At 38.3% G+C, this 72,089-nt stretch overlaps 1 protein-coding gene across 4 annotated transcripts; it reads right to left on the reverse strand.

Annotated features, from left to right (window-relative positions):
• Nucleotides 1–594: 594 nt before the first annotated feature.
• Nucleotides 595–27,692, reverse strand: LOC136753068 (phospholipid scramblase 1). 4 transcript variants are annotated; one of them, XM_066708883.1, is made up of 10 exons: nucleotides 27,673–27,692; nucleotides 6,446–6,479; nucleotides 5,711–5,755; nucleotides 3,634–3,719; nucleotides 3,254–3,296; nucleotides 2,885–3,105; nucleotides 2,430–2,591; nucleotides 1,758–1,919; nucleotides 1,622–1,673; nucleotides 595–854 (listed from the first exon to the last, which is right to left on the reverse strand). In XM_066708883.1, exons 2-9 carry the CDS (start codon nucleotides 6,456–6,458, stop codon nucleotides 1,644–1,646), a joined length of 762 nt encoding a protein of 253 aa, XP_066564980.1. In that variant the 5' UTR covers nucleotides 6,459–6,479; nucleotides 27,673–27,692; the 3' UTR covers nucleotides 595–854; nucleotides 1,622–1,643. The 4 variants fall into 4 exon arrangements, with proteins under 4 accessions (XP_066564980.1, XP_066564978.1, XP_066564979.1 ...); XM_066708881.1 differs by lacking the exon at nucleotides 27,673–27,692 and adding an exon at nucleotides 7,141–7,365; XM_066708882.1 differs by lacking the exon at nucleotides 27,673–27,692 and adding an exon at nucleotides 7,141–7,365 and having other exon boundaries at nucleotides 6,446–6,482.
• Nucleotides 27,693–72,089: the final 44,397 nt, after the last annotated feature.

The following is a 72,089-nucleotide window of genomic DNA, read 5'->3' on the forward strand; positions in this document are numbered from 1 at the left end:
AACTGATGTGAATAAAGTTGTGATCAAACAGATAATTACTCCCTATCTCACTGTAGCACCTTGCATTCCTGCTTTCCTGATAACCAGCCCCCTCCCTCTTCCTCTTCCTCTGTGCTCCCTCCCACAGCACCACCTTTCCTCAAACTATTTTCATTCATGAACCCTTTTATAACAGGTGTGGTTGCATGCTACAACACCGTTGTCAGTCACATGAATCATTTATAGCATGCATTATTTGTCAATGTAATGGGATAGTATTACTCAGATGTTGGCTGTTGAAACTGCTATCAGGAAAAGGGCATCAGACAGGTAAAATGAAAGGAATGTTTACAAGAAAATTATCTTTCAATATCTGTACAATACTTTCCTTGTAGTGGTAAAGCTTTTAACTGTGAGAAATGTGAGCTAAACAGTGACAGGATTCATTAAATTAATTCTGTCATTAAGACAGACATTTGTATTCCCCAAAAAGGTGATGATAATATCCACATTCAAGTACATTCCTGTATGTATATGTAATTCGGCAATGATGTAATGAGTTGATGTAATGCTTTTAAAACCAGAGATTAGAGATTCCAAACACTGGCTGCAGAATTGTGTTCAAAACAACTTTGTTTTTATTAAATCATATTTTTACTTGAAATCAAGTGCACCTATAGATTACACAATTGTAGATAACAATGTACATGTATATTAAAAATACAAAAGGTTAAATCATCCTAAATGTAAAAAAGGAGTAAAAAAAAAAAACAGGAAAATCAGGAAAATTCAGTGTAGTGATTATGTTTTTACATTTACATTGTGAAAGTGTAAATTGAACTCCAAGCGATGTGAATAATAATGGATTTGAGATCCTAGAAGAGAAACAAAGGGATTTAGCAAAGTTTTACTTGTTGTTATGCAATATATCTCAGACCACTTCTGAAACATAAAAGTAACTATTTTATTACACATTACAGAGAGAAAATCTATGGTGTCAAAGATCAAAGTTGCATAAAGTTCTAGACTCAGTAAATAAATTATATGACACCTCTGATGTAAAATGAAATCCAGTTTTAAGAAATGTCACCTATTTAATATAATCTTAACCACTTACTTTGCCATTCTTTATGTACAAAAACTGCAATAGCACTATATTGATTAAAAACATGTCAAAAACATGTCATTAACAATCATGTATCAGAAGGGCAGATGTGATGTATTTAAAATAAATCCTGTAACTGAAGAATTTTAATACCCAAGAATATATGACACCAAAAAAATAAAAATCTGTTAAAAATAGTGTGGCATGCTCATCTATTGCTTAAAACACTGCCATCAATTCTGTAAAATGCATGCTTCTTATACACCATTATTGGGCTTTTGATCCATCAGGCATGAAGTGAAAAGCAACATTACATTAATTGAAAAGTTGTCACGGTACATTTACCATTCGTTTACATTTGTCTGGCCCAAATATATTCTCCTATTCCATCTTATGCATATTATGAGCCAAAACATTTCATCAAGTCATAGAATAGATTAGTAGTAGAATGCAGAGATAACTTGATATGCACAACCATACACAAACAAATACACAATGTCAAGAACAGTCCTATGTATTCTATAGAAATAATCTTACCTGACTGATAAAGGTCTTCCCATTATTGATTGTGTTCAAAAAACATGAAATCCTAAAACAAAGAACAACATCAAACGAATTAGTACATTTGAACTCCCATTTTATAATCAGATAATCTGTTGTGAGATGCACTTACAATGAGGAAACAGGCACCGATCATTACGGCTTTCATTTTGACGTCAAGATCCAGAGGGAACTGCATTCCAAAATTATCTGCATCAGTGAACGCCTCTCGGACAAAACCTGTCCACTGCTTGGAGATCCTGCCAACTACAGAAGTCTCATCCAGAGATTTCACCTGAAATCATAACCACAATTCGTACAATTGATACACAGTTTTAACTGGTCCCCTGAGGCACTTTTATTCACTTATTTAATCAAAGTCTTCAAAGATCAGACCCTCTAAGTCATATGGGTCTTTTTAGTCAATCACTTGTGACAGACTGGGGACCGATGGCAACAGTGCCCAATGACATACATATTAAGTGAAACTCATGGGGAATACAAAAAACAAACTCGTCTTCTAGGCCTGTATTTCAGACACCCCTGACATAGTGTGTCACTGTGGTTATTGTTTTGTTTTATATTTTGCTTTCATGTCAAGTAATTGCAAACCTATTGTTGCTCCAAGTGACATTTAAAAAGGTAAAGTACATCCCTTTCATAATTTCCCTGTCAAATGTACCCATTGTGAATGATTATTTTGCACTGTGATCTAATTGGCATATTTTGCATGATTTATTTTTTGTTAAAGCTTTAAAGGTGCTCCTTATTTGTCAGTAACAATTTATGAAACTTTTAACAATACCTCAAAGTTAACATCTGAGCAGCATTTGCAGTCACAGAAAGGGCCTACAATTTTCAGCACTGGCTCTCTTCGTTCATTCTGAAGAGTGAATTTCGGCAGGAATGGGTGCCAGGTTTGAATAACGTATCCAATTGGATTGCCTGGAGGGGCCTGGACTTCTAACTGCAAGAAACAAATAACTAATCATTCAATTGATTAATTAAATTAATCAAAACCAAGTTTTTCTTGCTACAGAAAGCAACAGAAGCTTTATCATATGTGCAAAACAAACATATGCAATTTAATTATTTTCAGCATTTTGAAATTAAATTTCTGCCATTGTTAAACAAAGTTGTATATAAAATAAAATCTTGACTTATTAATGGACAAAACAAGAAGTATATTTCAAAGATCAAGAGTGGAAAAAAAGAAAGATAAAAACATATACATCTACTACAATAATATTCCTGTCCTACCTCCTGAAGACAGCATGGACAACAGCAGCTACCACATCTTAAAGGACGGGTCACAGTGATGACCTCCTGACCGAAGTTATCCAGAATCTTTATGACAAAGGAACGCACTGGTCCACAGAAGTTCCTGTTACAACAGTCATTCTCTTCAGCTGCATAAAAAACTCTTTGCCCAATAGTGTTTTTGATTTCATATTTGTTGTTACCCTCCCAGCCTACAAGAACTAAGAGAATAAAATAATTAGTATTTAGCTAAAAGGCCTCTAATTCTGAATAATTTATTTTTAATCTTAAGCACAACAAAGTACAGTGATTGCAAAATGGAATAAAACTCATACAGCGTTCTCCATTTGATAGTAATTAAATTCTAACCTTCAAGAAGCTCTACTTTCTGCTGAATGAGCAACTGGTCAATCTGTGAAGATTAAAAATAAAATGTTAGTGGTGAGATTGTTAGCCTTCAAATATTAAACTTTTTTGATTATGGAACATATTTATCATCATTAAAACATTAAAAAGCACATATGCACATTTTAATGTAGAAGTCCTACAAAAATGCATTAGATTACAATCTTGTACACAGTTCAGTGAATTTTTTATCCAAACAAGCTGTCTGATGAGATGTTTTCACTTCTACATGCACAACAGATTACAATATACTACTACAATAAACCAGAAGTGCTTGCTATATATACAAATAATACAGAAAAAAAATATACATTTAAAACAATACAAGAGTAATGTATCATTACCTGACTCAGGTATTCTAGTCCTGGGGGACAGCCTGGAGGTCTTTGGGGTGTTGGCATTGGTACAGTAGTTGGCACAGCAACAAATCCTACGGGTTAAACAAGAACAAGGAAGCAACTGAGACAGAGAAGATAAAACAAAAACAAAATAAAAATACTCTAGCCTTTCACTTAGTTTCAGATCCTGTTTCATTTTAATGACAAAATTAAATACATTAATAAAGTATTCTACAGGTGCTGTATATTTATTCTGCATTATCAATAACCCAGATTCAATTATAAGATATTGATCACTTAGCTTTTAACTGTTTCATAATTTCACTAAGCAGAGGACAAGTAAATCCAATTTAACTGAAAATGCTCCCCTATACAAGCATGCTATACATTATATATTATTAAATGCATATTGATCCACTGTTGGAACTTCCTTCGGATGTATTAGTAAAGAGGCTTGGTGTAGAGAACCAATACAAATCTAAACATTTGAAAGAAAGATAGGATTTAAAATTATTCAAAAGAAACAACTGAAGCAGTATATTATAGTTCACATTTCTCTTTTATTTTAAATAGCAGCAAAATAGTGGCACAAATTTGGAAACATCTAGATGGTCTACATACACATAATCAGAGCTGTTGCTGACAGCATACTGACAAAAACAAGACTAGGTTGTAGTCAGTAATTATAAAGGTCACTGCACCCAAGGTAAAAAAAAATAGAAAAAAAGTCTGATGTAAATTCTATAATTACAGCATGTTACTTGTTAGTGTTATTTGTGTCAGTTTGTAAATATGTAATTTTTTATATATGTAAAAAACCAAGAGAGAAACAGACCACATAGCATAGAGCACTCATTTTAGACTTAGAGATGTAGTGTGCCATATAGGCTCTCTGCTGAAGCACAAGGTGAAAGGTCAGTATAATGCTTATGGGTTTTAGATGGATGGTCAATGTGATGATCAATGTAAACTGATGTGGGGAAGTGTGTGTATGTGAGTAGTAATTATGAAATTGTGTTGTGTGTTTGGTAGAAAATAACAAATAATTGTGGGAGATTAATTACATTTGTAAATGTGTCTGTCTATTTCTACTGTTTTACTGTTAGTCCTTTTTATTTATCTGGTTTTGGGTTTCAGTGGGTAAGAACCTAAGTTTGCTGCTGAGTCCCAGTAACTATTTGTACTGTATGAGAGAAATTCAAATTATATTGGTAAGGTTTAATCCTTGCCTGGCACCTCAGCATCTATGTGTACAAATCCAGTTACAGTAGGACCACTAAAATCTTACCATAAGTGCAGGGGTTTTACCTTAATCTGCAGTGTGGGCCAGTACTCTATTCGATAGTATTCATGATTTATGAATTTCCAACTTATTACTGTACAAACATAATAAGCATGTTTTGTTTACTATCCAGATAGAGTGAGGAAAACTGTCATTTAAGATTTTTTCAGATTTCCACCTACAATCAATTACACAGAAACAAGTTAACTATGTTGTCACAACATTTGTAGACTCCTAGATACATCAGTAGTATGCTTTGATTAATGTTGTGAGAACAAAAACAGCTGTGGCGTAACCACAAGATTTCTGCAACAAGCATTGATGGTACCATACAATTGTGGCTTTTGGCATTGGGAAAACCAAAGTCTAAAGTATTTAAACAATGTTTAATGTTGTTAAATAACACAGAAAACACTATTTATTCAATTGTTTATAGAGATTTACAAATGTGATTCCTTAAAAAAATGTAATAATTGTAAATAAGGAAACATAATTGGGTTCATATAACACATAACATGTTTCTTTGGAATACATGTTTGTGTATGGTAATTTATAAAAGTAAAACAATCATTTAACAATAGCACATTTTTAACATACAATACAACAGGAGTGTTTTATAATCATACACAAATTTGTACTGGAATGTAGTGAAAGAAGTGCAAAAGCAATACCATGAATAAAGTACAAACTGTCCATAGAGATGGAAAAGATTACTAAATTTACACAGTTTTTACATTGAAAAATGAGTAGTGCCCCCCATGTCTGTTATGCGTTTTTTATAAGCACAACTGTGCTGCTTACCTGGTGGCTGGGGCACAGGATGCACTGCATTTGTAACAGGCTGAGCTGAAATCAGAGTTGTATTCATTTTTAACAAATCATAACAAAACAGGAACCCTCTTATCAGCTTTTTCATGTATGTCCTAATAATTGATTGAATGTATGTGTAAAATGAACTAACATTAACAGGCTTTTTCCACACACAAAATAAAAATAACCTTTACTTAGTCAATTTATAGATTTTCCATTTCCTCCTATGGTACATCTGATAGAAGGCACACCTGCCAGTTCACCAACACATAGTGGCTGACCACTCATTTTTCATTATGTTTTATCAAATTAGAATTAACTGAAGAGGTTATATACAAAAATCAAAATATTATAACAACTTTAGGTAATCAGTACAAAGATGCCATGTCTGGTTTCTGTTGTGCCCTCTATAAAAGGCAGCAGGAAGTCAGAATGTTAGATAAAGGTGATTATTTTCAGAACACTGTATAATAGTAAGACAGTTGTTTAAAAGTCAAATACATGAGTTAGAGACCATGAATACAGCACACTCAATCTTAGATCTGATTCTAGAACACTACCTATAGTAATATATGGTCTGGACACACATTTATTGATGAACAATGAATATCCAATTCTCACAGTTCACACTGATGGAGTGATTAAAATGCATAGCACACAAACCATGTTTTTCTTACTGTATTTGCCCCTATGTATATGTCTTCATCACTACTATGATTTTCTTACCTAGCTGTGACATGATACTGTTCGGTACTGCCTTCTACTAGAAAAACAAGAGTAAATGTGATCAGAAAAGTATTGGATCCTTATAATCATTCTCCATCACACAGATTGTTTAACCGTGGTTATACCTTGTTATACATTGTATAGCCCTGTAATATCACCAGAGCCCACTCATTTTACACCTTACTTCCACCTTTATGTTCTACCAGTCATTTGAGACCACATGGAAGGTGAAGGAATTGTGACATCTGCTATTCAACACTAAACATAATACACTATGTATGACTACTTCATTCCCTTCACAAATAATGATGTTATCAAATAATAAATACATAAAAAACACTACTGAAAAATATCAATGGGTACGACTTCACACAATTTAGATATAATCTGCATTATCTCACTTAACATGGCAATGGTAACGACAACAACAATACTTACAAAAGGCTGAAGTTGACAGCAGCGTTAATTTAGTAGAAATTACAATGGCTTTGTTCACACATTACGTCGATAAAGTCAATACTAAATTGACACAATCTGCATTTTTTTATTATTATTCATATACATTTAAAAGTAAATCGATTAAATCAATCAATCGATCGATTAGAGCGTTCAGAAAGGACAGATATTTTAAACCTCGCATTATAAAGCCAACCTTTTCAATCTAACGGAGCGTCTACCTATTAATATGAACTTACCGCTACAAAATCAGGAATCAGATCCAAAAAAACAAAAAATAAAATAAAATAAAAAATAAAAATGTAAATGCGTCACGACGTTTTACCAATTGACCGAAATGTGCTTAATTTCACCGCAATTTCCCCTGCACTGTGTATATCCTTTCAACCTCATTCCTGTGCAAACGAAACTCAATTCAAGTGTAGGTATCAAGTTACAAGATAATGCTTTTCCTGTAACCTAATTCTGAACTTCTGAAAATGGACATGCTCGACACTTTAAGGGCGTGTCCAGAAAAGTAAACACTGTTCAGACTGAAACTCATAAAACAAGCAATTGACTACGTTGCGTATGGCGAAGTAGACCACAGGTCAAGATTAATAATTAGAACAAACAAATCAAAGAATAATACACTTAAATAAACAGCCTGTGCGTGTATGTGTTCGCGCGCGCATATGTTGGCTTTACAAAATTGCTTCAAAAGTTATAAAGTCAATGTGATGAATTAATATAGTCCCTCTTTTGCAAATACATTCAACAAACATCCAATTACGTAGGATGTATTTATTCGTATGTATTTTCAAATGTAGAATGTCTCCGTGTGTATTATGGCTAGTATAAAAGATCCCCCCTAGAATTGTTTTTTTTTACGTTAAAATATGTAAGTGGATAAAACACAATGTAAATATGAATGCAATTAATTGATCAGGATTAAAAAAATATATAATAATACTAATAAGTAGGAAAGCATGCTGCACACTCAAGGGACTCAACCTCAAAGTTTCATATCTGAATTTAGAAATCGTTACATATTGTACATAGCAGTAATTTTAGATTTCTCACTTCTACTTTCATCCAAGATGTGTGCATTTTGCGGTTTTCAATTCCCAAACATGTAGAGGTTGTGCTAACTTATTTACCGAATGAAAAATGTGCTTTATCTTGATGTATCTATTCCTAACAGTGACATAGCAACTTGGTAACAATAGCAAACGTTAAGATAATGCAATAAAAAGAAGTTAATTGTAGGAACACAGAGCAATACATGACAGAAAAAAGGGACAAAAGAGTGTTTAGGATTACATGAAGGTTTTTATGTACTCATAGTGTGTTACTAACAACAAGTCACTAAAATCATAACCAAAGTACAGTACAGTAAGTGGCTCCAATTAAATTAGTTAAATTAAATTAAACCTGTCTAAGTAAAGATTGTCCTGAAAATCATATTTTCACTTCAAAACTAGAGTTAGGTATCAGTGGTTGTTTTTCTTTAAATGGCCCCATCTTGTGGAAGATACTCAAAATAGCAATAATTATGGTAAATGCATAGACAAAGTGTGGTTGGAAATGTAGTACCTACATGGAAAGGAATACTGGTTCAAATGATCTTCAGCACAGACATTTTTTTCTGTTTTGTCTTTCATCTTGGCCTCTGATCAACCTTTGGTTAATAAAAGAGACAAACACTTATTTTATTGTATGAATAAGTAATAAAGTGTGCAGTAAAGGAAAATGGTGGGTGTAAGATGGCTCAGTATCATAGATGATTAAATGGTGACTAAGCACTCACAGTTGTGATTCAGATCAAGTGTGCTCAATCACATTGCTCTGAAATTAGGGTCATTATGCAGAAAATAGTTATTAAAATGAAAATGGTTACCCTAACCCTATCGCACATTAGACGGTCTACTGACCGGTTTGTTCATTATCGCGTGAAGGCTGAATTTCCATATAGGCTGATCTATATCTGATCAAATGCAGATCACCAAACCACACTTGCATATTCATTATAAATTTATTAGCAATGATACACATGTAGAATAAAGACAAAATTGGACTACATAGGCTAATGCTTGAAATTAAACACCACATTAACATCACATCATTATCCTGAAGACTAGTCCACTTCTTAGTCTGCTAACTAAATAACAGAATATGTTTTGCAAATCACAAAGTGGAATCCAGCACATTGTTAATCTTTTCATTTAGTCTGTTAACTATTCATTTAGACACATGTTACAAGAGGTGCTGGGAGGGGTGATTGGTGTTGCCTAATAATTGGTGTTTATTATGTTTATTTTATTATGGTGTGTTGAGGGTATATATTTTCACTTGTTTCATTACTTTTGTTATATTTTTGTGTTATTTCTGTTAATGTTCACTTTAAATTTGCTTTGGTTTCTTCATTAATTATATTTTCACTTCAAGGCAGCATTCTTCACAAGCTCCAGGCACTAATTAAGGACACACGCATCTGATTGGGCAGTGTTCCCCACTCCTTCAAATAGCAGACCTGTTTTCATCTATCTCCTGCCCCATAATGAGGAAAACCTGCTATAAAAGAGGAGTGCAGAGAGCAGTAAGGAGATATACCCAGGATGAGAAGGGCGGGGTGCGGAAAGGCGTGCAGCAAGTGGGAACATTAGGAAGATAGCCTTAAGGAACAGAGGAAGCTGCTGATTGGAACAGGGGAACTGTTCACGGCAGGATAAGTACTCTGATGCCCTATGGGAAAACTCTCCTTGGTCTTGAATGAGAGTTTTGGCTGATGATTGCTGTGCACCCTTCCCGGCTCCTGGCTGTCTCTGCGTAACATGAGTGTGGCATCCCGAGAAGAAAAATAAATAATTAATTTGGATATAGATACTGGACTGATTTTGTACAATTTCTGCTTATCTGAAAAGGGCTGGTAGAGACGGTGTGTTTAGTTTTTTAGTATAGTTTAGTGGGGATTCTTTTAGGATTAGTTTGTTTTTAGTGCCTGACTTTTTCATCGTCACACACATTTGACAAGTTTAAAACTGTACAGTGAGGGGAGAAAAGTATTTGATCCCCTGCTGTTTGCCCACTGACAAAATAAATGATCAGTCTATAATTTTAATGGTAAGTGTATTTTAACAGTGAGAGACAGAATAACAACAAAAAAATCCAGAAAAACACCTGATTTGCATGTTAATGAGGGAAATAAGTATTTGATCCCCTATCAATCAGCAAGATTTCTGGCTCCCAGGTGTCAATGATCATGAGAACGGTGAGGAATCAGCCCAGAACTACACAGGAGGATCTTGTTAATGATCTCAAGGCAGCTGGGACCATAGTCACCAAGAAAACAATTGATAACACACTACGCCATGAAGGACTGAAATCCTGCAGCGCCCGCCAGGTCCCCCAGGTCCCGCCAGGTGCTCAAGAAAGCACATGTACAGGCCCGTCTAAAGTTTGCCAATGAACATCTGAATGATTCAGAGGAGAACTGGGTGAAAATGTTGTGGTCAGATGAGACCAAAATCGATCACTTTGGCATCAACTCAACTCGCCGTGTTCGGAGGAGGAGGAATGCTGCCTATGACCCCAAGAACACCATCCCCACCTTCAACTGCACCGCATCAAAGGGATGATGGACGGGGCCATGTACCGTCAAATCTTGGGTGAGAACCTCCTTCCCTCAGCCAGGGCACTGAAAATGGGTCGTGGATGGGTATTCCAGCATGACAATGACCCGAAACAGAAGAAGCACATTAAGGTCCTGGAATGGCCTAGCCACTCTCCAGACCTTAATCCTATAGAAAATCTGTGGAGGGAGCTGAAGGTTCGAGTTGCCAAATGTCAGCCTCGAAACCTTAATGACTTGGAGAGGATCTGCAAAGAGGAGTGGGACAAAATCCCTCCTGAGATGTGTACAAACCTGGTGGCCAACTACAAGAAACGTCTGACCTCTGTGACTGCCAACAAGGGATTTGCCACCAAGTACTAAGTCGAAGGGGTCAAATACTTCCCTCATTAACATGCAAATCAATTTATAACTTTTTTGAAATGCATTTTTCTGGATTTTTTTGTTGTTATTCTGTCTCTCACTGTTAAAATACACCTACCATTCAAATTATAGACTGATCATTTCTTTGTCAGTGGGCAAACGTACCAAATCAGCATGGGATTAAATACTTTCTTCCCTCACTCTGGGACAGTTAGCAAACTTGTCAAATTTGCAGATGATACTAAAATAGGTGGCTCAGCAGCTACAATCTCGGCAGCACAGGTTATTCAAAGGGACTTAGATAACATTCAGTTGTGGGCCGACACCTGGCAGATGAAATTCAATGTGGACAAGTGCAAGGCAATACACACAGGTAAAAACATGTCCACTATAATTACACTATGGGAGGGATAGAACTAGATGAAGTATCGCATGAGAAAGACCTAGGAGTCTATGTGGACTCCTCACTTTATCCATCCAAACAGTGTGGGGAAGCAATAAAAAAGGCAAACAGAATGTTAGGGTATATTGTGAAAAGTGTAGAATTTAAAACAAGGGAAGTAATGTTAAGACTGTACAATGCACTAGTTAGACCTCATCTGGAATACTGTGTATAGGGCTCCACACTTCAACAAAGATATTGCTGCTCTAGAGGCAGTTCAGAGGTGAGCAACCAGACTTATTCCAGGTTTGAAGGGAATGTCCTACTCGGAGAGACTGAGGGAAATGAACTTTTTCACCATGGAACAGAGGAGACTACGTGGGGACTTGATTCAAGTCTTCAAACTCATGAAAGGCATTGACCACATCAAACCAGGAGCTTTTCCAGATCAGCAGGGACACACACAACCGGGGACACAAATGGAAATTGGGCTTCAAAGCATTCAAGATGGAAAACAGGAGACTTAATCACACAGAGAGTTATCATAATCTGGAACAAACTCCCCAGCGATGTGGTTGAACATTTAAAACATTGACTGGATAGTATCCTTGGATCACTTAATTAATGGACACCAAACAAGCACAATGGGTGAAATGGCCTCCTCTCCTTATGTTCTTATAAATAAAATGAAAGAGCTCCGTGAGGTTGCCTGCCCCACTTACAGCACAAACAATAAATTCCATATCTTTCGTTTGTGCCGTTGAAATAAACATTTGTGCTGCTGTAACATTTGTACTCACAGGGTCACACAAGCCTCGACTAGGAGGTGTAATTTACCTTGTAGCTGACCATGCCAATTCCAGTTTATTGAGGAGGAATACCTCAGTTAATTACCATTTATCTCCACACGCAGGTTCGTTTTGGCAAGCTTAAAACAGGCGTCTGTGTTCATGCACCCAATCAACCAGGTAGAGATCACGTATAAAATGAAACAGTTTATTAGTATACAATAAAATCAACAGGTTAAAAAGGTTTAAAACAAATAAAATATATCAATAACTGTTAGATTAAACTGGCCCCCGTCTTGATAGGTGGTTAAACTAAAATAAAACCGTAATTAGGCGATCGCAGTTACCATACCATTTACAAGCTTATCAGGCATACCATAAACAATACAGAGACCACCACGCAATACAATAAAATACAAACAAGGAAGACACTTACTCAGGGAACAAGGGGAGTGCATCCGCTGAGGTGTACCGGCATCCAAACTGATGAGACCAGGTGCGTTTAGTTTAATGCTGTGGCCAAATCAAACCTTCCCAAGAACGAAGTAAGAAACCCAGTTTCCCCCTGTGTATGATCTCAAATAAAAGCCGTTAACCCTCACCAGAAATAAATGGTGTGCATTCCCTGTGCTGCCTGAAGGTCCTCCGGAAGATCTCTCCCCACCTCTCTATATCCAGCCCTTGGATTAGCTACAGCTGTTAACAGAAAACAAGCTAATGAGCAATTTGATTCGGCCAATAAGTGCTACGGTGGGTACTCATAGTGTATGTGTAAAGTGAAACTACAAACAAAATCAAACCAGAATATCAAAGTGAAACAAACACACACCATGTAAAACAAAAATAGTAATAGTAATAATATGATAATCCACACCACCAAAAAGTACACTTATTACACATATATGTCACAGAGGGTGCCAAGGCTCCATGCGGTTCCTTAAATTCTTTATTGCACTTATATATTTAGTATTTGTTGTTGATTTAATCTTTATTTTTCACTGGTTTATTCCTTTCACTAATTGATTCTTTTTTTTCCCCACTGATTGTATTGATTGATTGTTTGCACTTGGGACATTGACAACAAATGCGGCGCACCTGCTTCACAGCCACTACACCTGTCGACACTCAGCACGAGATTAAGGCTGGACTGCCCAGAACAAAGACAGCAGTGGAGAGGCGGACAGAAAAGGCAGCAGTGATCACCAGCAGTAACAGTGACCGCAGGGCCACAGGTTGGGGAGACGACAGGCTGTAGAATACAGCACACAGGCTGTGAGGGTGCCAGCCGGTGGGAGTCGAGTCTTTGCGGGTTGCGGTAGGTCCTTGCGGAGAACTACTGGTTAGAAGGCGCTGGCTGCTGCATTATGCGTGCCTAGTGTGGTTAAGAGATCTACACTGGATTATTACGGACAGAGGATGATCAAACTGATAGCGTACTTGGAATTGTATGCACTAGTGGATTTACCTTGCCGGATTGACGATCTAAAGTTCCACCACGGTAGACGGCACCTTGGGCTCCGGATCAATCAGCATATCAAGAAAGAGAGGCGCAGTAAAGGGTGAGAAAGGGACGTATACAATACTGTTCGCGAGTGTGTGTGTGTAATTGCAGCACTTACCTGTGAGCGAGTGTGTTCTTTCCCCGAGACTGTCCATTCTTTTTCTCTCCCTCTTTCTTCGGTCGGTGCTGGCTGCGTGGACAAGCGGGTCCGCTTAGGGAGGAGTGCCATCCCCCACCCGGGATGGGAGCCGTGTTCGGGAACTTATCGCAAGCACCGTACACTGGATTGTGCATCGGGACTATTTATTTTCTCTCTATCGATATTGCTGCTATTTGAACTCAGTCATTTGGGGGTCTGGGTTCTGGGTTCTGGGCTTAGTTTTAGATATGGGTTTTAGTATAGTTATTTTTCTACTTTTTAGCTTTTGTATTGGTTTTAGTAGTTTTATCACCCAGATTATTAAATTTTAATTGTTATTTTGTATTTACCCTGGGACTAACAGACTTCGTGCCCTGCTAGTTGCCCCTGCTGTGACTGTGTTGAATAATATTTTATTGTTTAGAATAAAACATTTATTTTATTGACTGACTGGTTTCTGTGGTGCACGGGGGACTACTGGAGTGGTAGCGTTATTAAACTGGGGTGGCGTAGAGCAACTATATTGGGGTCCAATGGTCACTGCCACTTGTGACCAATGTTTCTTCTAAGCTGCGCGCGTGCGCGCCCGCGCAGACTAGTTGAAAGTCCCGCGCAGCACAATGTTAGGCTACGCAGTGTGCAAAAAACTTACTAGTTTAGTAGGCGAGCGTCCAGGGAGCAGCAATGGCGAAACGAATAGAAGAAACGTTACCTCTACAACCCTAAAGAAAAAGGTTAGTTTGACTTTCAAACAAGAATGGCTAAATGAAATAGTTCAAACGGATACAAGTGATGGTTCTGGCAAGACAGTTAAAATGTCTGACATATTTAGCTACGGAGCTAGTGGGGTCGTGTGCAAATTTTGCTCTGAAGCTAAAATCAAAGGAGAGTTTTCCACCGGGAAAACATGGACCGAGTGGAAACTTGACTACCTAAAACGCCACTTAACACAAAAAGGTCACATTGATGCTGTGAAAATATCATATAATCGAAAACATGGAACTTCGATTAACCAGCTTCTTGGGGAGTCAAGAGAATCGAGAGAAATCGTATTGACCTCGCCAATAAGAACAAGTCAAACCCTGAACAAATCAAAATTATGATCGATAATGTGCTTCTTGCCATCAAAACGAACGCGTCAATGCTGTCTGTTCAAGAAATTCATGATCATCTGGCAAAATATGTTAGCCTTCCCTACAGCTGGAGAAGTAAAAACTATGCATTTGAATTTGTGAAGTCAATTAATGCAGTTGTACAAGCTGAGACTATGGAAATGCCCATGTTCACACTCTGATAGTCGATGAAAGCACAGACATTACAGTGTATAAAATGCTGGTTCTTTACATTAAGTTTAGGAAGCAAAATGACACTTACAAAACTGTGTTTGCCGGGATCATTCAGCTGGCAGGATGCAGCGCTCAGCATATCGTAGATGCAATAATAAAGTTCTACACGGATCACCGACTTGATTTACAGAAAATTTTAATGTTAACCTCCGACGGCGCCTCTGTCATGTTAGGTAAACATAATGGAGTCACTGCAATACTGAGACGACAGATACCGCACCTTACAGAGCAACATTGTGTTGCTCATAGAGAGGATTTGGGAATTGATGATGCTTGGACAGGTGTGTCTTTGATGAAGGAAGTGGAAACACTGCTTAGAACAGTATATTCACTATTTAGTAGGTCTTCTGTGAAGAAAAGCAAATTCGATGAGTTGGCAAATGTTTTAGAGGTGGATTCACTGTCTTTCAGACCTTTGAATGAGGTACGTTGGCTGTCACGTTGCCAAGCTGTAAATGCGTTTTTGCGCAATTACAGTGTATTAACAGAGTACTGCACAAAAGAAGTTGACGACGACAAGTTTTAAGGTAGGCTACAATGTGTTAGACTTGGACAATATTTTTACTGTTTACTGTAATAACAAATGTAATAATTCCTCAAGCATATCATTATAATGTATAAAATAATTATTAATTAGTTGACTGAAGCTTTACATTTTGTTTAAAGGTTAAGTTACTATTTTAGTGTATGTGTACAGACCAGCAGAAATAAGCAGAAACAGGGGAGTGTATATACCTAAACAAGGTCTATAATCACTGAAGTGAAACAGACAGAAGAATGAAGGTTCTTTTATTTGTATAGTGCCTAGCAATAATTTGATCTTAATTAGTTTTCACTATTGTGGAGCATCTGTTTTTTTTAGATGCTGCTCTGAGAGAGGCCTTCCACAGACCTGCAGGGCCAGTCCAGGGACTGATGAAGGTCTAGCAGAACCATGATGTCGGTATATATATATACAGTGGGGGAAAAAAGTATTTGATCCCTTGCTGATTTTGTACGTTTGCCCACTGACAAAGAAATGATCAGTCTATGATTTGAATGGTAGGTGTATTTTAACAGTGAGAGACAGAATAACAACAAAAAAATCCAGAAAAACGCATTTCAAAAAAGTTATAAATTGATTTGCATGTTAATGAGGGAAATAAGTATTTGATCCCCTATCAATCTGCAAGATTTCTGGCTCCCAGGTATCTTTTATACAGGTAACGAGTTGAGATTAGGGGCACTCTCTTAAAGGGAGTGCTTCTAATCCCAGCTCGTTACCTGTATAAAAGACACCTGTACACAGAAGCAATCAATCAATCAGATTCCAAACTCTCCACCATGGCCAAGACCAAAGAGCTGTCCAAGGATGTCAGGGACAAGATTGTAGACCTACACAAGGCTGGAATGGGCTACAAGACCATCGCCAAGCAGCTTGGTGAGAAGGTGACAACAGTTGGTGCGATTATTCGCAAATGGAAGAAACACAAAATAACTGTCAGTCTCCCTCGGTCTGGGGCTCCATGCAAGATCTCACCTCGGGGAGTTTCAATGATTATGAGAACGGTGAGGAATCAGCCCAGAAATACACGGGAGGATCTTGTTAATGATCTCAAGGCAGCTGGGACCATAGTCACCAAGAAAACAATTGGCAACACACTACGCCGTGAAGGACTGAAATCCTGCAGCGCCCGCAAGGCCCCCCTGCTCAAGAAAGCACATGTACAGGCCCGTCTGAAGTTTGCCAATGAACATCTGAATGATTCAGAGGAGAACTGGGTGAAAGTGTTATGGTCAGATGAGACCAAAATCAAGCTCTTTGGCATCAATTCAACTCGCCGTGTTTGGAGGAGGAGGAATGACCCCAAGAACACCATCCCCACCGTCAAACATGGAGGTGGAAACATAATGCTTTGGGGGTGTTTTTCTGCTAAGGGGACAGGACAACTGCACCGCATCAAAGGGATGATGGACGGGGCCATGTACCATCAAATCTTGGGTGAGAGATCTCCAGACCTTAATCCCATAGAAAATCTGTGGAGGGAGCTGAAGGTTCGAGTTGCCAAACGTCAGCCTCGAAACCTTAATGACTTGGAGAGGATCTGCAAAGAGGAGTGGGACAAAATCCCTCCTGAGATGTGTGCAAACCTGGTGGCCAACTACAAGAAACGTCTGATCTCTGTGATTGCCAACAAGGGTTTTGCCACCAAGTACTAAGTCGAAGGGGTCAAATACTTATTTCCCTCATTAACATGCAAATCAATTCATAACTTTTTTGAAATGCGTTTTTCTGGATTTTTTTTGTTGTTATTCTGTCTCTCACTGTTAAAATACACCTACCATTAAAATTATAGACTGATCATTTCTTTGTCAGTGGGCAAATGTACAAAATCAGCAAGGGATCAAATACTTTTTTCCCCCACTGTATGCAGCTCTGGAAAAAATTAAGAGACCACTTAACATCGATTTCTGAGCTTGGAGTGGTCTCTTAATTTTTTCCAGAGCTGTATATATAATGATATGCATAAAATGTGGCTGGTTAAAAATATTGTACTTTCATATTATTTGTATTTCCTGTATTTGTTGCAAAACAGTTAACAGAAGGGAGTAAGTCATCCAAAACTATATTAGTTTATGGTAACATGCCATTTTTATGTAGACTACTTACATTTTTGCGCAAGTTGCTCACAGTTTTGAAGTTTGTGCACAGATACATTTTTATTTGCTCAGTGCTGTAAAAAAAATTGAGGGCACATTGCTTGTGACATATACATTAATTGATTAACATTAACAGATGTTATCTTTCAAGTTAGAAGCACTGCCCAAGGGGGAGGGGTTTTCAGAGCGCGCACGCTGAAACGTATCAAAGACATTTGTCTGTCAAAGCTGCCATTGGCCCTTGAGCCTGTCAAACAGGACCCTTCCACTTCCTGTTTGTATAAAAGGTGACGTCTGCACAAAGACTTCCTCTTTTTGCCCTTCACCTTGGTTTGTAAAGACAGGTGAGAGCTTCTATGTTTGTGACTAAAAACCAGAAATTCTAATTTTATTTAAATTAGCCACGCTGTTTTGTTCCGTCCGTCCTCGGTTCATCTTGGCTTTCACATGACTACTAGTCATTTAATATTAATATTATTTTTATTCAGGGTAGTTCGCTGTGTTGGTTTTTGTCCACAGGACTTTTTCATCCACAGCAAGAGCGCATGCAGTGGCAGTAATAGCCGAGGCTGGCTGCCCGGCCTAAGCCTCAGTCTGTCGTAAGAGACCTTGCCTCCGCAAAGGGGGCTCCTCTGTCGGCTTGCGTCTGCACTACAGCTTGCAACTGCGGCTGTTGGAGGTCTCGCTCTTCCAGTTTACTGGATTGAGCTCTGCTGCGCTCACTCATCCACGTAGTGGTTCTGGTGTGTTAAGCCCAGCTTCGGCTGGTGGTTTTTCTACCGTGAGCCCTATGGATTCCGAACAGCGTGCCGTCCAGTGTCCCCAGTACCTGGACCTGACCCGGTACCCCCCCACCGCTCTGGAGCCCGAGCTCTGCAGACAGGGGACGAGATGGACACCAGGATGGACCAGATCTGCGCCCTACTTGCTGCGCAGGTAGCCCGAGCAGCCCAATATCCTCCTCCTCCTCCAACTGCCGTGTCTATGCAGTCTGAGGGGAGCCTGTCTGTCCACTTTGTGGAGGACAGTCAGCAGGAAACCTGGGGAGATGACATCATCCCCCTCAGCCCTCATGGGGGGTCTGATTTTTAAGCAGATCTGAGGGAGGATGTGGTTCCTTGTCCCTGCTTCGGGGGGCCATCAGGCTGAGCTCTGGGCAGTCATCCAGCGGGCTGTGGAGTCCCTCCAGATTCCCTGGCCAGTGGACCCCACGCCCCCACCCTCCAGGTTTGAGAGAGGGGAGCAGTTGCAGCAGCCCACACGGGCCCTCCCGCAACTGCCTGACCTCCTGGTGGAGCTGCACTCCACCTGGGACCACCCGGCGACAGCCCCCGCCCAAACACGGGCAGGCGAAGTCTTCAACAGAACCCAGGGTGCGCAGGAAGCGGGGCTGGTGGATTTCCCCAAGGTGAATTCCACCATCTCGGCATTGGTGTCCTTGCCCCCAGTCTCTGCGACGCCAAGGGACCTGTCCTGTCCTAACAGGTAGTGCAGGGTGACAGAGGCGATGCTCCGCCAAGCATATGAGGCTGGAGCCCAGGCGGCCCACCTCCGCAATACAGAGTCCCTGCTGGTCTTCTACATCGCCCACCAAGTGGAGGCCCTGGATGCAAGGCCCTCAGGGACCCCACAGTCTACTGGGGAGTTGGCTGTGGCAGCATACCTCCTTGTGACAGTCATGCTCCATGGGGCACGTGCGAATGGCTGTTCCCTGGCAGACATTGTGGCGGCACGCCGTCAACTCTGGCTGTCCCAGGTGAGGCAAGTCCCGGATGCAGACAGGACCCGGCTGATGGATGCCCCCATCTCACCCAGGTTCACGTTTGGACCATCCGTGGAGGACGTGCTGGCACGCTCCCTCCAGCAGAGAGAGCAGTCGCTACAGCTCGCGCAAGTGTACTCCGAAGCAGCACCTCTGGGCCAGGCCTGCAGACAACCTGCAGGGCCTAGAAGGCCAGCCCCCAGGCAGCAGTAGCCCCGCCCTCCTGCTGACCTGCGCCAGCGACTCACCGCCAGGCAGGCGCCTACCCAGGCCCACCACGGTAGAGCCAGGCCAAACGCCAGGAGCCATGGCAAGAGGATGGGCAGCGGACCCCCGCCTCCTGCACTGCAGCCCTGAAGTGTTCCAGCAGCCTCTGGCCCACCCATACACCCCCCAGCAACTCTCCAATTGGCACCTCCACACCCAGGACTCCTGGATGCTCCAAATAATAACAGTTGGCTACTCCCTACAGTTCCAAACCCGTCCACCCCCCTTCAGAGGCATGGTGTGGATGCGAGTGAGGGACCAGTTGCAGTGTGCCCCTCCGGAGCGGCACGAGGGATTCTATTCCCCATACTTCTTTGTGCTCAAGAAAGATGGCAGCTTCAAGATGCTCACCCTGCACGTCATGTCTCAGGCTATCAAGCCTGGAGACTGGTTCACCTTGGTGGATTTGAAAGATGCCTATTTTCACATCCCCATTGCGCAGACTCACAGGAAGTTTCTCCGCTTCACCTTCGAATGCCAAGCGTTTGAGTTCGCTTTTCTCCCATTCGGCCTGTCTCTAGCTCCAAGTGCATGGATGCAGTGTTGGCCCCCTCGCGTTACCAGGGGGTCCACGTCCTCAATTATCTAGATGACTGGCTGGTCTGTTCGAACTCCAGGGAGCAGGTTCAGAGCCACATGAGCCTGATCCTCGACCGACCCTCCGAGTTGGGCCTTCGGGTCAACAGAGGAAAGAGATGACTTCCGCCAACTCACCACACGCAGTTCCTCGGACTGCGCCTCGATTCCATCACCATGCTGACCACGTTGGTGCCAGAGAGTTGCCTGCATAAACGTGTGTCTCTCCCTTTTCCAGTTGAGAGCCCGCGTCAGGGTGGCCTTTTGCCAGTGGCTGCTGGGCCTACTAGCAGCTGCGTCCCAAACCCTCCCCCTCGGCTTCCTTCATCTAAGGCCTCTGCAGTGGTGGTTTGGGCCCTTGGGATACATCCTCGGTGTGACAGAGCACGTCAAGTGACAGTCACTCAAGCATGCTGGAAGGCGCTCCCCGTTAGTGGCGGAGCTCATTGAATTTAACCCTCGGTGTGCCCTTGCCAATCTGCCACCGAGTGGTTTTGACAACAGATGCCTCCAAGCAGGGTTGAGAAGCTGTCTGCAATGGACAGGGAGTCCGGGGCAGTTGGACGGCGCCCGTCAGGGCCCTCCATATCAACACCCTGGAATTAAGAGCTGTGCTCCTCGGTCTCCGTCACTTAATGCTGGCCCTTCGGGGCAGTCATGTTTTAGTGTGGACAGACAACACAGCACTGGTTGCCTACATCAACAGGCTGGGAGGTCTCCGGTCGCACACACTATATCGGCTATGTTATCATCTACTTCTGTGGACGCAGCCTCAGCTGTCCTCCATCAGAGCAGCCCACCTCCCGGGCAACTCCAACACAGCGGCGGACCTCCTCTCTCGGGGAGGCCCCCCGGTGTCGGAATGGCACCTCTACCCACTGGTGATTCAACAGCTTTGGAGCCGCTACGGCAATCCACATTGTCCCCTATGGCTCTCCATTCAGGATCAGTCAGGGACCCTGGGGATTGACGCACTAGCCCACACGTGGCTGAGCTGTCTGCTCTACACATTCCCACCGTTCCCTCTTCTCCTAGTGCTTCTGGAGAAGATCAGGCAGGATCGAGTGGCAGTTCTGCTGGTAGTGCCTCACTGTCCCCGCAGACTGTGGCTCGCGGACCTGGTTTCCCGCTTGGTCGGAGAGCCTTGGCAGCTTCCCCTGCGGGCGGACTTGCTGTCTCGGGCCTGCTCCAGCTCTGGGCCTGGCCCCTGAGTGGGATCGCCTGATGGCTTGGGGTCTGTCAGACGCGGTAGTGGCTACTATTCAGTCGGTGAGAGCTCCCTCTATGAGGTCGCAGTACTCCTACCGCTGGCAGACTTTTCAAACTTGGTGTCAGGAGAAGTCCAGTTTGAGCCCTTGCAGTCAGTTCACCTCAGATTAGCATCACTGAAAACGGCGTTTTTGTTGGCAATCATGTCAGCAAAATGCGAGAATGAGTTACATGCCCTGTCCGTTCACCCTGCGTGTGTCCCGTTTTGTGGGAGATGGTTCCAGGGTTACACTTCGGCCCAATTCTGCATTCCTCACGGAAGTGCTGTCTCATTTCCATATCAACAAGCCTATTGAGTTGATGGCTTTCCATCCTCCTCCCTTCTCTTCAGAGGAGGAGAGTAGACCAGACCTGTTGTGCCTGGTGCGGGCTCTCAGGTATTATTTGGAGCACACTAAGGACATTCGGCGCTCAGACCAATTGTTTGTGTCCTACGGAGCACGGATGTGGGGCCAGGCGCTTTGAAAGCAGTGCCTCTCGCACTGGATTGTGGACACCATTACCACGGCCTACAAATCAGCTGGAGCCCTGGTGTCTGAACACATCATAGGCCCTTTTCCAAGGTGCCCCACTGGCAGACATCTGTCCGGCTGTGTAGTACCGTGTCTGAAATAAGTGGAGAAGTCGTGGAGATAAAGCAAATAGAACTTCAATCAAGCCGGCTCAGAAGCCCCACGTCAGGAATAATTCCTTCAGTGAGGACTTGATGTTTACAAACATGAGTGCAGCTTTATAGGAAAATGACGTAACATCTTATGGCTGTTCATCCAATCAGAAGATACAGGTCCGTGTCCGCTTACGATCTGTCCTCCCGTGAAGAGGTGATGGATACAAAAACAGATGTCTGTCTTTGATGTGCACTAGGAAGATGCGATCCCAAGGTCGTCATTTCCCTAGTGTCAATCGCTCGTTAACAGAAACAATTCCTGCCTATCTAGAGAAACGATTAAGTCATAAACAAATTCTCAGCAGACATCTGTAGGCTATTTCGGCACTGTGTAATCTTTCATTACTGACAGGAGTTTCTAACAAATCAACCTTGTTGACCCTTTACTTGTCCTGCTAAATCTAATCTGCTCAGTCTGTATATAAACTACTTCTAATGCTAGTATTAATATAAAACATTATATAATTATCACAAAACACTTTCTTCAACGTCCTATACAGAGTCTTCAGGCTGCGAGTTGGGTCTTGCCGCACACCTTTGTTCAGTTCTACAGGCTGACGGGCCCAGTTCCTTCTATTGGGAATCTGGTGCTGGCTTCAGTTGAGCCTCTGTATCAGACACTGGCTCCTGGCTTTTCTATCCCTATCTGCCCCTGTTGAGCATGCTTGGGAAAAGCAATGCAGAACCTACCGGACTGTGACTTGTATATAGTTCATTCTGTAGGCGGGAGTGCCTGTGTTTTTTACACCTGTATCCCGCCATTGTACATAGTTCCTTTGTCCGCAGGCCTGTGGCCCTGCCCTAGCTTTGCTAGCTGTGCTGGGGGCCGCTGCTGCTGTATTCAGCGGGAGGCTTTGAGATTACTCTTGTGCCCCACTGTGTATATAGTTAATTTATTAACATCAGTAGAGCGTCTGTTGCCACTAGCTGCTGGTCGGCAGTGTGTAACTTGCTGCTGTGTCCTGCGTGTGGTGCATGAGCTGGCTCCTACACCCAACAGTGTATATAGTTAATTGGAATAGACAGTTGAGCTAGTCCGCTCCTTGTTAAGTTGAGTGTGGACGACCGCTCCCGTTGTTAGCGAGGGCACGTTGTGCCTTGCTATGTATACATTTCTTTTACCAGCAGTCTTCCACTGGACACAGCAGCAGTGGCCCCCTGCACATTTAGCATAGCTAGGGCGGGGCCACTGCTGCTGTGTCCAGTGGAAGGCACTTGAGTTGTCTCTTGTTGCCCCGCTGTGTATATAGTTCCATTATTTAATTGAACTATCCAGCAGTGGCTATCCAGTCTGATTAGCCTGCTGTATGTTGAGCACAGGGTGAACCCTTTGCTTCTATGGTGTGGTCTTGGTATTGGCCCCGCTCCTTAGCCTCAGGGCTAGGTCTCTTACCAGCTTGCTGCCTCCTCCCTTACGACAGTTTGGTTATACTGTAACCCCTCCCCCTTGGGCAGTGCTTCTAACTTGAAAGATAACGATGGGTTGTGTATGCAACTGTGGTTATCTGCGAAAAGAAGCACTGCCCAAGGGTTGCAAGATCACGCAGGAGTTCTAGCTCCCGGCAAAAAGACGTCACCTTTGATACAAACAGGATTTGGAAGGGTCCTGTTTGAGTGATAGGCACAAAGGCCAATGACAGCTTTGATAGACTAATGTCTTCAATACATTCCATCGATGCACGCTGAAAACCCCTCCCCTTTGGGCAGTGCTTCTTTTCTTAGATAACCACGGTTGCATACGCAACCTATCGTTGCCACAACGTTGTATAACATTGTCTCAATGTAAATTACATTCCTACAATGTTGTGGCAACATTGTGTGTTAGCAGGGTAACTCATATGAATAACAAACACAGTAGGCTACAGTCCTAGTACTAACAGGATAAAAAAATAGAACCAGATCCGGGCTCACTAGATCCGGGTCATGAAAAAGCTTTGTATAAAGCAGATCAATATCAGGCTGCACCGAATATTAAGCAGCGCGTGCGGTGACTAAGTTTCCTATTAAACCAGCTCGTCCCTAACTGGTGTTGCTATCTGAACGTAGGTGTCTACAGCTACAATGAAAGAGTGAATACAACTTTCACAAAACTATATTGTGCTAAACTTCTGTACAGTTTATTAAACAATCTTAATTGTTCACTCCATTTCCCAATGCATGTTAATCAGTCTGCTTCTGCCCCAGCACCAAGTACATAGCCTGTTTCCCGCACTGGTGTGCGTATCGCAAGCCACCTCACTGTTTCTGTATCTCATCAACTACAATAATAATAATAATAATATGAATAATTATTAATTATTAATTTTAAGAATTTCCTTAAAACTATCAAGAAGGGCGCTTCCCAGAGCCTCTGGAAGTGCATTGCTCAGCCGTGGACCTTCACTACAAACGGAGCTCTGGCTACAGTAGCCCTGAAGCGCAAATGCTGAAAAAATAAAGCAGCAGCTGTGAGATTTGGAACTGCTGAAAAAATAAAGCAGCGGCTGTGACATTTGCAGAAGCAATTATGGAAAGGGAGGGTACATTGTACAATATATTTGACTTATGCCATTGGACAGCAAACAAGTCACGTTGGGCAAGCCTGCTTCTCCAGAGTCAACAGAATCTGAGAAAGGGGCGCCAACTCCGCAGTGCACAAAGGCTAAACACAAGTGGTAAGTATTCATATTATTATTTTTGTGATCTTCTGCTTTGTGGTGACATATTAATAGAGTTATAGGGCTGTCCTAAAATGTATTAGAAATTAATGAAAGCTTATGGTAACACTAATTGAACACTAACACTAAGATAAATGTGTATTAATTTTATACTATCATCTCTTATTTAAATCAGCATCCGCCATACCACTTAGAAATAATTATTCTACTTTAAAACATAAGCAGTTTCCTTCCATTAAAGTAATGTATTCCCAGAGTTTCGAGGTCAATACGCAGTTGCCACTGGGAAATGAAGTTTGCTCATATGAGGTTTCGTGTTTAAAAATACGCATGCATTGCGTAGAAATCTAAGAGACGGAACCAGAAAGGGGGGTGGGAAAGTTTTGTATGGCCGGGAACTATTGTATCCTACATCATTTCTATTTTAGCGATGCTAATTTTCCTTAAAGCAGTGTGTTAGCTCCTATTTAAATACAGGCAGTTCTACGATTTCTGCTTGTGTCTAGTGTGGAGCACCAACAACATTTATATTCATTTCTGACGCAGGACGAGTGCTTTAGAAGGATGCGATTCTTACTCATTTTATGAAACTGTTGGTCGGAGACATTAACCAAATTAGGGAGAGTGTAGCTAATCTCTTTCCAGGCCCGGTGGCAGGATTAACTCACAAGGGGGCATCAGAAGTGACTGAGGGGGCACAACTATTTTCGGTCGATGAAAACGCAGGATGCACAATAATCGATACTGCAATTACACATCATGTTTTTGCATAGCTCTCAAGTTTTCAAAACGACAATGCATGAGATTTGTCACATAAAATGCAGTGACAGATACCGTTGCCACCGGCAAAAGCAGGATCCGGGGGGGGGGGGGGTGTACAAAAATGTTTGGGGCAATGCGTGTGACATGAGAGTTATACCTGCCACAAGAATACAGGTTACTGCACCGCTTTACAACATAGACAATTCATAACCGGCTCAAACAAAACGTTATGACAACGCTACACAGCTGTCTGTTACCTGTTTCATAATGTGTTGATTAATCAAGTAAATTAGTTGCTTGTTAGGAGGTGAAATAAAGGTATAGGAGAAATGGGAAAAAGCAGGTTGCGACGCGGAACGGGAGCGCTGAGTTAAGCGTCACTCCAGAAGTAATGAAAGAGAGAAATAAGTAAAGAGAGAAAGGGGTCGAGAGTTCTCTTTGTGGTCTACTGCACCACGGACTGTGGAAAGTAAAACCTGAATGGTTTTGGTTTTGAAGGCGTATGTAGCATCAAAAGCGAACTTGATTTAAAGTGGCTGTTTTAACTTACTGCGGATGATGTGCAGGTTCACCGACCAAACTAAGTAAGACAAAACCTTCTTCTTTTAGCGGTTGTGATATTTTCCCCTCTAATAGTACTGCATGTAAATTATATTTTAATTATTAACCTTATGTTAATTTAGTGGGGTGGGACATTGGAATTGGAGGATTACGTTATAAACTTATTGCAGTCTGCTTGTAAGTTTGCCATTGAAACCTATATGGGAGGTGTGTTGATTGCTGACTGGGGTGTTAGCGCAGCCAACAAAAGCGTTTGGCAAGTGTGTGGATTAATTATTGAGTGATTATTTTTGTTGTTGGTTTGTTATTGCACATTGAGTTTTATTATGTTCGTTGTAATATGTGGTTTGATTTTGATGTGTTACAGTTTTATTATTAAGCACTTTAGTTATAGTTCCTTCATTATTTAATTATTTGCTAAACCCTTTTGAGTTGGCTCATTTATTGTACGCAATTAAAACTTTGATTGCATAATGTAACTTTATAATGCTGCTACTGATTGTAATTACTGGAAGGTGTTTAATTCAATGTGATTTTAATTGGTCTAGTAAATAAATATTATTGTTTTTTATTTCTTGTGTAAACACTCTCCGGTTCCTCCTTCCTTTTATCGCTAATATCCAGACCTCACTGGACAACAGTGCGCTACCTGAACCCGAACGACCTCGCCTGTAGCCAGGGAGTGAGCGTTACACAGCTACATGTGTTACGCCCTGACTGTACGGTGGTATTAAATAAATACACTGGGAGTTGATATTCCAAGCAAATGGCTTTTATTCCTGAAAAATAATAATAGAACAGAATGATGTCAATCCGCACTCGTTCACTCGGTCAGACAACAATTGGTCAAATGCACTGATATGTTTTCTCTCAATACTTGTAAATAAATACAGTAATACAATTTGTACCACATTCGAAAATGAACCACTGTAGAACTTTGTTTATTAAATCAACTTACAGTGATCTCCCCTTCTTTATTACCATTTGTTGCCTGTTACGTCCTTTTCACAAGTTCTAGCCAACCACACACAGTCACCAGCGATCTCCGTCCGCCTAAACTCCTCACTCCCGAATACGCCAGAATGGCGGCTCCCATTATACAGCATAATGGCTGCCATCACGTTACATCTACCTGGCCTAGCCTGCACGCTTGCCGTACTGTGAGAGAGTGGTCGCTAAATGCCGTGCGAACGTAATTGACTCATTTATTTCACAACAACGCTGTTTCTTTCTCTCTGTACTTTATTACAAATAAGGATTAATCCCAGTAACTTTTATAAACTCACAATATCTCTTAACTACCATATAAATCCTATTTCAAACATAACTGTCTCCTACCGTAACACGGGCTAGTTAACTCTCTCACTTCGCTAATTTCAGTTATATATGGCAAACCATCGATTACTTAGCTAATTAACCATAACATCATTTACATGTTAAACTTGTGAGGGAATTCATATTATCTGAACAGGGGGTCTTACCTGAAAAATAACAATAGAGCAGAATGAGTGAACGAGCACAGACTGCAGTCAGTCAACAACTGGTCAAAGTCAGTGATATGTTGTTTTCGCTCAATACCACTGCTGGCGAGAGGCGAACTGCAATTGCCCCCCCACTGCAGGTCAGACGCAGGTACACATGCTCTTTCATATCAATACTCACTTCTCTGTGTCGTGTGCTTGTAGCGGGTGTCGGTGTCCTTCTGTTTCTCCCATAACTCGACAGACACACCGGCACGTCGCAGTTTTTCCACGCAATTGTGTGTGCTGCTAAGCTATTCATTTTGCATATTTTGCATATTATTTTTATTTTGGTAAAACTGTTTTTATTGTTTTACAATTTGCTATAAAGAGAACAGCAAATAGTAAAAATCAAAAGGGAAGGGGGGTGGGGTCACATTACAAGACAATTTGGAGTACTGTACATTAACGCTGACTTCACAGGAGAGTACTGTACAAATTTTAGTTTAGATTTATTATTTAATTCTGAAAAAAGTCGATTGAATTATTATTAAGTCATTTATCTGATTTATGCCTTTATCTTTCCATGATGGCCAGGAAAGGGGTTTTTCTTGGATCTTGATCCAGGGATTATTCCATAGCTGTGTAGATTTGGGAATTGTGATGGGTTCTTTTAGTATGTCTTTCATTTTAGACCATGAGCGAATTGTATTATTGATTAAGAAGTTGTCAGTATTGAGGCATCTGATTTTAGAGAAAAGCTGCAGAAAAAGGGTTTTAGGATGAACTTGCGAGTTTTAGATATTTATCCACAGCTCCTCCTCTGATGCATTTATGATATGATAAAGATAGAAGCCTTGTGAAGCAAGCTGATTAAGCTGAATATTTGGGGAATATATTACAGGGAAACTGGATTTTGGGGAATTGCATACCCATTATTAACGTTAGATATACGTTTTCCATGCAGCTGTGCGGTGAAACTTATTTCCTTGTGGGCATACAACTTTGTGAGCAAAGCTAAAATGACATATTGACCTTGCCTTTCTACTATGTGAAGTGTTTTTTTCCCAAATGGTAAAATGTGTGTGACTGACGTATGAATCGTGCAATGGAATTGCAGAATGAAGTGTGTAGCCGGTTTAACATTCATATTAATGAGCTACCGGAAGTGAGAAACCGTAACATAGTTGTCTGTGGGAAATGTAGTGGAGTAAAAAGTACATTATATTGTTCATAAATGCAGTGGAGTAAAAGGTGCCACAAAAAAAAAAAAAGTACAAGTACTTGAAAAACGTACTTAAGTACAGGGACGAAGTATCTGTACTTCGTTACTTTACACCCCTGCTCCTTCCCTATGTTGTATACTGTCCTTTGCCCAAGAGCAGTCTTCATGTCCCGCCTTGGAAATTGTGTTGGTAAATCAACATCTTTGTTTAATCTTAACTGTTCATGTGGTGGTGTCTTGAGGTCCTGTTGAGCCTGCCTGGGGAGAGAGTGGGTGCAATAAGGCCCTCTGTTCTTATCAAAAGAGGTATCGTGGTCATTTAGCACATCACCCCTAGAACCCACTAGGTGGTGACAATAACACACCACATCTGGGAGTCTTAACACAGTGGTCCAAGCTCAATAGTGTTCAAAATATGTCTTGGCTTTCTTGGTGTCCTGACCTCAATCCCACAGAACAGAGCATCTGTGATAAACGGGAATGTGGAAATAGGAGAGACCAACTTCTCTCCCTGCACTAGAAACTGCACTATGGGAGGGATGGTACAGCAGTCCTCTATATGTCAATCATTACAGTTGTTATTAAGGCCAAGAAGGGGACTATACCCAAAAAAATGCTTTTTGTATTTTGTCTGTCCAAATGCTTGTATTAAAACAGTCCTTATTGCTTTAACTGATGATTTATTAAAAAAAACAAAAACACCATATGCAAGTTTGAACTAGCATAATTTTTATGCAAGTTAGTAGCAAAACCTTAAGAATTTTACTGGAATGAAGTGTGGAATGAAACAAGTACTGCTCAAAACTAACGTGAAGAGCACTGGTAGCTGCAAAACAACCTCTGAGCTTGTTAATTTATTATGGCAATGTGATTGGCTTTTCAGAGTAACATACCCAAGTGCAGGCTGTTTCACAGAGCATGATAAATAATTCCCTTGAAAAACTAAAACCTTGGCAAATATATTTTAAATTATGCATAGGTAGTCTGAATAATGTTATTAGTCATTTATTAATTAAGGATGCCTGCTTAGTAGTTCCATGCATAAGTGGCAGCTTGTCGGCACCAAAACCTTCATTTGTTCTCATTAGATATTTCTAGAGAAATCAATAATTGCATTCAGGGGAATAATTCATTATTTAAAATACTTGTAATAAGCTTGGTCCTGTCATTGTCAGCAATTGGTGTACAGAGGTGTACATTTTTCTCATTTATATAACTTAATTGTCCATGTTCACAGAATTTGTTTTTTTCTCCACTCATTGTGTGCTTCTTTCTGCACGTTGTGTGATATTCAGTTTGCCGCTTCTTTAAATACTCCCATCATTCAAAACTGATTTTTATACATACAAACTTGATTACATTATATTAGGCAATGTAGTGTATGTATAATTATTACTATTTGGATACTTGAACATAGCAGAATGTTACGTATTACAGCAGCTATTGGTGACATTCCCTTTTCTTACCTATTACAGAATACAGTTGCCTTCAAGCTCACTCTCCCCTGTGACAAAAGTCATGTGACCCTTCCAGCCAACTTCAAGCCTGGCAAAACAATGTAGCTTTGCTTAACTATACTAACAGTGTGCTACACTCTCCTCACAACAAGTTAAATGTTGTCCCAAACATTTATAATACCGCATACAATATAACCATTTAACTACCTGATGTCCTAATTTCCTAATATAACCTTTACATAATTCAGTGTCAATTATAAAATTACTTAAGTACATTAAAAACACAAAAAGATTAGTCCAGTGCAAACTGTCCATGTTCATATGGTGGTAAAAGAATAACTGAACTGAGTTGGTTTATTTGAAGGAAAATACATCATAGCATTGAAATCTGTGAAAAAGTAATCAAATTATATTAAGGCCCAACTGCTATTCTCATAGCCAGTGAACATATGCTGGTAAAGAATCTCATGACCTGGGAAGTTGATATCATACTAGGAAGATATTTACATTACAAACCACAGAATAGGGCAAAGTCCAGAATATGAACAGAGGGCAGTAGATGAAAAAGGAAAGCATAAAGTATTCCATAGAAACTTACTACTGTCATGTGTTTACTTGCCCTTAGACACCACAGTTCAAGAATATTGATATATAATATGTAGTAAAGGTGTGGTTTAAAGAAGTTTAATTATTGTATCCATATTATACCACTGAAGGCAACACCTTCAGATTAATTTTGTTTATTTGGCACTGGGACTGTGGCAAGAGAAACAGCAGTTACAATCAATCTTCGTTTATAAAAAATCAGGGGGATACAAGAGAGCAAGGGATGTTAAATGGATATAAATATTAAATAATAACCCAATGGGAGTATCTCTTGTGGACTCCTAGAGGCATTGAAGAACCCTGTAATAGGGCTAGCAACTAAGAGTTGCTCAATCTCACAGGCACCTCGGTTACACAATGCTTTTAGCCTATAGAGATTTTCCAGTTGTATTACCAATTCAAATGTCGTACAAATGTCGGTGTGTAGTGTAGTACTTCCAACTATATGCAGTGGTGCTAGAGAGTTCAACAATTATACAGCACCATAGACCTCCCAATTAAAAATATATTCCCAATACAAAGGCTAAAATACAAGTTAAACCTATACAACCAGTTAAAATTAGCACAGAATAAAAGGTTAAAATAAATTAAAGGCTGCTATCTATAGTCTTTGGGTTCCAATCTGCCTGTCTATCATTCAATTCAATTATTTTTTTTCACTTTTCCTCTAGCCATGTCACTCATCCTTAACAAGCTAAGCAAACTCTAGTACACTCATGAGGACATATTCAAGTTAGTGAAATAAAAATGTGCAAAAGTAAAGAGAAGCAAACAATATATTAAATACAAAACAGTGACTGTGTTACAAATATATAGACTGTGACTGTTACTACAAAAATACTTAACTGTCCCTTTAGATTTTTATCTGGGGTGCCAGGTGCTATGGTAGGCAAAAGTGTTCCTCCTCTCCAAGAAAGAGAAACAGATTATATAAATAAAATTGATTTGAATTAGGGATAGAACTTAATTGTATTAGATGCCAGGTATAATTGTAGCTGGGGCTATATGAATCTGGAGTTTCTCCCGATTTAAACTGATTAATTGCAACACCTGAATGGTAATCTGCTCACTAATTATTCACACGTGCAGAACTAATTGTAGGCCATTAAGGGGCTAGTGTCATGAGCAGGGCGTGACTGGTTTTGACTAATTATAAATAATTGTCTTGGGTTCTTTTAGCTCCTTGAAATAGCCCCCCCCCCCCCACACCCCACCACTTACAGCACAAACGATAAATTCCATAACTTTTGTTTGTGCCGTTGTAATAACCGTATGTGCTGCTTTGGTTTTTAATAATAACATTTATTTATTTTCGGGAAGTGACGTCACTCAGCCACCCAACAACAACATAATTAAACCAAATATCTCTTTAATTTGTGCTGCGTTTGTGCCATTTAAACTAATGTTTCAGGTATTCTAATATTAAATATATAAGAATTAAATTATAATTATATTATGTTTACTGAAACTCCTATTGCATATGAATAACAAACACAGTAGGCTACAGTCCAGGCACTAACAGGATCGGATCCGGGCTCACTAGATTCAGTTCATGAAAAGGCATTGTACAAAGCAGATCAAGATCAGGCAGCACTGATCCGAGTGTTTGATCCGGGTATTGAGCAGCGCTGCGGTGACTAATGAGTTTCCTTTTAAACCAGCTGGTGTTGTTATCTGAACATGGGTGTCTACAGCTACAATGAAAGAGTGAATACAACTTTCACAAAACTAACGGGATCCGGGCTCCGATTTTGATCATGATCTCAATTGTGTTGTACTAAATGGATCAGTGCTCAATCAGAGCTCCAACCTGATCACAACCCGACTTAAAATTTAGTTCGCCACAGTCACCGGTACCGTGGTATATAAACACAGGCAAAACCCTTTAGAGGTGCAATAGATTACATTATAACATACACTCACCTAAAGTATTATTAGGAACACCTGTTCAATTTCTCATTAATGCAATTATCTAACCAACCAATCACATGGCAGTTGCTTCAATGCATTTAGGGGTGTGGTCCTGGTCAAGACAATCTCCTGAACTCCAAACTGAATGTCTGAATGGGAAAGAAAGGTGATTTAAGCAATTTTGAGCGTGGCATGGTTGTTGGTGCCAGACGGGCCGGTCTGAGTATTTCACAATCTGCTCAGTTACTGGGATTTTCACGCACAACCATTTCTAGGGTTTACAAAGAATGGTGTGAAAAGGGAAAAACATCCAGTATGCGGCAGTCCTGTGGGCGAAAATGCCTTGTTGATGCTAGAGGTCAGAGGAGAATGGGCCGACTGATTCAAGCTGATAGAAGAGCAACTTTGACTGAAATAACCACTCGTTACAACCGAGGTATGCAGCAAAGCATTTTTGAAGCCACAACACGTACAACCTTGAGGCGGATGGGCTACAACAGCAGAAGACCCCACCAGGTACCACTCATCTCCACTACAAATAGGAAAAAGAGGCTACAATTTGCACAAGCTCACCAAAATTGGACAGTTGAAGACTGGAAAAATGTTGCCTGGTCTGATGAGTCTCGATTTCTGTTGAGACATTCAGATGGTAGAGTCAGAATTTGGCGTAAACAGAATGAGAACATGGATCCATCATGCCTTGTTACCACTGTGCAGGCTGGTGGTGGTGGTGTAATGGTGTGGGGGATGTTTTCTTGGCACACTTTAGGCCCCTTAGTGCCAATTGGGCATCGTTTAAATGCCACGGCCTACCTGAGCATTGTTTCTGACCATGTCCATCCCTTTATGACCACCATGTACCCATCCTCTGATGGCTACTTCCAGCAGGATAATGCACCATGTCACAAAGGTCGAATCATTTCAAATTGGTTTCTTGAACATGACAATGAGTTCACTGTACTAAACTGGCCCCCACAGTCACCAGATCTCAACCCAATAGAGCATCTTTGGGATGTGGTGGAACGGGAGCTTCGTGCCCTGGATGTGCATCCCACAAATCTCCATCAACTGCAAGATGCTATCCTATCAATATGGGCCAACATTTCTAAAGAATGCTTTCAGCACCTTGTTGAATCAATGCCACGTAGAATTAAGGCAGTTCTGAAGGCGAAAGGGGGTCAAACACAGTATTAGTATGGTGTTCCTAATAATCCTTTAGGTGAGTGTATAATCACTACATGGGTACATATTTTATATTGTTTATTTTGTTGTGTGTTTTATTATACAACTGTGTGTATATGTGAACAGTGAGTTTGCTAAGAAAACTCAAAATAGGCTATTATATAAATCCCCTAATGTTACCCTTTGTTAATATTGAATACAAATGAAAGTAATTTCCAGATAAATAACTAAATAACTTTTGTTGGACGTGGTTTTCTTCAAGATAAAAGTGAGGAACCATAAAAATAAAATACCTTGATAATTTATGGAAAATAAAATGTTGGACTAAAAGAAATGAATGCCCTGCATGCCCTCTTCATAAGGCTCACACACAAACACATTCACAGTATTACTAAAATCAAATTTACCTTTACTTTTGGTACTTGAGTACTCTTGAAAGTAGCTACTTTTTTTACTTTTACTGAAATACTGTTTTTGATAGAAAAGACTTCCGACTACTTTTTACACCTCTGGGAAGGAGATTATAAAACCACTAGTAAAACCTGCCTATAGTAAAAATTGGCATCTAAAATCTAAGACCCTATCCAAATTCAACAAGAAATAAAGGAGAAAAGTAAAAATAGTATAAAACCCAAATTTCCCCATATTATGAACTGTATACACAGAAACAGCACTAACCAATGAATTTTCTCTTTCAGGTACAACCAACCACAGGTAGGTTGGATGGCATTCATATCACTAGGAAGACTTCCTCCCAGAAGCCTCCTACTCCATTATATCTTCTTTCCAGGCGAGCCAGACCAGTGCCTGGTCGGCCAAACAGGACCCTGGCAGACTGCAGGCAAGGATGGTACAGTTAAAGCTTTGTTGTCAATTTAATCCTTCTCTTTACAGTGCTTACCCTGCTAAAACACAACGTTGCCACAACATTGTGTTAGCTGGGTAGTCAATTCTCTTTGGCCCAACAGGGCTCCAATGGAACTGCAGTTAAGATTAATTAATTAGTATACGTTTAATAGATCATAGTCCCTTACGGACATTTACATCCGTCTCAAATAGTTCCTTGCTGTCGAACAGGTGCGGCTCCACAGCGGGATACCAGGGGGGAGGCAGCAGCTTCCAAAGATAGTGCAAACGTCCATAAACCACATAAGCCCAGTTTCTATAAAGTGCCAGTTCGTCAAAAAGTCTTTTGTATCTACCGAGTGCGTCTTATGTTATCCCCCACCACACTATTTTAGCAAAACAATTGTACTTCGAAGTCCTTGCCGTTGACTCTAGTTACCAATTCCAAGTGCTGCTCATTTGCTGCTTCTGGGCTGCTCTTCTATTAATTATAATCTGCTTTTTGCTGCCACATCCAACTGCTTGCCACATTCAACTGCTTGCCACATCCAACTGCTTGCCACATCCAACTGCTTGCCACATCCAACTGCTTGCCACATCCAACTGCTTGCCACATCCAACTGCTTGCCACATCCAACTGCTTGCCACATCCAACTGCTTGCCACATCCAGCAGCACATCCTCCACTCAGTTTCCACAGACACACCCTTGCTCCATCAGTTACCTGCTCTGTCTGCATCTCAGTGCTGAATGAAAGAAACTCCCAGTTTAAATAGCCGGCAGAGAGTCAGGGGCGCAGGTGAAGATCATTTGAGGAGAGTATGCAGGTAAGACCAGGTGAGAATGTGAGTCGGTGGCGTGCGCTTGGCAGCAACAATAATAGAACACAATCAATCAATAACCAAATAATTTGAGAAAAACATAATAAAACCACATACAGAAAAAGAAAGGAAGCAACCACTTCAATAATAAAAAAGACAACAGTGATAATAAACCAATATGTGCACACATCTAAAACATAAAGTGAAAGAAAAATGTAATCAGGTATTTAAGTAATTACTTAGATTGAAGCCCGTCACGCCCCGCTCCTTACACTATCATCTTCAAGTACAGACCTGCACCATAATATACCTCCAATGCTCGCGTTATAATGAATTTAACAACAAACATTGGCAGTCATTGGGCCCGTATAAAAACAATAAACTCTGTATAGCACATGTCCAAAAACATTCCATTACTAGCTGGTTCAATTACATTTGACAATAGAACCAAAACAACAATGAGAACACAAATTGACCTTTCTATTCTTCTTTTCACATATTTAATTTAATAGTATTTAATTAATGATTCATATCAGTTACTATAACCTTCTCTCCTGAAAAAAAGAGCAAATGCTTGTCATTCATAAGCAGTAAGAGTAACAGAATAATAACAGAGAAGCCCTCCCCATTTAACAAAAAGAAAAGATTAAACACCTCACAATTAACAGCATTCCCAAATAACAACTGTACAAACACATTGAGTAAAACCTCCCCTTGAGAAACACCTGCAGTCTGTTTGAACTGTGCCAGAGTAATGTTTTCTCGCATTAACAGGACTCTTTCTTATCCATATTAATCCTGGAAAACTATTGAATACTTGTCTTTTTTTATTTCTTTGTCATGTAGATTTATGGCCTAAGTGATTTCATTGATAATAACATTGAAACATCAACACAGACTACTTTGCTTTACGGGATCTCTTCAAGCGTCAATTTTGTTTAATATCTCAGTGAGCAGGAAAAAACAGTTACAACCCTGCAGTCAAAGATGGCTGAGGATACGCATAGACAAGAATTGCTAATTTGCATGAAATTCTGAATGTTTGAATCCAAGAAAACAACATTTTTTTTATTTTTTTTATTTTTTATGCTTTGTAATGCAGATTTAATTTGGATAACCTTGGAGATAGTTGCAAATGAGGATACCATTCAATAAGTCAAGGAATGACAATGGCAACATAATTCAGAGGTACAATTATAGCCTTGCTCTGACTGCAGTTTCATCTCACTGTTCATTAGTTCAGTGCAAGGTTACTAATGTGTTTATTCCAATTTGTTATTGGCTTGCTTTTAATAAAGGTAGTAATTTAAGACAATATACACATTTGGTAGACAAATTAGATTATTGCCACAAGAAAGATTAATGCTTTTTATGTCAGTAATTGAAAGGCAAGGACAATATTATGCAAGACACCTTCTAATAAGAACATCCCAATTGCAAAAATATATGGTGGCAAATAATTCTTCTTTCTTTCTTCTTCTTTTTACAGTTTATGATATCCCTCATGTTAGACGCTCACTGATATGTGTTTTCCTTTTCATATATGCCCTTTATTTTTGATGAATGTGTGTGTAGCGCTGTTATCTGGGAGTGAGCAATGAGATTCACACTGCCACACAGCATTAGTTAGCAGGGTGACTATAATTGTTTTGGAAATTATCCAAACTTTGCTGTCTCTTGCTTCCACAGCTGTACTGATGTTGGGATAAACCTGTGCCCCTGTTTTGCTACAAACATAGTATTACAAAAAAAACACAGAACATCACAATAATGTTTTGGTTTAAGCAAAGCATTCTTTTCTGAGAGTTTATTGATTTTATTTTTTATTGAATATAAAAGTCTCCATGTCTAAGAGGATATAAAAAAGTGACGATTTAACCTTGGGTGGAAACAAAAATATGTATCTGAACATATTTTGTGATGGATTGTACTAATTTAGGAAAGTAGTTTTTTTATCTTGCGTAATTATATTGATGATTTAAAGAGAGTTAACATGCATAAATGGCCACCCCAATTGGAATGGTAAAATAATGTTATATTATGGTGCTGCCAGGAAAAACCCTGACTTCACGGTGTGCCCAGCAAGAGAAAAATACCATTGTTTTAGGTGGAGGCATTTGATAAACTTTTGGAATTCAATATGGCTCCATAGACCTCTGAGATTAGCACAAATGTGTGAGATGCCTCTTGACTACTAGAAGGAATTGATGAAGATTGCTTCATATGTTTAAAAATCTGAAGCAGTCTTCAGTTGCTTCTTTTACTAAAGAGGCATGTCACACATCTGTGTTCATATGTTCATATTTGTGTGTATTAATGCATTTTAAGCTCCAAAACATTATAAAGAAAACACAGTATACATAATACTAATAATATGAAATATTTTTATTTAGATACTGCTCAGTATGCCTTTAAGGTGAACAATAAGAAGATTTATGTTAAGACTATGTTATGTTTTTTTCTTCAATTGCATTGTGAGTTACCATCTTTTTCCAGCTTCCAGCAATGAAAAAGTGAATGCACTCAAATATAGTTTGTGTACTTTATTTACATGGAAATAGCGTGACTCTTTGACTATTCATACAAAGACAAGGTACCTAGAAAACATATGCTGTTATACATGTGAAATTTACATGACAAATAAGCTTAGGAAAACTAAGCAGTCACAGCCGTGACAAAAGAACCAGTGTAAAATATCATTACACATGTCAAATCTCTTGTGCGATTATACTCAATTCAACAAGCCAAAGGACTGTGGATACATTACCACTATGCTAGCAACACTCATTAAAATAACATATTATTTCAAGAGTAGTGTGCCCCCTATGGTTTTAAAAATAGTTGTTTTACACATATTTTTCAGAAGGGAAACATCTCTGGAAATGACAAATACAAATTTGAACATATATTATTTCTGTTTTACACACACACACATATATATATATATATATATATATATATATATATATATATATATATATATATATATATATGTGTGTGTGTGTGTGTGTGTGTATATATATAAAAACAGTTTTTTAATAACACCCTCTCTGCTTTGTGGAGGTTTCATTTGCCTGAATGAGAGGCAATGAGATTAGTTTTGATTACCTAAACAGTGCTTGATTTAAATACTAGTACTAATAAACGGACCCTTCATCATTATAGAAGAAAAAATTAAACAAAAACATTTGTGAATGCTTAAGTGTAGTAAGTGCTGCCCCAATTGAAAACAAAGCAATCAACCTTTGATAGAGTTCTGCAAATAGCATAAAAGCATTTGTAAGTGTGAACTAGAGATTAATACCTAATTCAATCTGTACAAGCATGCCATGATACTACCTTGTTTGTATATCAAAGAAAATATAAAGTCTTCATGCAAACAGATGTGATACTGTCACAAATAACTATACAAGGCTTTTTATTAATTTGGATAAACACAAATTAAGAATATGTCCTGTGCTGGTCAGTTTAACATGCACAGTATTCAGGCACCTGTGCTAACATAATGTTTCAAGGCTAGAATCTGACAATGCTATATTCAGCACAATTCCTTCTAATTCATGAAACAAGTAATGGATATTTCAACATTCCTATATGTTTGCCAAGTTAAAGAAAAAGGAAAACAGATTATTTTATTTAGCTGCTGTGATGAAATGGGCTTGCTGTTGTAATTCAGGAAAGTATTATGAGATTTCAAGAATGTGCTGTCAAAGTGGGGGTTAAAAAACTGACAGCCACTGGTTGAAATGATTTCAAAACTCCAGGTTAGAACCTCAACATGCTGCTTTCTTGCCCCAGTTGGGAAAAAAATACTGTCACCATTACTGGGACAAAAATGATTAATACTCCACAACATAAACTCTAAAGGTTTTTCCAGTTTTCCAGTGATATCCTGTATGTGCTTTATTATGCATATGTGTAATAGGTATGCAAGGTGTCACAGTCAGTATTGTGTGGAACATTACAAAGTGGAATGTCTTTCCAAATTTACTATGACAAGTGCATGACTACTAATGGAACCAATAAGAATGTTTGGAATAATTATCTGCATTATCCCAGCTAACCACATAACATAAAACAGCATTCATACAACCACATGGCAAAATGGAGTTCTTTTCTTGTGACAACATTGTAGTCATATGAAAATATCTGAAAATGAATGCAGGACATTAACAATACATATATTTTTTTATTATTATTATTACATTTACATTTACATAACCACAAGTTATGTGGTTTATTGTTATCAAGGCTCTGCATAAAAAAATATATTACGTTTGTTCTTAGCCTTCTCCATAAGGGCTCAGTGAGTTTAATGGTATTGTGCAAAGTACCTCTACACACTGAAGCTGCTTAATCTAATACATAATATACGCAACATAGCATTGAACCTAAATTATTATTTATTTATCTATTTTTAAAGAAAGGCAAAGTCAGACAGAAGATCATTATGTGCAAATGAAATGTACATATCTGTTTTAATATCAATAATAATAACTAACTAAAAGAAGTGACGATTTACTAGCCATGTAGTGGATTATAGCCATGCAATTGGCAGAAGATTAATAATACATACATGTAGTGAATGTTCACAAAACAATTTCTAACTAGGTTTGTTTCACATACCCTACAGATGACATGACATATCATGTTATACGGCCCAAATGTGTGTGCACATGCTTCGTCTGAAAGACATGGTACATCCAGCACTTTATACATTTATAAGTACATCTGTCTTCTAATGTTAAAAAATACAATCTGCTGTCATCACCTGACCATAAAATTGCAGGAGGTTTGAAGCCACCAGCGGCTGCCTCTTTGCGAGGCACGGTAGAAGATTTTCTATGCAGTTCAAAGAGTCTTGTTTCCATCTGTGTTTGGTGAAGGGTGCAAAAACCTCAGGGCCATCTGCAAATTCTGCTTCATCTCCAACACTTGGAATAACAAAGGTGTTATTTTTCAAAGCTGCTTGCTTCCCTCCTGGGGTGGCTCTGCAGATATGGTTCAGGGAAGGTGGGAAACTTCTGAGCAGATATTCTCCTTCTAGACATAGCCTCCTTCAGGGGAGTTCTTTGAGGATGTCATAAGTGTGGCCTGTATAACATGGGTTACTGCCAGCTGAGGCCAGTCACAGTTGATGAAACCTTTAAAGAAGTTCCCTTTATGGTTTCTGTTAAAATTCTGTAGCAGCAGGCACACGGACAATTAGAGCTAGTGAAGGTGCAGTTTGCTGATGCACACATAGAGGGTGCTATGAGTCCAAGTTTCTTAAATTAGTCCCCCCCACCCAAAAAAAAGAAAAAGAAAAAAAGCCCTCTCCATTTTAGTTTGAACTGAATGCAAGTGCTTTTGCTCTCCTTACAAAATGAGTGCTTTCTGTCTTGTGTGCAGAACTGAGCAGTTCTGCATGTTTGTCTTAGCTTAAATCAGTCAAAGAGGCATAACTACTCATTCAGACTTCGTTCACTACTTTTGGATTCAATTGTGAATGTTTGGGCTTTTATTTAATATATTTAAAATGTAATATTGAGACTAAGTGGTTGTGCAGCAGTAACAAAGGACAAGGATAAAGGGAAATCTGGGGTTCCCATTTAAGTTCAAGCTGTCCCTGAAGATGATGTATCAAATTTCTTAGTAATAAAACTTAACTGCAGAAAACAGAACCATGCTGGGAAAAATGAAAATGAAAATGTACCTGTGCATTACGTTATTGTTGTTATTATTATTATTATTATTATTATTATTATTAGTAGTAGTAGTAGTAGTAGTAGTAGTAGTAGTAGTAGTAGTAGTATTATTATGTCAAAAAGTAGAGAACATAATCAGATACATTATTTTATTTTAAGTCTCATCCTATTAGAAAGAAGGTATTTTGGCATCAAATCAAACATAAAAATAAAACACAGTAATGGTTTAAAGTCTCATTCTTTAATTACTGTAATTCTGTAGCTACAGGGAAAACACAAATCTAAAGCACAACAAATGAAATGCTGAAATATGAATGTGTTTCACAGAACTAGCAAACTAAAAATCTATAATTTTAAATGTATATCAGGAGAATTCCTTTTTAACCTTTGTTAAGTTAACCTGTGGGAAAGACAAAACACCACCAACATTTATGTAAATTACATGAATAATACAATGTCTTTAAGATATACATTGTTATATATAATAAACTACTTTTGTAACTTATTTACATACATTAAGAGTTTGTAAACTTTAAATTCACAAGAGAGAGAAAGAGAGAGAGAGGGTGTGAGTTTTGGAAACTTTAATTCCAAGGCTGCAACTATTATTAACAATTCCATTAATAATAATTAATCCATTAATTAATAACAATTCCAACTGCAATTATTAATGCTGTGTTTCTTAAAATGTAAACTGTATGCAGATACATTTTCCAGTAGTAGGCATTCACTTTCATAAGAAAGATTATCTTAAAAAAGTTGAAGTGTAGACTTGTACTACTTTAATTATTATTAATTGCAAATTATAAATAATGTAAAATGACATTTCTCCTCTGAATGGTTATACAATTCAAAGTCAAGCTAGCAATGAACATTGATGTATAATAATTTATAAATTTGAAGTTAGAAAGGTTAAATACTAAAGCAATAGGTTCATAAGTAATTGTGCAAAAAAACATTTTTATTATGTATTTATTTCAACAATGGGCTAAAAAAATATATAAAACATTATAATACTTGATGAATGGGAAAATTATTGTAATTCATATGTTAAACTATTGAAGGTGTTAATTAATTCATGTTCTGTCTTCATTTTATTTTATATTCATAATCAATTTTACTTTCATATACTGGAATCAACATGTTTCAACAAAATATTGACAAAACACAAAAAAATAGCTTTAAGTAGCTGTAATGTAAATGTTTCAACATTAAATATATTGAATAAAATTGTATTCTTACTCATTGACACTTATCTTTCTGTACTTGTAAGATATATCCATTAAACATAAATGGTAAATGTTCACATACATTTTATTGTTTTATAAATGCAAGTACCTCAAGTTTAGATAGTTGGCCTTTTACTGAACTGATATCTAGAAAATAATCAGGATTTTCAGACCAGTGACAAGGACAAGATAAGTTAGTGTAAAGCAGGCCAAACTGTGTAGGCGTTAATTGTAAAGGTCAGGATCACACCAAACTCTTGATTTTCAGCTTAAGGTTGGAGGTGACACTGTCACTTGAAGTCTTTTGAACTGACATTGTTTATGAGGTTTGCAAGGTGCGCTGACATGCTTTTCCCAGTGTTACAATGTCACAACACTTTCAGAGAGCATCACACTAGTCAAGTAAAAAATACAGCTAAGACAATCGATTCATTTTTCTTTATTTTTTCTTTTTCTTTTTTAAATGCAACTATAAACAGACTCCACTCTGCACCACTGTATAAATGGAAGAAGCAGAAGGTCAGTGCAACCCTAATAAAAAAGTTAATTGAAACTAAGTTATGAAATGACAGTGTTAATGTTATTTTCCTCAGAGTTAATAGCAGATAGCCCATGCGGTGTATGAAGAAAATAAGTTTTAAACTTGTAAAACTGTCTTCACAGGAGGTTTTGGGGAGCAGTACTTTATTTCACTGTCACATTATGCTCACTCTCTTGCATTACAGTGGTATATACATAAACAATCTTTACACTGTGAGAATTCTTAAATTCATACATTTGTAGTCCTGAGTGTAGTAAATAAAACTATGTTCATAATCACTGGGTGTCTTTTTTTTTCTTTGCAAATTAGTTGTCAGTTAAGTAAATGTTTCACAATTTACAAATTCAGTAAATTTAATAAGAGTCAAATTAGATCTTTATTGTGAATGTTTAAAAACAGAATTTTAATCGACAGCATTTCAATAATGCATAATTACCTGTTTTCATCATAATGTCCTGATATTGATTTGCTTCAGCCATATAATAAGCATAGAAAGTAATCAAACATTTGTGTCTGCAACTGAATTATGGAAAGAAAATAAAAGGAAAAAAAAGAAAATGCATGAACAAGAAAGAAGTCCATCCATCTGTATATTGACACTGTACATCAATCTAATTCTGTTATTCCTAAATCCAGTTTATTTGGCCACATTGAAGACTAGTTATACATGTTGGAATGGTTTCACAGGAGTGATGGATGTAATTGTCAAAACTGCCAAGGTTAATGTGTAATGTTCAGAAAAAGAGAACTTACTTATTTCAAAGCACCTTCCATCTATCATTTCTGCAATTTGACCTCAGTTCCCTCTGTAATAACATTCTATGAAAGGACAACTGCTGTGTTCATTCTTATATACTCTTGTGGATTTTAAAACAGGTCATAACTTTCCTGAAAGCTTGATGTCATGTTTGTATTACCTTCATGCTAAGATGGTGTAGGAGCAAGATATAGAGTTTGTTTTAATTTAGCTCAAGCATAAAACTAGATGTTGGAAGTGGCAGAGTAGGCAATGATGCTACTACCATTTTTTGTCTGACACAAAACAGTCTATGAAATACAGTATAAAATGCTGTAGTGTATGTAGTGAATAATAATGGACTTACCACTTGGTTCAACTGCTCAACAGTCGGCCTTTCTGGCAGAAACATATCCCCACCAGAGACAAGTAGTTTGTCTAATGGAGTGACAACGCTCTAACAATTACCTCAGCTGTACATTCTAAGATATGTACACCATATCCCTGTTAACACTGAAACCATTGTGTAGCATACATTGGAAAAATTACTGCATAAGTAATGGATTCTCTTTGGGGCAAAGAGGGGATATTAATGTAGAACTATACATGTACTTAAAAGAAATTAGGCTAACAAATGTGTTTTGCTTAATACTTCAATACTTTACATTTATCTTGATATTACAGTGTTAGTATGAACAATATTTGAATATCGCTGTATTGCAATAAATAATTCATATACATACATAAGCATTCATTGGTTCTTTAAAATTCTGCCAATTAAACAATCACATTCCAGTTTGGAATCAGTAAAAAAACAACCCTTAGAATATATGGTTAGTTTCACCACAATACATTTTTTACCATCTGGATCTGTTCCAAGATTTTGCCAGCATGGAACATGGAAGGAAAAATTAATTGCTGTAGTGTTCTTGAATAGGGGGATGAGGGGAGTGGGATTTGTGAAAGGACATAGCAGTTCCTTTTTTGGAAGGCTATCACATTATTCCTTCAGGTCCTGACACTTAAATATGATTGGTGATCTTGGGCCCCACCTTTGACTCCATGAAGTCCTATTTTGATAACAGTTTAACTAACTTCATACACACCTAAAAGATGTTAGCTAGGAGAAATGCTGTCACCTGCTGAGAAATGTTCTGTGTATCTGAAAGTATGATTGACCCTTCAAACCTCCAGGGACAAGAAAAAAAGAGAGGAAAAATCATTGTGGATACTTGGGTATTATCTTATATTAATATTCTTAGCAGTCCTTCCAGAGAATTGAGTTTCCTTCTAGGAAAAAAATACCCCAAGTCTTGGAAAATGACTTCAATTAATAACCATAATGTTAATCACTATTGCTCAGAACAAAAATCAAGCTGAGAATTCCCTTGATGGAAATTGTTATAATTGCCCTAACTACAGGGATGAATATTTCTTTCTGCGTAATTACTTATGACTTAATATTTAAATATACCATTTGCCATTTTAAAGTATCTTAATCATTTCCATTAATTTTTAATATCTAACATTTAAAATGGCACCGAACAAATAAACACATTTTACACTTTGACTGGTTACATAGGTAATTATTAAAATACCTAACAATAATTGGAATGTCAGATATTTATTATTTATAAATCAACACTAGCAAAGCTTGTATAGCTGTTGATAGGTAATTGTATTATATGCCATGTATATTGAACAGTTATTAAGTAGACATTACAAATATTTCCTCACACATATGTAACTATAGGCAGCCTGGTAGGAATTTAACTTTAACTTCAAATAATATATTTTTCTTAAAAGCAGGAAATGTCCATCACATCAATAGATGGATGAGTCCTTGTTCCACAAAATAGAACTGACTCAAAAGACAAAAATGAAGTTCCAAAGCAAAGACAATGGAATCTGGACTCAACTCTTTGGGAACATCAAGGCATCAGGTGTGTGGAATGACTAGCATTCCTCTGAGATGACCCTGCTTTTGTTGGTAGGGTCTTGAGGAATTAACATCCTGTAATATGGGTTCAGAATTTCTGCTACACTCATTCTTACTACTGTACTAGGACATATTTCAAATACATCTCTGATTACCTGAGTCTCTCACCCTGAACAAAGGAACAATATGTGGTTCAAAACAAAAAACAACAGACATCCTAGTACAAGTGGATTTGCACACACTTGAGAACCCAGGAAAGTCATGTCACAGTAACAAGCGTATGTAAACAATGGGCCCACACTCTCCCTCTCTTAACCCTACAGCAACCTTAGCAACTAAATCTAAGTGTGCAGCACCCAAGCGGGACCTCAATTTTGTAAACCACCAGCCCCAGGCACCTGGGTTGGAGCTCTCCACTCAGGATTCAAACCACTCCACACTGCACAGATTCCACCCAGTAGAGTGATAAGCCTGCAACATCAAAAGACCAGGTCTCCCAATGCAGATTACTTATCACTGTACTCATTTACAGAGTGGTAATGTACCTGACATAACATACAGACTCACTACTGCTAAACTGGTCTTCAAGTGCAGAGAAAGTTGTCCACTCTTAAGAACCCGGGAGGACTGATATCATGTAAGACAACAAGCCCATTTACAAATGCATAATGTTCATCACCTGAATCACATTTATGTTATCTGTTGGTGGCTTCTTGCCAACAAATACAAAGGAAAACAAGGAAATGTCATGAAGCCAATAACAAATAAAAAATAAAAAATAAATTATATATATATATATACACTCACCTAAAGGATTATTAGAAACACCTGTTCAATTTCTCATTAATGCAATTATCTAACCAACCAATCACATGGCAGTTGCTTCAATGCATTTAGGGGTGTGGTCCTGGTCAAGACAATCTCCTGAACTCCAAACTGAATGTCTGAATGGGAAAGAAAGGTGATTTAAGCAATTTTGAGCGTGGCATGGTTGTTGGTGCCAGACGGGCCGGTCTGAGTATTTCACAATCTGCTCAGTTACTGGGATTTTCACGCACAACCATTTCTAGGGTTTACAAAGAATGGTGTGAAAAGGGAAAAACATCCAGTATGCGGCAGTCCTGTGGGCGAAAATGCCTTGTTGATGCTAGAGGTCAGAGGAGAATGGGCCGACTGATTCAAGCTGATAGAAGAGCAACTTTGGCTGAAATAACCACTCGTTACAACCGAGGTATGCAGCAAAGCATTTGTGAAGCCACAACACGTACAACCTTGAGGCAGATGGGCTACAACAGCAAAAGACCCCACCGGGTACCACTCATCTCCACTACAAATAGGAAAAAGAGGCTACAATTTGCACAAGCTCACCAAAATTGGACAGTTGAAGACTGGAAAAATGTTGCCTGGTCTGATGAGTCTCGATTTCTGTTGAGACATTCAGATGGTAGAGTCAGAATTTGGCGTAAACAGAATGAGAACATGGATCCATCATGCCTTGTTACCACTGTGCAGGCTGGTGGTGGTGGTGTAATGGTGTGGGGGATGTTTTCTTGGCACACTTTAGGCCCCTTAGTGCCAATTGGGCATCGTTTAAATGCCACGGCCTACCTGAGCATTGTTTCTGACCATGTCCATCCCTTTATGACCACCATGTACCCATCCTCTGATGGCTACTTCCAGCAGGATAATGCACCATGTCACAAAGGTCGAATCATTTCAAATTGGTTTCTTGAACATGACAATGAGTTCACTGTACTAAACTGGCCCCCACAGTCACCAGATCTCAACCCAATAGAGCATCTTTGGGATGTGGTGGAACGGGAGCTTCGTGCCCTGGATGTGCATCCCACAAATCTCCATCAACTGCAAGATGCTATCCTATCAATATGGGCCAACATTTCTAAAGAATGCTTTCAGCACCTTGTTGAATCAATGCCACGTAGAATTAAGGCAGTTCTGAAGGCGAAAGGGGGTCAAACACAGTATTAGTATGGTGTTCCTAATAATCCTTTAGGTGAGTGTATATATATATATATATATATATATATATATATATATATATATATAATTTTTTAACATAGTTTCTTTAGTTTAGCAGATTGTTTAGGTATGTATGTATGTATGTGCCATAGCATTGTAATAATAATAATAATAATAATAATAATAATAATAATAATAATAATAATAACTGTACTTACATTCTAAATGTTATAGGTTTCCAAGATAATAACAATGTTTAAAACCATTTAACTTTTTTTTAAATCCTTTTATGTTGGCCTTCAAACATGCATCATAACTAATAGCATAAAACCTCAAATACATTATATTTGGTTAGGCTGTCAAATCAGTTTCTCTCAGGCTGTAGGTAAAAGAAGCAGAAAGACCTTTGTTTAATGGTACCCCTGTTATTAAGTAAATAAACATAATTTGTGCAGAAGGCAGTTAGACCTCTTGGTGCTTGAAACCTTTTCAACTGCTTAACTACAGCAGGCATCTTAAGAAAACATGTGCAATTAACTTAGATTTCAAAATGTCTCCCAAAGCCGTTAAAATGCTTTTCCTCCACAGTGCCTACTCTGTACAGAACGCCATATCAATGACTGACTATAATCGGTGTGAGAAAGGGGGTATAGGGGAGCTTTTTTGCAACCTGTTTCTTTGCTGGCTTGTTCCATTAGTACATACTTTTTTCATATATATATATTTTTTTTTAGTAATAAGAAAAAAATTGGAGAGAAGCTTTTTATTCTAGAGATGTGGTTTGCCTCTTTAATCTTTAGTCTTGCCTTTTCAATTCCTGCAGGTGCCCATATCCTGCTGACAGCCCAAGTGTAAGTCCCCCACTGGGAATTTTACTCAGCTAGGTGTCATGGCTGCCACGCTGAGTGATAAACACTAAGTAGAACCTGTCAGAAGAATATTTGCATTAAGGTCTTTGCTTCAGAATCAAAGGTGTTATAAGATGTCATTGTAGAGTTCATAATAGTGACTAAGCATTACCTATATTTCAACATCTCAAGGTCTGACTTTCTGACTAAGTCGTATGGCCCTCCTGCCAGCTGGTCTAATAATTTCTTCTCTATAGCTTATATCTCTTCACACTTTCTCCCTCCATAAAGACAGGGCTGTGCATTGTCTCTGATTGGCTACCCAACCTAATCCTTTCTCAGCATGTTGCTTGTTAGCATAATCACAGAGAAGGTAGCAAAAAGATGCATTATGCCTCTTTTTTTTTGGTGTAGTTTATCTGATGAAAGAGAAAGGCTTATTTCATGGATTAATTCAGCAGTTGCATGTTTCTTCAAAGAAAATTGCCATCAACTGAAGGCCTTTTTTATTCTCAATAATATGATAAGGTATAAGAGGTCTTGTAATACTTCCCATTAGACTTAGCACAAATCTGAACACTGGGTTGCTAGCTACATAAAGCATAAGTCTGATATCTATGTCTTCCCCCTCCTCCAATCTTATTTAAAATGAGCAATATTAATAACAGAATCGTATTGTTCCTTTGTTAAAAATATTAATTTGTTTGGTAAAGAAAATAGCTATTTTTTTTAATACACTAATTTCTCAATTGATATGTTATAGCTAGGACAGAATGAGTATTGGCAATGCAGTGGGATTATTGGTTCATTTGTGTTCTGTTAACAATTAAAATGCTCAGCAAACAGTTTAAAATGATTATTAAAACAAATTAATACAGTTTGATCATGTGTAATTAATTGCATATGGGTTGTGAATGACATTTTATTTTATTTCACGTGTTCTTCTTCAACTTCTTCACTGGAGACTTAAAAAATAAACAACTACATAGATATAACTCCAAAACAAAATAAGCAGATCAAAAATGAACAGCACTTAGGGGAGTCTTCACAAACAAAAAAGCATGTTTATTAGTTGGAAATGAAAAGTCTGTGCATGGTGTGATATGAACTAGCTATACACAAACACTGTCGGACATCAGAAGCAAAGGGATAGAGTGCAGATTTGGAAAGGGGGTGGGTGAGAGTCCACCATAGACCTGTGGCTTATGTCTTTAGTCCAGATCATCAGAATTCCTAAAATAAACAATCTAATCATACTAAGCACAAAGGACTGAGACCAGCAGATATCATGAATGTCATACGTTCAGAATTATTTTGTTTGTTTGTTTGTTGATGAAGTCACTTGTTTGTGTGGCATTTGTAAAGTCATATGTTTGTGTCCTCTTGACGGGGCAAAGAGCACTTTACAGCAGTCACAGCTTGCACCCTATTAATATTTGTGGCATACCTTTTTGTGATTATTTCTTCCTTTTCCTTGGTTTGTTCAATATGTTCACCAGGCAGTGTTACTGGCAGTCTCTTGGATTTGAGATGCATTTAAATGGGGACTCTGAGCTGACCGCTTAGGATTTTTTATTGGATTCTCCATAAAAGCCCTTCCCTTCTAGAAAAGGAGTGTTAATCCTGTTGACTGACTGACACTGAAGCAGTTTCCAAATATAATAAATTAATTCCATGGCTGGAGAGTTCTGCAGAATTTGAATGTGCCCGAACTGTATTACACAAATTGACAAACAGACATGACTTCTGTAGAGTTGTGACTTTTGTCAAGTGAAAACATTCTCTGTACTTTTTTCACACCTTTCCCACAGAAGCAAGTGATATATAAATCTGTATCTATTCATTAAACTCCAGCTGAAAGGGAAAGCACATCAAAGTGCAACATAATACATGTGTTTGCCCCATGGTATATCTAAAATAAAGCTTCTGCTGAATAGATCTAAAATAGTGTTAGACAGGGGCGGACTGGCAGCCCTGGACTTTTACCCAGGAGGGCGACAGCTGGTGAAGTCTGGGTCCCAATAAAGTGCGGTCCGGGTGGGGGTGTTGGTGATGTGCAGTCTGGGTGTCTACATGGGTCGACTGGCCCACATGGGATTTAAAAAATGAACCGGCCCTTCTGGCATTTGCCAGAATTGCCCAATGGCCAGTCCGCCTATGGTGTTAGACATGTAGTAGCTAAAAAAAGCGTTCCTTTCACAAACCTTGTGTTTAAAGCTTGTACATATGTAGCTGCCAATTAATAGGATTGTTACATGTTTTTCTCTTTCCTTATCTATTATCTATAATCTAGACAAAATGAAGAACTACAGTTCAATCACAACCAGTATAATTCCTCTCACTATTCAAAGAAACTTAACTACATGTTTTTTAAAGTTTTTAATCAATTAATGTTTATGACAATCAACAAGAAAGCAAACAAAGCCATCGGGAAGAATTAGAAATGTGTTAAGTGTGGAAACATACATTCTTGCAGAAGAGATGCTATATCACTATGAATGACTGACCCCTTTCTGACCTGACATAGGGGAAAAAACATATGTTCTAATAATTTGGTGTAGCTAGCTACCTGCAGGGAGGTTTGGGAATACTTCCAGCAGGAGATATGAAGATTGAACTTAAAAGAACTTGTGTCTGGGTGGTGCTTTTTTGTCAGAGAGATACACTGATGTGTCAGCTAACCAGTTTAACTCGGCAGTTATTTACTTGCAATCTGCTGGTGGAAAGTTTGCTGAAAGTGAGGATTTGGTTACATCTTATATACAAATGCTTTAATTAATGCTTTAAGATAAATATTTAAACCAATTTGATGGGCAACATGAAGCCAAGCACTAGTATGTCCTAACTTCTGAAATGCAGCAAAAAGTGACTATAAAGCAATGAAATTCTGATTCAACATGGAAGTAATAATAATTCACCAAATGCCCACCCTGATTTACAAATGTATTTCTTTTCTAAGACTCCTCAAACCATTTTGTCAAGAATTTCAGAAATTCCAGCATTATGGCGTGTGCAGTGTCACAACATAATGCACAAAACATGGTCAACACATGTTAATCTTGCAGCATGGCAGTTGTTCAGGGTGTGACACAGACAATCATGCAGAAAACTGATATTTATACCACTGTCAATGAAATACTGTTACAACATCTATATACTGGAGTGCAGCATCAATGCTAGATGAGTACATTCACTACATAAGCAGTATGAACAGATGGAACAGAGCAGGTTTTAATATTTCATTTTACACGCTTATCTTTCTTGAATACCACCCCTCCCCCCTTTCCACCAATTAATGAAGGATTTCTTAACCAACTCTAAGAATGTACATATATAAATATATATTTTAATATGATTCAAACCACAATACCTGGCAAAAACCTCAACTGTTATGTTAACCAAACATATATCCTGCTCTATTTAAAACACAGCTTTTTGGATCTCATTAGGCTTTTGTTTATAATACTACATTGTTGGAATAGACTGAACCACAACTAATTTCACACCACTTTTCACATGATGAGTAGGAATACTTTTACTATTTAATACTGTTTAAGTTAGAAGAGAGAGAGTGAGAGAGAGAGAGAGAGATCAGTGACCTTATGTCTTAACAGAAACATAGAAGAAGCATAAGAAGGACTGCCTTCATTAAAGTATGGACACAAAGGACACACAGGATGACTCTCATCACAGGAGGTTCCGCTCTTATTTACTTTTCTCAGAGTAGTTTGGGAAATGGTGCTGCCACATGCCTGCTAACTCATCCTCATGGTCTGGCCTATCATTCCTCTCCAGCCATCTCTCTGTCTGGCCACTCTTTTGCTCTCTCACACTATATCCATTGTCATAACTCGACAATGCTACACCATGGTTTTCCAAAAGGACAAAATTAAAACATGGTTGCAAAGTAATTTTAAAAGTCTGAATTATGTAACCAAATCCATATATTTATATTTTTTAAAGATACTGAAAGTGCATAAATGATACATTTAATAAAAAAATGGAGGTTTTGAGGGATTTTCACCATTTGAAAGTTACTCTGCTAGACTTTCAAATACATTATACATTATATGGGGTTGTCTAACTCCAAATAGCATATCTGATTTAATGTTGTATTGTGTGGGACTATTTCCAGAGATAAGCATTTTTTAAATCAAATATACTTTATTTGGCAATTTATTAGAACAAAAGGTTAATAGGTCAAATACAATTGAATAATATCTGTGAAAACTTATAAGAAATATATCCATATAAATCTACATTCTAAACATATTTTTTTAATTTTGATTTTGATAGGGTTTTATTTTTTGCAAAATTGGCAAATAAGCTAGTATATCATTTTTGTATGGATGTGGATGCTGTGTGGCTGTGTGAACCTATTAAGAATATTCATTTGAAAAACATCACATCATGAGATGCATTAAATTTTAATCCTAAATAAATGTAATGTTTTAATTTGATTTGAGACAAGTGCACTCAAAGCTACCCAGATAAATTATGCATCTCTTAACTTTACTGGATAAATAAAGCAGCAATTAAAAGCGGGAATGGGAAAAAGAATTAAAAAGCATTTTTAAAATGTTAATTATTCAAATGAATGAGATAGCTGAACCATACCTGAGCAGTGTTTTATGTCATAGGGGTGATTAATACTGCTATATTACGATGGTAATTCCATCGCTATTGTGTAGCAGCATATGATTTATTTATTTTTGCAATTATGCGGTGTGATTAGAAATGCAAACATAATTGGATTTTGAAGACCTGCAACAATTCTGATTAGTATAGCAATAACTCTTCTTTTCTCATTTTAGTTGAAACATTAATAGACTACAGTAAGTGGAATTTAACCCATCTAATGACATTTGAGCACCGGCTAAATTCAGTACTGGAAATGCCTCTGAAATCAAGACATCCATTTTTTCCCCCTGTCTAATTGATTGTGAAATTTTATTAAACTGTCAAAATTTGCAATGAGCACTTTTGTGATTTGCCTGCAGGTATGGCTGGCTTCTCAACTAATTTTGCTGATGAGGCAGGAATTTGCATAAGATGCAAACTAAATTTGCTATTTGACAGCACTTTAACACAACCACATACATGTTTTTTAGGCAATATGAGTCTTTCTTATTAAGATATTTTAAAATTCAGTACATTATATCTATATACGTATTCATATTAATTTATGTAAAGGCAATTTCTGTCATAATTGCTTAGGAGCTGTTTCTACAGTTGTAGCACATGTATTAATAAAACAAGCAAAATAACTTTTTTCTTAAAAATATATACATATACATATTTTTAAGACACAGTTACTATTTAATTATATTGCGTTGATATGTATTTTTATTTAATTATGGAAAGATTCAGGACAGAAACTGTATTAAACAAATTAACATATTAACACATTAAAACATAAACAACCCCACATAAAGTAAAATAAAGATCTTTTAAGGTAGTTCCAGACAGTTTTTTTTCATGAGAAATTAATCAGCCCAAATTTTCTAAACTGAGATAAACTCCCATTTATGCTGTAGATCGTGAATCTCTTCTGCATCACTTTGATTTTATCTTTAACATCAAGAGAGTTTTCCATCTCACAATAGCGATGCAAATGGAACCACAGAGTAAAAGACTTCACAGGCGAAGAAATCAACTCTATCTGCCTCTTAAACTTTTTGCCCATTCTTATTACCAGGGTTACAGCTCTGGAGGTGATTCTAATAGAGCTACTCAAGCTTGAAATCAATCACCCACAGTCTTCAAAGCATCCATTGGCATTGTGAAGAAAGCTGTCTGTGCTTTACAAAAGTTTTTGATGTGTTGTGTTCGCTCACTGTAACTTTGATGTAGTGCTTTTTGGATTGGGTAATCATTCAAAACAAAACATACTACTGCTAGAAACTGCTTCAACAGCTACTGCTATTAAGAATAATATGCATAATAACAATTAAACTTCACAATAAGGACAATAGTAACTCAAAGGACATTGGGACAGACAGGGCATATCAGTTTTAAACCTGACTCTGTTAATGCCTTGCTTGTGGTAAAACACACAACAGTAAAACCACAACAAGCCTGGGAAAGTGGCACTTAATAAAAAGAACAGTGCAACATTGCCTTAGCAAATATTTTGCAGATGAGAACCAGGCGTTTCAGGATCTTCATGCAAAACAATCACCATTGGATGGCAGTAGAACCCCACATCAATCACCGTAGTCATATTTTCAGCACCTTTGTGTTTCCTGTTGGTGACAGGGTAAATGGCCAGGGTAGTGCAAGGCTGGTGGGTAGTATATGTTATCTTAATACTGGAAATCCATCAGAAAGAGAGAAAGGGGGAAAAAAATCTTTAAACATTATGGTGACAGGCATATAATATAAAATCTGAAGCCTTATGTGGTGCAGGCCAGTACTGCTCCTGTTCTATCATTGTTACATCTTAGCTTCTATAGGCTGCAATGAAGTAATTTGCTATTTCTTATATTAAAAAATAAATAAATAAACATTATTTGCTACATCTTTTTGCAAGCTGATTCTTACTTTCATTTCACATCCTGTAGCACAATTCCTGATTTGTTTGGAACACACATTTTCACTTTATGTCAGTGATTTCAGATATTTCTGATTCAGACTATTTCCTGCCAAATGCATTATAATTATTCTAATCAATATTTTTCAGTAAATCATGATAAAGCAGTAGAGTGTATATTATTCAATAGAATTACAGTGAAGCTGTTTAAAATGAGAAGCTGAAAATAAGTCTATTTACCCCAATAATTTTGCAAAAATTAGGTAAAGGTGTCTGTTATTAAATAAGTAAAACAAACAAATAAATACATACATAACTAAATACATACAAATATTGGTTTGATGATAGATAACACATCTTAAGAACTATCCTGTTTTCAAAGTAGACTGTTAAAATGCCTTGATTTATAAAAATAATTAAGAAACTACATGTAAACATATGGCACAAAATATAGCTGCTTAATAGTAATATATAGTTACATAATAAAATATACAAATTATAGTATATAAACTAAAACGTTTTTATTATTATTCATTTTTCAGTTCTTCTAAAGTTATAGAGTTCAATTAATATTTTTAGGGCACTTACAAAATATGTGCTGTGCTAAAAACAAATGTAGTTATGTATTGTTATTTTCAGAATTATGTTTGCCAAAGCTTGGGTATCTGAAACAGATTTTGTTATTATTAAATACATATTTTCAAATATTTATATGAAGACTCATTAGTGTCTTTTTAAAGCCTATTTAGTAACATATCAAAATATATTTGTAGTTATCATGCAAGTATATTGCTAAACTATTTTTTATTTAAAGGGACATCTGGTCACAAATTGTACACACACAACCAGAAACTTTATCACCATATGGAAGAGTAACCTCAATAATAGGTGCTACAGTAGATCATGGATCTCCAGGATAATTATGCAGAAAACTCAGCAGCAGCTTCTTCTTTTAATGAAACTGAGGATAAATGGATATCAGAAAAATGTATTACATTAAATCACTGCATGCAATACCACATACCATTACTTTTTATAATAATGTACAGTAGATTACATACATTTCATTTTGTTTTTAATTGAATGAATGAATGAATGAATGAATGAATGAATGAATGAATGAATAAATAGATCAATAGTTCGATCAATGTTATTCTAAAATTAATTCTTAAATGAGCCCTTATATCATGTAAAAAGACTTTTCGGTAATATGTTACATTATATAGTTTGATTATGTGTGCCTTACTAGATTATATATATATATATATATATATATATATATATATATATATATATATATATGTATGCATTTTTTCCCCATGCCAAAGCTTACAAGTGATTCTTTGCTGCAATTATAAATCAGACCTTGTATGAATATTCAGATTTAAATGGCTGTCCACATTTATTTATTATCTAAGAATATATTCTCAATGTACTGAATGTATCTCTTTTAACAAAGAATATGAAAAACAGATTATATAGTTTTAAATAAAGTTTGAGTTTTTTTTCTTCAAATTGTTATTATGTTTTAGCACATATCATATTTTATTGATGTTTTGTAAAAAGTCATAGTATGTGTACTTTACAAATGTTATGAAATATATATATATATATATATATATATATATATATATATATATATATATATATATATATATATTAAATGCATCTAATCCATTATTTATTTGTTTTGTTTGTTTATTTATTTATTTGTTATTTTTCCCTCACTGTTTTATTACGTTTAAGTAAACCTGATCTGCCAAGATGAAGTTCCCAGGAAAATCCTCAAAAATTAGGATGCAGTTTGTGTTTTTAACTTGTTAAATGATTTTAAATAAGATCCCTTTCTTATATGTGAAAAGAATGGCATTTTGGATTTTTCTAAACCTCTTCTTTATGTCATATACATTCTAGCAAAATAATAATAAGGTGTTAGGTTGTGTTCAATATTTAAACATGATTTTGCACTTAATTAATATATGTCTAAAATTAAAGGCTCTTAAAATTCTGTTGTTTTTTGGGAGGGAATATTACTTTAAACTTTATTTATTTATTTTGGTATATATGCAGTGGCATAGGTTTGGTTTCAGAATTGGGGAGATTATGGAGACAGGCATACATTAATGTAACAATGTAACATTCTCTCAACATTGGGGGGGACGCGTCCCCCGTCCCCCCTAAACTTACGCCTATGTATATATGTATTTCTGGAAATAAAGATCCTGATATTATCTTGAGTGTACGAGAGAAATCGAGGAGGAAGTTTTGATCTAAAAGTAATATTTTTTACTCCTCAGTTAAAGACAGCTGTCTTTTCTTCTACTTATATTAGCTTTGTATTCTTAAATGTGTTTAGACCCTGTAAAAGACTCATACCTCAGTTACTGAAACACAAGAGATGAATGCACTAACAGTAAAACACTATATGTGAAATTAATGTTGATATGTTAAATGAATACATCCTTGGGGTGGAAAGGGCTGCAAACTTGTCCCTTGCTTTTCAATGTTTAGTATTTTCTTCATGTCTATTTTTTGCCCACTCCATTAAAATACTGAACTTATACACAGATCCCTAGTGCAATGTACTAAGCTTTGCAGTTCTTTTATGTACAGTAAACTCCTTACTGTGATGAGACCCCATAGTTAGGAATTCCACTTAGAAAACTGGGTTTTGCCCTGCGAGAACACTGAAAAACTCATGTAAGTGTTTGGTGCATTAGAGAAATTTGATGTTACAGAATGCCCAATTGGGGAACTGTACATTACCCTCAAATATGAGTACACTCAATTTGTTTTTGTTAGCTCCAAGTGAGCTTTCACGCTTTCATAAGTAAGTTAGCCACTTTAAGACATACCATTCTCTAAACTAGATGAAAAAGTTACTGCCATTACTTTGGAGCTACTGAAAAATTAATGCTTTATGGAAAATATCTTGTAGCACATAATCCAAGATAGTTGATTTGTCCTGCAAAACTTTTGTCATTTTAAAATTTTAAAAACTGCAGATGAAAATCTGTTTGTTTGATTAAACTGGTGTATTTTAATTATTGTCTAGAAATAGTAAATCAACATTCCAAGGATAAGTTATTATAATTATTTTATTTAAAAATCACACATTATGTATTTACTTATGGGGAGAAAAGGAATTTACTGCAGGTTTCAATAACAGCCCATGACATGTAGTCAAGTCCTCACACCATAGTCAATACAAAAAGCATTAACAAATGTCTGGGTGATCGCAAATGTCCATTCAAAGTTAACGGGACAAGCACCAGCAATGAGAACTGAATGTTAAAACACAGACACTTGTTTCCTTTCTGTTCAGCTGTGTCAAAATCAAAATAGCAGGAATTGTGAAATAATTATCAAATATATTTAATGGATCCTTTGAAATATCTGATCCCCACACTGGTTAATGATAAAAAAAAATAAAAAATACATAAATAAATAAGCAAAGAACAACATCATGAGGGTATTAACAAATTATTATAAATTGTTACTGTACTTTAATATCTCTTCCTTTATTATACATCCAAAATATTATATATCCCCACAAGCAGGGGAAAGTGGAGAAAGATATTTACTGACTGAACACCTAGTGCTTGAGTGAAATCTCTAATCCCAAACCTGCACCATTTCCAGACTAACTGTCTGTTGGCACAACTGGCTTCTTTGTTTTTCAGGAGCTTCAAAAGGCTCCCAGTGAGGCAGAGCTTGTTGGGGGGCACTTTCCTACCTAACATTTCCATTGGCAATTTTTTTTTTGTCTGGTGTTTAACTCGAGATTTAATTAGCAGCCACATATGTGCCAAACATGTCCTATATTCTGTCAGTGGTCAAAATGCCCAGGCTGTGTTGAGACTAGAATACCCCAACTTTGGCAAAGATCAATTTCAAATTTCCTATGCACAATGTTTCTGGGTTTGCTATGGTTGGACATTTTTCCAGCACCATTATTGGTTTTCTTTTCTGCTGTAGGTTTGAGAGACAGATTTGGTGGAACAGCCACACTTTTACAATTTGTATTTTGTAATTTTGAGATGTTATTTGGTTGAGGCTAATATCTCTCTTAAAAATGCTTAATGGTGACATAAAATGTAAGCTTTCTGTTAGACATAGCTTTTTAGATTTAGCTTACGCTAGCCAGAATTGATTTTGAACACAAAGCTGTTTGTTTTGTTTTGCTTTCTATTAGTTCACTACCTAGAACTGTTACATATAATTACAAACAAGGGTCTCCTTTTCGAGGTATGATTCTGTAGAGGCATATAAAGCCCATTTTGTTATCTTAAATTACCTACTTTTAGCATTCTGTACTATTTTGTACATATTGTGGACTATCTTCAGACTTCAGACTGTTCTAGTAGGTGGATGAGTTTCAAAGTAGTTGTCAATCAGCTACCATAAGAGAATGGACATATTGAAGATGGTCAGCTAGCCAAATGATGAAGCCAACTAAGAAAATAGCTCAGGATGTATATTGGATGTATTCACTGAGACTGGAAAAGACTGACTATGTGTTATGGTATCAGAAAAGCTCTATCTAGGGATTTAGGGAGTTCAGAGGTACAGAGATGTTTCTCTAACATTGAAAGACTCACCTACTGCTGTTTTATCACTCACCTTTTTGTGATGTAAATATATATATTAATAATAAAACATGCAAAGTTCCTGTAATCACATTGTAAATGTTATTGAACAATGAAGGTTGATTTTGCACACAGAAATTAAAGAAGAGAAAATATAAATGTAAAGGAAAAAAAAAACAGTGTTTGCTGTTTAGAGTCAGTATTCCATTAATACTGCCTCCAGCTCTTCTATAAAGTTCTATAGACCCAGGCATTTTCAGAAACCCAGGTCTTCTGTGATATATTTTAGACCTGAGCTGTGTTTCTTTTAAAAAGCTTAAGGAGCCTACTTATAGATAACCCCCCCACAAGAGGATTTTAATATAGTATTGTAGTTTTACAAAAAGTACAAATAATACCATAATTGTAGATGAGTCTCACATGTAGTTTGTATATAACATTAAAGGAACATGTAAGCATGTATATATATTTACATTATTATTATTATTATTATTATTATTACTATTATTATTATTATTATTATTATTATTATTATTATTATACTTGTATTATTCCTATATCATAAGTATAATCCTATACCAATAAATAATAGAGACCGTACAGTAAATAATCTCTAATATCTTTCTCATCTCAGGGCTCTAACTGACTAATGAACTGCCACCTATCTTTTCTGCCAGCAGGCTACTAATCCTCTTAATGGGGGTTGTCATCTCACCACTAATTTAAACCCTCCAACCAAAAGCAATCCCACACCTGTTCTGATTAAGCTAACAGCAGAATGCCTCTCTTACAACTTTTTACTCAGTTTTTTACGGAGCCTTGCCATTTTGCTCAGCAAGATGACATTACTTAAATAAATAATCATACATTAAAATATTATTAATGTTCTAAGTGTATAATCGTGCCATAAAACTTTACAGATCCTACGGTTTCAGTTTGTCATATTGTATAGACTTCTGAAAGATCAACAGAGGATATAAATATAATTTGAACAAAAGAGTCCAGCAGAGAGGGTACAGAGAGAGAATAAGGATTAGTATGTTTGTTTGTTTGTTTCTTGGTTGGTTGGTTGGTTCTGAGTAATACAGAAACCAGCCTTAAGTCACATTTTCACAATAATAAATGTTACCATTTGTGCTCAAGGTGCTGGCATCATTTAAAGGCCTATTTACACTGAAAGGGATAAAAGCCTTGCATAAGCCTTGATTGCTAAACCCACAGAAATATGGTATTTCAGTTGTAAATTAACCTTAATGTAACATACTGGGATCCTGGTGGGTAGCTGAAGAGAGGAAAGGAAGGGTTTTCTGTGTGTTTGTTGGACACATAATGCAGAAATGCTACAGGGTAATGTTATTTATCCTATGGACTGAATACACATTATGTAAAGCAAAGAAAGCTGATTTGAAGGAAAACACTACCCACACACTATATCTAAATATCAAACGTGGAATTTAAGCCTTCACTTTTAAAATATATTAAGGGCTATATTGTGTTATTCTTTGATGCGACAAAGCCTGCACATAAAATAAATGTTGGAAAACTGTGCAGTTGCAGGTGCAGTCAATTATGACTTAGCCCTTTTTGGCTAAGTAAGAATAATTTCTCAGTCCATTTTTTTTATAGTGTAACAGGTGTAAGCCTGATTTGAGACATTTCTATATAATTAGTTATTTGCAAAAATGGTTGTCATGTAATAAAAAACATGTTTATTTTATAAATTAGTAATCCACAATCTGTTAAAATATATATGCTTTTAGCTGTAAATATATTTTGTCAGCTTTTTTATACAGTGAGGGAAAAAAGTATTTGATCCCCTGCTGATTTTGTACGTTTGCCCACTGACAAAGAAATGATCAGTCTATAATTTTAATGCTAGGTGTATTTTAACAGTGAGAGACAGAATAACAACAAAAAAATCCAGAAAAACGCATTTCAAAAAAGTTATAAATTGACGTGCATGTTAATGAGGGAAATAAGTATTTGATCCCCTATCAATCTGCAAGATTTCTGGCTCCCAGGTATCTTTTATACAGGTAACGAGTTGAGATTAGGAGCACTCTCTTAAAGGGAGTGCTCCTAATCTCAGCTTGTTACCTGTATAAAGGACACCTGTCCACAGAAGCTGATCAATCAATCAGATTCCAAACTCTCCACCATGGCCAAGACCAAAGAGCTGTCCAAGGATGTCAGGGACAAGATTGTAGACCTACACAAGACTGGAATGGGCTAGAAGACCATCACCAAGCAGCTTGGTGAGAAGGTGACAACAGTTGGTGCGATTATTCGCAAATGGAAGAAACACAAAATAACTGTCAGTCTCCCTCGATCTGGGGCTCCAAGCAAGATCTCACCTCGTGGAGTTTCAATGATCATGAGAACGGTGAGGAATCAGCCCAGAACTACACGGGAGGATCTTGTTAATGATCTCAAGGCAGCTGGGACCATAGTCACCAAGAAAACAATTGGTAACACACTATGCCGTGAAGGACTGAAATCCTGCAGCGCCCGCAAGGCCCCCCTGCTCAAGAAAGCACATGTACAGGCCCGTCTGAAGTTTGCCAATGAACATCTGAATGATTCAGAGGAGAACTGTGTGAAAGTGTTGTGGTCAGATGAGACCAAAATCAAGCTCTTTGGCATCAACTCAACTCGCCGTGTTTGGAGGAGGAGGAATGACCCCAAGAACACCATCCCCACCGTCAAACATGGAGGTGGAAACATTATGCTTTGGGGGTGTTTTTCTGCTAAGGGGACAGGACAACTGCACCGCACAAATGGATGATGGACGGGGCCATGTACCATCAAATCTTGGGTGAGAACCTCCTTCCCTCAGCCAGGGCATTGACAATGGTTCGTGGATGAGTATTCCAGCATGACAATGACCCAAAACACACAGCCAAGGCAACAAAGGAGTGGCTCAAGAAGAAGCACATTAAGGTCCTGGAGTGGCCTAGCCAGTCTCCAGACCTTAATCCCATAGAAAATCTGTGGAGGGAGCTGAAGGTTCGAGTTGCCAAACGTCAGCCTCAAAACCTTAATGACTTGGAGAGGATCTGCAAAGAGGAGTGGGACAAAATCCCTCCTGAGATGTGTGCAAACCTGGTGGCCAACTACAAGAAACGTCTGACCTCTGTGATTGCCAACAAGGGTTTTGCCACCAAGTACTAAGTCGAAGGGGTCAAATACTTATTTCCCTCATTAACATGCAAATCAATTTATAACTTTTTTGAAATGCGTTTTTCTGGATTTATTTGTTGTTATTCTGTCTCTCACTGTTAAAATACACCTAGCATTAAAATGATAGACTGATCATTTCTTTGTCAGTTGGCAAATGTACAAAATCAGCAGGGGATCAAATACTTTTTTCCCTCACTGTAGGCATCTTGCATTGCAGCATCTGGTGTTATAGTCTCCACCAAGCTGGCCAGGTAAAGGGCTAGCAGGCTTTTGTCTTTTGGGGCAGGAGAGGTCTTGGGGCTCCGCTGACAGGGGGGGCAGGAAGGCCAGGGTAGAATAGAGTTGACCAGGGGGAATGTGGTCAAACTCACCTCTCAAGCACCCTCTGTTCTTGCGAAGGCATCACATGCCCGAGCCGGTGCGAGGTGGTCCCAGGACAATTGGAGCTCAGCCATGAAGTCCGGATGCAGTGAAAGGGCCCTTGTCGTCCACTGTACATGATGCCCACGCTCAAAGAGAGAGCATGGGGGGCGGTGTCCTCTGGCCAAGGAATCTGCAGGTGATCCACCACCTGCTGCACCAGTGCCTGCTGTACCAGTGCCTGCTGCACCACTGCCTGCTGAACCACTGCCAGGAACTTCTCATACCCTCTAGGTGGCAGGAGGGAAGGTGCATCCTCTACTTGGGATAGGCGGGGCTGGTATCCGTGTCCTCAAACTCACTGTCACGTTGAGGGCCAATGGACACTGCATCATCCTCCCATGTCTTCTGCCCCCATCAGAGAGGAGGCAATAGACGAGCTCCCATCTGACACCATGAGGGCAGGAAGCATCTGTGGTTGGACCAGGGGAGAGGGGGCTGCCTGAGCTGCTGTCTGGAGATGCAGGATTTCAAATCTGGTTCATTTGGGCACTGTATGAGGATAACTACACAGAGACTGCACAGATCACGCAGATCACGAAGAAGGAAGGGTCCTCCAGCACCCTGTGCATATGGACTGGCCCCAGGCAGGTGGTGCGGGAAGCATGGCCATCCTCCGGGGTCAGTTTGCAGTGGCCACACATGGTGGAATTGCTTATCCAAAGAACATGCCCACTCCATAATCACGGTCTGCACAGCATGCACTGTGGGAAGCCAAGAGGAGCCCTGCTGCATGCGAGGTCAGCACTTGTTGGTGTGGGCACTGGTCAGCACTCCAACCTTCGAGACGCCTCTGCACAAGGTCTGGTGTAGTTAGACCGCTGTAAGCCAGCACCACCCTACATCGCAGACTCACTGTAGCTGGTAGGGGAGCAGCTCTGTGGTGCCTGGACTGAGCACCAGTGAACCGTGAGCCGCGCTGTCAAGGTTGCTGAAGAACACTGAGGGTGAGAGCGCACTGCAGCTGCGTGGCAAGCACACACACTCAGTCCACGTCCAGAGGAGCAAGAACAAAGCACTCTATACCAGGTGGATATGGAAAAGTGAGATCTCCTCCAGCTGCAGAGTCTAGGGCAGGGCAAGTCGGTGGAGGAGCCCCTCAAGGGGGATGAGATCTCTAGGGCAGACCAGGGACCAGCCAAGCCCTGGATTTACTGCCACTTTTCTGTTCCTGTGCTGTGGAGAAAACACTTAAAACAAAGGGAATGCACATCACAACATTCTAGTCTAATATATATAATAATAATAGAATATATATAGACAGTAGCAGACTGAAGCACCGGTCAACCTGTGGGCCGGTGGACCGCAGGCATGAAAAAAAAAATATATATAAGTATATCATCTCCCAGCCCTGGACATTCGACTGGGCCGCCCACATTTTTTAAAATGAAAGTCCTTTGAGTCAGATGTAGCCAAATGTAGGAAGTTAACCAATGTAGCATTGCTGCTATTAGAGACAATGCCAACAACATACATGTAGTAGTTCATGGTGAGGAGGATGCCACAGGGTAACAAGATTGAGGCATCAACAGCATAGCTGATTATGAGCAGTCAACAGTGCTGCGGCTGCAGGCAAAGCTGTAGGCAATGGGGAGTAAGGGTAGAAAGGGAGACAGACATCGATATAACAATTCAATGTGTATTCTGTAGAACTCGTATACTGTTTACAGAGTGTGTGATGTGTAGTACAGACACCATTCTAGAATTAGCTTCCCAGAAGAGTGGTGACTGTTATAGCAGCAATGGGGGGACCAACTCCATATTAATGTCCATGATTTTGGATTGAAATGTTCGCAGTTGTCCACATACTTTTGGCCATGTAGTGTACCATGTAGTGATCCCATGTCCAGTATTTTTGGAAGATGTCCAGTTATGTTAAGCACTGTAGTCTATTGGATATTTTGTTTAAATTTGTATCAGTGTACGATTTGCTCTCAACCCCATCTCCGCCGTTGTCGTGAAATCGCCAGCACAACCCCCCTTGGTTCGCAAATTGCCAGCACCCCACTTCGGTTGACGTTTTGCCAGCACCCCCTGGTGTCTGGTATTTTCGTATCTAAAAAGTGTCAACCCTAGTGGTAATCAAGGTGTAGGGGGCAACTTTTGAATCATCTAAAGTCAGGACATTTCAGATAACAGCTGGCTGTAAAATTGGGTGAATTTAGGCAGATGAAGAAATTGGTTGAAATTAAATAATTTGGAGATACTTAAAGGTGTAGTTAAATTAACTTTTTTTCCTTCTTCCTTCTAATTCAAGAAAACTGGACTTAATATATGGGAGAGTTTAATGGAGGGGGGAGAGAGTGGAGGAGTTCCATCACCTCTACCAGCACTACCAGCTCCACCTCTGCTCCGGCTCTGGAACATAACAAAAAAAAACTGTCCAGCTCCACTCCAGCTGCAGGTCCTGGCCAATATTGCAAATAATGTGCATTTATGTGTGACAGCCATATGTGAGTGCATACCACTCTGCATGGTGCACAAACCTTTTGAATTTCAGGTGCTATATAAAACATACAATAATCCCTGTCTGTTGCATTGGTAAATTATCCCAGTTTCCTGATTCATAACACTGTCATGTGAGGTCATCAGAATGGTAACGTAAAATGTAATGGTAACTTAATGACATTGTGCGGCAGAAATAAAAGTGAAGCACTGAAAAGGTTGGGCATAGTGTTAAAACAGTTTGTTCATTCGATTGATTTAAATAATGTATACATTTCTAATTAATATGAAAAAAGGGGTTCTACAATTCTACAAGTTGCTAAACTCGTCAGTGCTGCTGGGCACATCACAACAGAGTGGGGAAAATGCCACGGAATCAGACTCAAGTTCTACAACAAATTACAGTAAGGTTAGTGCTGACTTGAATCAGTCAAGTTTTTTTTGTATATACTTTTGCTGTTCTGCTGCTAAAATGAAAGTCCCAACCCAGCCAAAATATCAATATTGGACTATTGTTCAGGAAGGGTTCGGAAACTGGAAAAGGCTTTAGAAAGGTTTAGTCACATGAAGTCAAGTTTGCATCTAGCTTCTGCTGGTGCAGTAGCAGCAATTCAAAGATTCAGTGACCCCTTGTGCTCTGTGGATGGGGGCATTGTCATCCTGGAAGAGACCACTCCCATCAAGATAGAAATGTTTCACCATAGGATAAAGGTGATCACTCAGAATAACTTTGTAATGATTTGCAGTGACCCTTCCCTTTAAGGAGACAAGTGGACCCAAACCATGCCAGGAAAATGCCCCACACAGCATAACAGAGCCTCCAGTGTTCTTGCTGACACAGTCTGATCAGGTCCTGCATTGACATTCTCATTCACCTTGTTTTTCCTTACATATCGGAGTAATGTACGAGCATCATGGTCATCGAATGTGTGCTTTCAACCACAATTTCCAACCCTATTTACTAATGTCTTTCTCATAGATCTAAATGCAGATGTAATTTTAGTAATTGCTCCTATTGAAACACTAGCCAGTTGAGCAGTTTTTGTGACTGAAGTTCCTGCCATTCGTGCCCCAATAATGACCCCTCTTTCAAAGTCACTTAGATCCTTAGATTCTTGCCATCTTGATCCAAAATCGAGGTCAACTGGGAGCATGATAGGATGTTAATTGCTTAATTTTATCATGCAGTACACCTATTTGGAGGCATCTGTACCCATTATGTTCCTCCTATATATATATATATATATATATATATATATATATATATATTCACTGACTACTCGACTCAGCTGCTCGTCCAGTCACTGGTCCTCTCCCGCCTGAACTACTGCAACTCCCTCCTGGCCGGCCTGCCTGCATCTACTACCCGCCCGCTCCAGCTCATCCAGAACTCTGCGGCTCACCTGGTATTCTCTCTGCCACGGTTTACACACGCTACTCCACTGCTCCGCTCCCTCCACTGGCTCCCGATATCGGCACGCATTCAGTTCAAGACATTGACCCTCACGTACCGCTGTCTCGACCACACTGCACCAAGCTACCTTCAGACACTCGTCTCTCCATACATCCCCTCCAGACCACTGCGCTTCTCCAGTGCCTGAAGACTAACTCTACCTCCTCTCCACTCTCCTTCCTCCAGAGCCCGCTCCTTCTCATCCCTGGCCCCTAAATGGTGGAACAACCTGCCCACCGAAGTCAAAACAGCAGAGTCCTTGACCTCATTCCGGAGCTTACTCAAGACACATCTTTTCCAACAGTACTTGTAATATTAGTCCTTTTATCCCTGCTAGATAGCACTTCACAATTTTTATTATGCTTCTTGTGTTCTTGATTGTTTTCCTCCTTGCTCCCTTTCCCATAACCCCTGACTGTGACCCTACATCTTGACAGCACTTAGCTTTCACCGTCCAGGATGTAGGACCTCACTTACTGTACTTTGAATTTGTAAAATGTATTATTTTGAATTGCTATGCTTTAGTTAAATTGAATTTGTAATGATTGATGCCTTGTACTTACTGTATTTTTGCACTTATGTTGTAAGTCGCCCTGGATAAGGGCATCTGCCAAGAAAAAAATAAAATATAATAATAATAATAATAATAATAATAATAATAATAATAATATATATGCGTATAACTATGATATATTCAGAGAAATATGAAGATTACACTTTTTGTTACACAGGTAATAAAATGAGAGGCTGTGTCTCACATCTGGAGGATCCAAAGATGAAAGGGCAAAGAGGAAGTTCAGGTTCATGTATCATCAGTTATACAAACAGATAACAGGGAGGGACTGTTTGTGTGGCATACAACAGGCATAATGGCAGCTTTGATAGAAATATGTTTCCTATCAGTTACCATGAAAACTGGCTTAACCCCTCCCCCTTTGGGCAGTGTTCTCAAATTGAAAGATAACCAATTTGTTCTTCCAAATATCAGTGAAATGTATTCAACAACAGACAGGTTCAAAGCACTGGAGGATGTCTGTCTAGTGTTTAGTTAGGCACCTGTGACACAGGTTTCGAAATGAACATGCGGGTTTCTGATTATTAAAGCAAGAAATCTTGCCACTGATATTTCGTAAGGGTTGTCATTTAAAGGTAAGTCATTATATAATACAATATAATTGCATGCACTTTTATTTTTTTTATTTTTTAATATTTCAAGTGCAGCTATAAAAACCCAGCCGCGCCTTCAGAATTTCTCATGTGAAAAACAGCAAAAGGGGTCTGTGCACTGAAGAGGAGAAAAGAACATGGGCGATTGACAGTGAGTACAGGATGGAGGAGAAAAAAAACAATTGCACAACTGTAAGTGAGAGCCATGTCTCCTCCATTTTTTTCTAAACTTTAAAGCCTTACTCACTATCACAAGCAGGCTGTAATTGATTACTTTGCGGTCTGAGACATACAGTGCATCTGGAAAGTATTCACAGCACTTCACAATTTTGTTTCTCATGGTCTGAGAGTCCTCTGTGAATGTCCTTGAGTGGCCCAGCCAGAGCCCAGACTTGAACCCTCTAAAGAGATCTGAAAATGGCTGTGCACCGACGCTCCCCATCCAACCTGATGGAGCATGAGAGGTTGTGCAAAAAAGAATGGGAGAAACTGCCCAAAAATAGGTGTGCCAAGCTTGTAGCATCATACTCAAAAAGACTTGAGGCTTTAATTGGTGCCAAAGGTGCTTCAACAAAGTATTGAGCAAAGGCTGTGAAAAGTACATGTGCTTTTTTTGTTTTTTATTTTTAATACATTTGCAAAGATTTCAAACAAACTTCTTTCACATTGTCATTATGGGGTATTGTTTGTAGAATTTTTAGGAAAATAATTAATTTAATCCATTTTGGAATAAGGCTGTAACATAACAAAATGTGGAAAAAGTGAAGCGCTGTGAATACTTTCCGGATGCACTGTAAATGTTTTATTCCCAGATTTTTACAATTAGAGCTTCATAGCTACTGGCTTCACAATCTGTATGCAATTATTTTGGACATGAATGTTTTGACTGGTCAGAAGAAATGTGAACACAATTAATGATCTGAAGACATGCACTGTTTTTTCCATCAAGTTGTGTTTTCATTATGTAAGGCATTTTGTGTCTGAGATGCTTTGAGATTCTAATGGAATAAATCAACACATCAGAATTCTACTGTGTGTAAAACCATCATTGGGGGATATGTTTTTATAACTGTATTCTCAGGACACATTCTCAAAGAATAAGTCTAAGAAGGGCTCTTGAGCTGGTTTTAAAAAATCACTTTGATTTCTGGATGTGCCCCTCATTGTAAGGATTGCCAGTTTCAATCCAGGGTACACATTCCCAGAGCATGCATCCTGACAAACATGCCATATTTGGAAGGGCACGTTTGTACTGTTGTATTGTTGTACAGCGTCAAAAGGTAATTGTCTCTTCCAAATTGAATTAATTGGATTTTAAATTATATATGTGAAAGGTTTTAGGTTCACAATCACTAAACCCACTCTAAAATGTGTATTCAAAGTTGCAAAATTGCCAAGCTAATTCACACACACGTACACCAAAGAAATATCAATAAAGTTTAAAGATCTCTTCATATTTGATAGGTTAACCAAAGAGGTTAGCTGATTATGCTCATAAACTTGTTTACAACTGTTAATTGCACTTTTGGCTAGACTAGTGTAAATACAAGTCTTTTCTATGTGGAGAAAAATCTACTTTCCTGATTGTCTTTTAGGGACCATTTGGGGGAGAGAACATACTTAACGAGCAAACAAATGGCCAATTAACTTTGCTATAGAGCGACACTTTTTAAAACTGTGGCACAAAACTAAATGGTGCTTATATGGTGCCACTGGGAAACATGCCTTCTCAGATTCTCTGTCCATGAAACAGAGTATCCTGTCCCTTTGTGTGCACATATTTCTATGTGTATAGCCTGTATGGGGTAACTATAAAGTTACTTCATGCATTCCATTGCTTAAACCTCCAAACCGTAACACACGTTAGGATAATTAAGCAGGCATGCAGATGTTGTCATGCCAAATAGATTTCCCAGGTTTGAGCACTGTGGGGTGCCACATTTACAATGTGACATCACTGCTGACATTTTAAACTGTATATAAGCATACGGAGCTGTCAGGTGTGTCAGATTGCCTTTCTTCCAACTCTTATAAAACCTTTAATATTACCCTATTTATACACTGGCATGTGTTACATAATAATTAGTAAGTAATGATTAATGCACAAAGTGAATGTAGATGTTGTCCTATATGTCTATACAGACTGTGGCAGGAGTGTGTTTCATATAAATGGATTAGTCCAAAATATTTGAAAGACCTTCTTCAAAACAACATATACATCATGAGAACATGAAACATATACGCTACATCTTTACATTCTGAGGCATGATCTGAATAATGTTTACCAATGTATCTAGAACCTCAATTTGTATTTCAATCTTAATTAAACAAATCCTTTATAGTAAAAGCATGGTATTAATCAAATTTCATTCAAAAAAAGCTTTTGAATATCAAATGTTAACTGTCCTCCATTTATATGTATTGACAAACATTTCATGGCCTATTTAAAACAGTGAATGCCCTAAAATCTGCATTACAGATATATTATTATCTTTGTATTGTATTTGTGTATATGTGTGAGGCAGTGGCTCCGAGTGAGTCCCAGTATGCATCCAAAATTACCTGAGATGAGCATGAAGGCAATCTGACTGAGCAAAATACAGATATTGTTGTACACATTTGATGAATTAGGAATTGTATAGAATTGTAACAGATACCAACATTGAAATGCATGTTTAAATTATAGATTAAAGGTCTTAATGTAACCCTTGTGCACATTTTCTCTAAATTCTAAAGTCTAGGACAATACAATCAATGTTAGATTTAGTGGCGTTCTATTAAGCTTACACTCACTTATCATGGCTAAATTGCAAGCATTTAATTGTGAACAACATGCATCATTCCCACTTTCTCAAATTATAATGCTGACATATGTGTCTAAAATTAGACATTATGAATAACTCTCAGTTCTTTTGTTTCCCTTCTATACAAATCCAAGCTGACATAGTACATAATTCAGACTCCATGGTGGCGCACTGGAATTGGCCACCAAACCCATTTGTTGAAAAACTATCCTGCTGGTCCATGCATCCAAATAGAGGGATATCTCCAAGACTCAGAGCCAATAGGTTCGCCTTCCACCACTGTAGACCCAATACTGTAGCATACAAACCCCCTTGTTATGAATCTGGAAAAGTTCCAGAGCAATTAATAGAGAGTTACTTGACCTCTCTAACCTTGTGAGGATAGTTGTTTCTATCCTTTGCGCTGTTATTATTTAACCCCTTCTCTCCTATCAGCAGCTTTTGACATCATGAGGCTACCCACCCTAATGACCCCTTTGACAACCTATCAATCAGTCTGCAATTACAACATCTGTCACCACAACAAAGCAGCCCACAAAGATGGCTCCAGCTTGCTCTTTTCTGTTGGATGCCTTTATTATGTCTGAGGGGAAGCCTCTTTTTGTTGGGAGAAGGGGAGTTTCACAACACAGACAGACATGTTGACAGCAAACACAAACACAGCAAAACAAATGGTTTACGCCTACCTCTTTAGATTTCCATTCCAATGCACTTTGAAATTCTATGAAAGTCTTTATTTGTCCAAAGAGGGAAGAACTTACCAGCTGGCATATTCCTGGTCCATGGCAAAGGGAAACTGAATTTAAAACAGCAACACAACACTTTTTGTTTTACTTTCTTT

This window comes from Amia ocellicauda, chromosome 7 (genome assembly GCF_036373705.1).
Source record: "Amia ocellicauda isolate fAmiCal2 chromosome 7, fAmiCal2.hap1, whole genome shotgun sequence".
Lineage (NCBI taxonomy): Eukaryota > Metazoa > Chordata > Actinopteri > Amiiformes > Amiidae > Amia > Amia ocellicauda.

Coding starts and splice junctions, on each gene's coding strand:
- LOC136753068 (XM_066708883.1), bottom strand. Junction 3,720..5,710: donor TCCTGTGCCCCAGCCACCAG/GTAAGCAGCACA, acceptor TTTAACCCGTAG/GATTTGTTGCTGTGCCAACT. Junction 2,592..2,884: donor GTCCATGCTGTCTTCAGGAG/GTAGGACAGGAA, acceptor TGTTTCTTGCAG/TTAGAAGTCCAGGCCCCTCC.